Consider the following 71,382-nt stretch of genomic DNA (forward strand, 5'->3'; position numbering starts at 1 on the left):
GTTTAATCAGTGTAGTCTCATTGCCTTGCTTAATTAACGTTTAATCAGTGTAGTCTCACTGCCTTGCTTAATTAACGTTTAATCAGTGTAGTCTCACTGCCTTGCTTAATTAACGTTTAATCAGTGTAGTCTCACTGCCTTGCTTAATTAACGTTTAATCATTGTAGTCTCACTGCCTTGCTAAATTAACGTTTAATCAGTGTAGTCTCATTGCCTTGCTTAATTAAGGTTTAATCAGTGTAGTCTCACTGCCTTGCTTAATTAACGTTTAATCAGTGTAGTCTCACTGCCTTGCTTAATTAACGTTTAATCAGTGTAGTCTCACTGCCTTGCTAAATTAACGTTTAATCAGTGTAGTCTCACTGCCTTGCTAAATTAAGGTTTAATCAGTGTAGTCTCACTGCCTTGCTAAATTAACGTTTAATCAGTGTAGTCTCACTGCCTTGCTAAATTAACGTTTAATCAGTGTAGTCTCACTGCCTTGCTAAATTAAGGTTTAATCAGTGTAGTCTCACTGCCTTGCTAAATTAGGTTTAATTAGTCTCACTTGCTAAATTTAATCAGTGTAGTCTCACTGCCTTGCTAAATTAACGTTTAATCAGTGTAGTCTCATTGCCTTGCTTAATTAAGGTTTAATCAGTGTAGTCTCATTGCCTTGCTTAATTAAGGTTTAATCAGTGTAGTCTCATTGCCTTGCTTAATTAACGTTTAATCAGTGTAGTCTCACTGCCTTGCTTAATTAACGTTTAATCAGTGTAGTCTCACTGCCTTGCTTAATTAACGTTTAATCAGTGTAGTCTCACTGCCTTGCTAAATTAACGTTTAATCAGTGTAGTCTCACTGCCTTGCTAAATTAAGGTTTAATCAGTGTAGTCTCATTGCCTTGCTTAATTAACGTTTAATCAGTGTAGTCTCACTGCCTTGCTTAATTAACGTTTAATCAGTGTAGTCTCACTGCCTTGCTTAATTAACGTTTAATCAGTGTAGTCTCACTGCCTTGCTAAATTAACGTTTAATCAGTGTAGTCTCACTGCCTTGCTAAATTAAGGTTTAATCAGTGTAGTCTCACTGCCTTGCTAAATTAAAGTTTAATCAGTGTTGTCTCATTGCCTTGATAAATTAAAGTTTAATCAGTGTAGTCTCACTGCCTTGATAAATTAAGGTTTAATCAGTGTAGTCTCATTGCCTTGATAAATTAAGGTTTAATCAGTGTAGTCTCACTGCCTTGCTAAATTAAAGTTTAATCAGTGTTGTCTCATTGCCTTGATAAATTAAAGTTTAATCAGTGTAGTCTCACTGCCTTGCTAAATTAAGGTTTAATCAGTGTTGTCTCATTGCCTTGATACATTAAAGTTTAATCAGTGTTGTCTCACTGCCTTGCTTAAATTAACGTTTAATCAGTGTTGTCTCACTGCCTTGCTTAATTAACGTTTAATCAGTGTAGTCTCACTGCCTTGCTAAATTAAGGTTTAATCAGTGTAGTCTCATTGCCTTGCTAAATTAAAGTTTAATCAGTGTTGTCTCATTGCCTTGATAAATTAAAGTTTAATCAGTGTAGTCTCACTGCCTTGATAAATTAAGGTTTAATCAGTGTAGTCTCATTGCCTTGATAAATTAAGGTTTAATCAGTGTAGTCTCACTGCCTTGCTAAATTAAAGTTTAAAAGTCTAACCTTGATTTAAAGTTTAATCAGTGTTGTCTCACTGCCTTCTCGTTTAATCAGTGTTGTCTCATTGCCTTGCTAAATTAAAGTTTAATCAGTGTTGTCTCATTGCCTTGATAAATTAAAGTTTAATCAGTGTTGTCTCATTGCCTTGCTTAATTAAAGTTTAATCAGTGTAGTCTCAGCTTAATTAACGTTTAATCAGTGTAGTCTCATTGCCTTGCTAAATTAATTTTAATCAGTGTAGTCTCACTGCCTTGGTTAATTAACGTTTAATCAGTGTAATTGCCTTGCTTAATTAAGGTTTAATCAGTGTAGTCTCATTGCCTTGCTTAATTAAGGTTTAATCAGTGTAGTCTCATTAATTAACGTTTAATCAGTGTAGTCTCATTGCCTTGCTTAATTAAGGTTTAATCAGTGTAGTCTCATTGCCTTGCTTAATTAACGTTTAATCAGTGTAGTCTCACTGCCTTGCTTAATTAACATAGGTAATCAGTGTAGTCTCACTGCCTTGCTTAATTAACATTTAATCAGTGTAGTCTCACTGCCTTGCTAAATTAACGTTTAATCAGTGTAGTCTCACTGCCTTGCTAAATTAACGTTTAATCAGTGTAGTCTCATTGCCTTGCTTAATTAAGGTTTAATCAGTGTAGTCTCATTGCCTTGCTTAATTAAGGTTTAATCAGTGAGTCTCATTGCCTTGCTTAATTACATTTAATCAGTGTAGTCTCACTACTTCGTTTAATCAGTGTAGTCTCACTGCCTTGCTTAATTAACGTTTAATCAGTGTAGTCTCACTGCCTTGCTAAATTAACGTTTAATCAGTGTAGTCTCACTGCCTTGCTAAATTAAGGTTTAATCAGTGTAGTCTCACTGCCTTGCTAAATTAAAGTTTAATCAGTGTTGTCTCATTGCCTTGATAAATTAAAGTTTAATCAGTGTAGTCTCACTGCCTTGATAAATTAAGGTTTAATCAGTGTAGTCTCATTGCCTTGATAAATTAAGGTTTAATCAGTGTAGTCTCACTGCCTTGCTAAATTAAAGTTTAATCAGTGTTGTCTCATTGCCTTGATAAATTAAAGTTTAATCAGTGTAGTCTCACTGCCTTGCTAAATTAAGGTTTAATCAGTGTTGTCTCATTGCCTTGATAAATTAAAGTTTAATCAGTGTTGTCTCACTGCCTTGCTTAATTAACGTTTAATCAGTGTTGTCTCACTGCCTTGCTTAATTAACGTTTAATCAGTGTAGTCTCACTGCCTTGCTAAATTAAGGTTTAATCAGTGTAGTCTCACTGCCTTGCTAAATTAAAGTTTAATCAGTGTTGTCTCATTGCCTTGATAAATTAAAGTTTAATCAGTGTAGTCTCACTGCCTTGATAAATTAAGGTTTAATCAGTGTAGTCTCATTGCCTTGATAAATTAAGGTTTAATCAGTGTAGTCTCACTGCCTTGCTAAATTAAAGTTTAATCAGTGTAGTCTCATTACCTTGATAAATTAAAGTTTAATCAGTGTTGTCTCACTGCCTTGCTAAATTAACGTTTAATCAGTGTTGTCTCATTGCCTTGCTAAATTAAAGTTTAATCAGTGTTGTCTCATTGCCTTGATAAATTAAAGTTTAATCAGTGTTGTCTCATTGCCTTGCTTAATTAAAGTTTAATCAGTGTTGTCTCATTGCCTTGCTAAATTAAAGTTTAATCAGTGTTGTCTCATTGCCTTGCTAAATTAACGTTTAATCAGTGTTGTCTCATTAATTAAAGTTTAGCATCTCTCTCCGTCTTGATAAATTAAAGTTTAGCATCTCTCTCTCATTACCTTGATAAATTAAAGTTTAGCATCTCTCTCTCGTCTTGAAGGTCAATGTCACAAAATGAGGATGAGCAGGTAAGTTAAAACTATTTTAAACTGATTCATACTTTGGTTCTAGTCTATACTCAGATTAATACATCTACATAGGATCTATACTCAGATGAATACATCTACATAGGATCTATACTCAGATTAATACATCTACATAGGATCTATACATCTACATAGGATCTATACATCTACATAGGATCTATACTCAGATTAATACATCTACATAGGATCTATACTCAGATCAATACATCTACATAGGATCTATACTCAGATTAATACATCTACATAGGATCTATACATCTACATAGGATCTATACATCTATACTCAGATTAATACATCTACATAGGATCTATACTCAGATTAATACATCTACATAGGATCTATACATCTACATAGGATCTATACATCTATACTCAGATTAATACATCTACATAGGATCTATACTCAGATTAATACATCTACATAGGATCTATACTCAGATGAATACATCTACATAGGATCTATACTCAGATAAATACATCTACATAGGATCTATACATCTACATAGGATCTATACATCTACATAGGATCTATACTCAGATTAATACATCTACATAGGATCTATGCATCTACATAGGATCTATACATCTACATAGGATCTATACATCTATACTCAGATCAATACATCTACATAGGATCTATACATCTACATAGGATCTATACTCAGATTAATGCATCTACATAGGATCTAAACTCAGATTAATACATCTACATAGGATCTATACATCTACATAGGATCTATACATCTACATAGGATCTATACATCTACATAGGATCTATACTCAGATTAATACATCTACATATGATCTATACATCTACATAGGATCTATACATCTATACTCAGATTAATACACCTACATAGGATCTATACATCTATACTCAGATTAATACACCTACATAGGATCTATACTCAGATTAATACATCTACATAGGATCTATACATCTACATAGGATCTATACATCTACATAGGATCTATACTCAGATTAATACATCTACATAGGATCTATACTCAGATTAATACATCTACATAGGATCTATACATCTACATAGGATCTATACTCAGATCAATACATCTACATAGGATCTATACATCTACATAGGATCTATGCATCTACATAGGATCTATACATCTACATAGGATCTATACATCTACATAGGATCTATACACCTACATAGGATCTATACTCAGATTAATACATCTACATAGGATCTATACTCAGATCAATACATCTACATAGGATCTATACATCTACATAGGATCTATACATCTATATTCAGATTAATACATCTACATAGGATCTATACATCTACATAGGCTCTATACATCTACATAGGATCTATACTCAGATTAATACATCTACATAGGATCTATACATCTACATAGGCTCTATACATCTACATAGGATCTATACTCAGATTAATACATCTACATAGGATCTATACATCTACATCTATACTCAGATTAATACATCTACATAGGATCTATACATCTACATAGGATCTATACATCTACATAGGATCTATACATCTATACTCAGATTAATACATCTACATAGGATCTATACTCAGATCAATACATCTACATAGGATCTATAAATCTATATAGGATCTATACTCAGATTAATACATCTACATAGGATCTATACATCTACATAGGATCTATACATCTACATAGGATCTATACATCTATACTCAGATCAATACATCTACATAGGATCTATACATCTACATAGAATCTATACATCTACATAGGATCTATACATCTACATAGGATCTATACACCTACATAGGATCTATACACCTACATAGGATATATACATCTACATAGGATCTATACATCTACATAGGATCTATACATCTACATAGGATCTATACACCTACATAGGATCTATACATCTACATAGGATCTATACATCTACATAGGATCTATACACCTACATAGGATCTATACTCAGATTAATACATCTACATAGGATCTATACTCAGATTAATACATCTACATAGATTAATACATCTACATAAGATCTATACTCAGATCAATACATCTACATAGATTAATACATCTACATAGGATCTATACATCTACATAGGATCTATACTCAGATTAATACATCTACATAGGATCTATACATCTATACTCAGATCAATACATCTACATAGGATCTATACTCAGATTAATACATCTACATAGGATCTATACATCTACATAGGATATATACATCTATACTCAGATCAATACATCTACATAGGATCTATACTCAGATCAATACATCTACATAGGATCTATACTCAGATCAATACATCTACATAGGCTCTATACATCTACATAGGATCTATACATCTATACTCAGATTAATACATCTACATAGGATCTATACTCAGATTAATACATCTACATAGGATCTATACATCTACATAGGATCTATACATCTACATAGGATCTATACACCTACATAGGATCTATACATCTACATAGGATCTATACACCTACATAGGATCTATACATCTACATAGGATCTATACACAGATCAATACATCTACATAGGATCTATACATCTACATAGGATCTATACATCTACATAGGCCTGAGAGAGACGCCCTGCCTGAGAGAGACACCCAGCCCTGCCTGAGAGAGACGCCCTGCCTGAGAGAGACACCCAGCCCTGCCTGAGAGAGACACCCAGCCCTGCCTGAAAAAGACACCCAGCCCTGCCTGAGAGAGACACCCAGCCCTGCCTGAGAGAGACACCCAGCCCTGCCTGAGAGAGACACCCAGCCCTGCCTGAGAGAGACACCCAGCCCTGCCTGAGAGTGACACCCAGCCCTGCCTGAGAGACACCCAGCCCTGCCTGAGAGGCACCCAGCCCTGCCTGAGAGAGACACCCAGCCCTGCCTGAGAGAGACACCCAGCCCTGCCTGAGAGAGACACCCAGCCCTGCCTGAGAGACACCCAGCCCTGCCTGAGAGAGACACCCAGCCCTGCCTGAGAGAGACACCCAGCCCTGCCTGAGAGAGACACCCAGCCCTGCCTGAGAGAGACACCCAGCCCTGCCTGAGAGAGACACCCTGCCTGAGAGAGACACCCAGCCCTGCCTGAGAGAGACACCCAGCCCTGCCTGAGAGGCACCCAGCCCTGCCTGAGAGAGACACCCAGCCCTGCCTGAGAGAGACACCCAGCCCTGCCTGAGAGAGACACCCAGCCCTGCCTGAGAGAGACACCCAGCCCTGCCTTGGTAGAAAGGGTATATTTTTATACGGCGTCCCGGCAAAAGAAATACCAGTAATCCATCAATATTTTTTTTTTTTATAATTCAAAAATGTAGGCTATAACACAATTATTTCTCATTACCACGTCAGAGGAGAAGAAATGGCTTTGGAAATGGGTGATATAGTCTACTTGAAAGCATGTGATATAGCCTACTTGGAAATGGGTGATATAGTCTACTTGCGTTGTGTTTCCAATGGAGTAAACAGACATTTTGCCACGGCAGAGATGAGTGTCCGAGACGCACGCGGACAGCAGCGGACGAGGACATTCTGGCCTAATGAAAAATGTCATTACACTTTGGGGTGTTTCTTTCCATTCACTCCTGTTCGGATGCTGGAAATATGTCTCAAGTGGATGAACGTGTGCGGGTGGCCTCGTAAAGGGTCCTTTTGAAGTAATTATTTGACAAGTGGGTGAAAACATCATGACTGGTTATGTTTATGCCACAATAAAAGTTCAATGACAAATCTTTACACCGAGCGACCGTGCTTCTACACCTGCATTGCTTGCTGTTTGGGGTTCTAGGCTGGGTTTCCGTACAGCACTATATCAGCTGATGTAAGAAGGGCTATATAAATACATTTGATTTGATTTGACCTAGGCCCTCAGAGATTCTATGAGCACCACATTATGAGACATAAAACCTAGCGGTCAAACAAAAAGCAACATTGAATATACTGTGTATATACTCCTACTGTGAGCGGACCAAGTAATTGGGCGTCACTCTAAAGCTGGAAGGTGGAATAAACGAGTCAGGAGTAGGTTTTCTCTATTGAGGGCATTTGGTCAACACAAACACTCCAACATAATCAATGAAAATCTTCCAAGGAAAAACATACATCTTCTTCTCCAGATGAAACAGGAACACAATAGGATTATCTTTAAACTACAACAAAAGGTCACGGGTTTGTCACCGTCTTAGTGATTCTTCCTGGATAGCTCCTCTGTCTCGGTGGCCATTCTTAGTGGTTCTTCCTGGATAGCTCCTCTGTCTCGGTGGCCATTCTTAGTGGTTCTTCCTGGATAGCTCCTCTGTCTCGGTGGCCATTCTTAGTGGTTCTTCCTGGATAGCTCCTCTGTCTCGGTGGCCATTCTTAGTGGTTCTTCCATTCTGTCTCGGTGGCCATTCTTAGTGGTTCTTCCTGGATAGCTCCTCTGTCTCGGTGGCCATTCTTAGTGGTTCTTCCTGGATAGCTCCTCTGTCTCGGTGGCCATTCTTAGTGGTTCTTCCTGGATAGCTCCTCTGTCTCGGTGGCCATCTTCCAGAGATAGTTTTCCCCTTCCTCTCTACTGGTTCCATTCTCTCTCTTATAGGGGAAGGAGAATATGTCATTAGTACCATCAGCTGAGCTTAATTGCCTCTGGTTACCTTGTCTCCCATGCCTTGTTGGGCTACTATCCGTGAGCCCAGCCTGCCCTCTGGTTACCTTGTCTCCCATGCCTTGTTGGGCTACTATCCGTGAGCCCAGCCTGCCCTCTGGTTACCTTGTCTCCCATGCCTTGTTGGGCTACTATCCCTGAGCCCAGCCTGCCCTCTGGTTACCTTGTCTCCCATGCCTTGTTGGGCTACTATCCTGCCCTCTGAGCCCAGCCTGCCTATCCCTGAGCCCAGCCTGCCCTCTGGTTACCTTGTCTCCCATGCCTTGTTGGGCTACTATCCGTGAGCCCAGCCTGCCCTCTGGTTACCTTGTCTCCCATGCCTTGTTGGGCTACTATCCCTGAGCCCAGCCTGCCCTCTGGTTACCTTGTCTCCCATGCCTTGTTGGGCTACTATCCGTGAGCCCAGCCTGCCCTCTGGTTACCTTGTCTCCCATGCCTTGTTGGGCTACTATCCCTGAGCCCAGCCTGCCCTCTGGTTACCTTGTCTCCCATGCCTTGTTGGGCTACTATCCGTGAGCCCAGCCTGCCCTCTGGTTACCTTGTCTCCCATGCCTTGTTGGGCTACTATCCCTGAGCCCAGCCTGCCCTCTGGTTACCTTGTCTCCCATGCCTTGTTGGGCTACTATCCGTGAGCCCAGCCTGCCTTCTGGTGGTCCTTCCACAATACATTTTTACTATTGATCTGGCAGCTCATAGACATCAAGGCCAGACAGGTTGGGTTCTACGTCGTTGTGTTCTACGTCCTCATGTGTTGGGTTCCTACGTCCTCGTGTTGGGTTCTACGTTCTCGTGTGTTGGGTTCTACGTTCTCATGTGTTCTACGTCCTCGTGTGCTGAGTTCTACGTTCTCGTGTTGGGTTCTACGTCCTCGTGTGTTGGGTTCTACGTCCTCGTGTGTTGGGTTCTACGTTCTCATGTGTTCTACGTCCTCGTGTGTTGGGTTCTACGTTCTCGTGTGTTGGGTTCTACGTTCTCATGTGTTGGGTTCCTACGTCCTCGTGTTGGGTTCTACGTCCTTGTGTGCTGGGTTCTACGTTCTCGTGTTGGGTTCTACGTCCTTGTGTGCTGGGTTCTACGTCCTCGTGTGTTGGGTTCTACGTTCTCATGTGTTCTACGTCCTCATGTGTTCTACGTCCTCATGTGTTGGGTTCTACGTCATAATTATCTTCATGAAAAATACAAATTATTGTTTCGTTGATACTTTAAAGAAACACTGGACCAGACGTAAATGTTTCCTTGCTCAATAATAAACTTTGATCCAGTTTACTAAATGTGTTCTGGTTTTATTTATGGTGAAATGGGATCTACTGTAAGTTCCTGTTCTGTACCCGCTACACCTTGCTTCTTCATCCCACTATTGGGATCCTTTTTCAACTCAGTGACACAATTTCAACACTTCACTACCGGCTCCATAGTGACATAGCCCCACTCTTTATTATAAACCTGTTTCATAGTGACATAGCCCCACTCTTTATTATAAACCTGTTCCATAGTGACATAGCCCCACTCTTTATTATAACCCTGTTCCATAGTGACATAGCCCCACTCTTTATTATAAACCTGTTCCATAGTGACATAACCCCACTCTTTATTATAAACCTGTTCCATAGTGACATAGCCCCACTCTTTATTATAAACCTGTTCCATAGTGACATAGCCCCACTCTTTATTATAACCCTGTTCCATAGTGACATAACCCCACTCGTTATTATAAACCTGTTCCATAGTGATATGGCACATGGCTTGCTGTTGGACAGTAGTCCCTGCCCATCTTCCACCAGAGTATGAAAACATCAGACACCACCTGCAAAAGAGCCTGAGTCTCCACTAAAATATCAATGTAATGGAATAGATTGAAAACGGCTACCAACGATGGCTTCGGCAGGAAGGTATTGATGGTGTGGCGACCGCGCCATCCACAGAACAACACCAATACAGAGAGCAGAACTCCAGTCATTCTGATACCGATCGTTCAGCCTTGGAGAGGACAGCCCTCCTAGTCATTCTGATACCGATCGTTCAGCCTTGGAGAGGACAGCCCTCCTAGTCATTCTGATACCGATCGTTCAGCCTTGGAGAGGACAGCCCTTCTAGTCATTCTGATACCGATCGTTCAGCCTTGGAGAGGACAGCCCTCCTAGACATTCTGATACCGATCGTTCAGCCTTGGAGAGGACAGCCCTCCTAGTCATTCTGATACCGATCGTTCAGCCTTGGAGAGGACAGCCCTCCTAGTCATTCTGATACCGATCGTTCAGCCTTGGAGAGGACAGCCCTCCTAGTCATTCTGATACCGATCGTTCAGCCCTGGAGAGGACAGCCCTCCTAGTCATTCTGATACCGATCGTTCAGCCCTGGAGAGGACAGCCCTCCTAGTCATTCTGATACCGATCGTTCAGCCCTGGAGAGGACAGCCCTCCTAGTCATTCTGATACCGATCGTTCAGCCCTGGAGAGGACAGCCCTCCTAGTCATTCTGATACCGATCGTTCAGCCCTGGAGAGGACAGCCCTCCTAGTCATTCTGATACCGATCGTTCAGCCCTGGAGAGGACAGCCCTCCTAGTCATTCTGATACCGATCGTTCAGCCTTGGAGAGGACAGCCCTCCTAGTCATTCTGATACCGATCGTTCAGCCTTGGAGAGGACAGCCCTCCTAGTCATTCTGATACCGATCGTTCAGCCTTGGAGAGGACAGCCCTTCTAGTCATTCTGATACCGATCGTTCAGCCTTGGAGAGGACAGCCCTCCTAGTCATTCTGATACCGATCGTTCAGCCTTGGAGAGGACAGCCCTCCTAGTCATTCTGATACCGATCGTTCAGCCTTGGAGAGGACAGCCCTCCTAGTCATTCTGATACCGATCGTTCAGCCCTGGAGAGGACAGCCCTTCTAGTCATTCTGATACCGATCGTTCAGCCTTGGAGAGGACAGCCCTTCTAGTCATTCTGATACCGATCGTTCAGCCCTGGAGAGGACAGCCCTCCTAGTCATTCTGATACCGATCGTTCAGCCTGGAGAGGACAGCCCTCCAGGTGGAACCACCTGCAGACACAAACACAACCAAATACAGTTCTGATCCTAAATCAGTAAGCCAATATTATCCAGGGTTGATCCTAAATCAGTTTCATATTACAATATTTCATGTTTAATCGAACCTAGAACTTTAAATTCAGACCAACCTTACGAACTTAATTTCCCCTCATCTGTTGATGCTAAATTCAGGAACAGCTCAATGCATCTCTCTTCTGCACGGAAAACAAAAAAGGGTTTAGGGTGGCATTCTGCCTCTAAGAGTAAACAGGAATATATAGAGTATAGAGAAGGAGTCATAAACTCAGCAAAAAAATAAACATCCCTTTTTCAGGACCCTGTCTTTCCAAGATAATCTGTAATAATCCAAATAACTTCACAGATCTTCATTGTAAAGGGTTTAAACACTGTTTCTCATGCTTGTTCAATGAACATAAACAATTAATAAACATGCACCTGTGGAACGGTCGTTAAGATGACAGCTTACAGATGGTAGGCAATTAAGGTCACATTTATGAAAACTTAGGACACTAAAGAGGCCTTTCTACTGACTCTGAAAAACACCAAAAGAAAGATGCCCAGGGTCCCTGCTCATCTGAGTGAACGTGCCTTAGGCATGCTGCAAGGAGGCATGAGGACTGCAGATGTGGCCAGGGCAATACATTGCAATGTTCATACTCTGCAACAACTGCCCGAGTTACACCAGGAATGCACAATCCCTCCATCAGTACTCAGACTGTCCTCAATAGGCTGAGAGAGGCTTGACTGAGGGCTAGGCCTGTTGTAAGGCAGGTCCTCACCAGACATCACCGGCAACAACGTCGCTGGACCAGACAGGACTGGCAGAAAGGGCTCTTCAGTCACGAGTCACGGTTTTGTCTCACCAGGGGTGATGGTCGGATTTGCGTTTATCGTCGAAGGAATGAGCCTTACACTGAGGCCTGTACTCTGGAGCAGGATCAATTTGGTGGAGGTGGAGGGTCCGTCATGGTCTGGGGCGGTGTGTCACAGCATCATCAGACTGAGCTTGTTGTCATTGCAGGCAATCTCAACACTGTGCGTTACAGGGAAGACATCCTCCTCCCTCATGTGGTACCCTTCCAGCAGCCCCCACCCCCCCTTTGTTCAGGGACACATTATTCCATTTCTGTTAGTCACATGTCTGTGGAACTTGTTCAGTTTATGTCTCAGTTGTTGCATCTTATGTTCATACAAATATTTACACGTTAAATTTGCTGAAAATAAACACAATTGACAGTGAGAGGATGCTTTTCTTCCTGAGTTTCTATGGACAGACATGTATGCCTTGTCCCGGATTATGGCTGAGACAGGGTCTTGGTGTGATGTGAAGAAAACATCAGCCTCTCCGCTGGCCCTCCAGTGTGGTCTGAACTCTACCAAAATCCTAGACAGCCCAAGAGGACAGAAGAAGTGACAGAACACTATGAATCCTAGACAGCGCTAGAGGACAGAAGAAGTGACAGAACACTATGAATCCTAGACAGCCCTAGAGGACAGAAGAAGTGACAGAACACTATGAATCCTAGACAGCCCTAGAGGACAGAAGAAGTGACAGAACACTATGAATCCTAGACAGCGCTAGAGGACAGAAGAAGTGACAGAACACTATGAATCCTAGACAGCGCTAGAGGACAGAAGAAGTGACAGAAGGCTATCAAAGTTCTGAATCTTTTTTTTTTTTTTTTACATTTAATTATATATATTTAACTACTCAAGTCAGTTAAGAACAAATTATTATTTACAATGACAGCCTACACCGGCCAAAGCCGGACGACGCTGGGCCAATTGTGCGCCGCCCTATGGGACTCCCAATCATAGCCGGTTGTGATACAGCCTGGATCTTGAGTGTGGATGTTACAGAAAGTCATTATTTGTTCAAAGTTCTCTGACGCTAGTTAGCATGGTCTCGCTCTGAGACAGCACGGTGGTGGAAACCATGATAATAGTATCTGAAGGATGTCTCCTGTGGCTTGGAAGGGCAGTGTCACGCTCTGACCTATCTCTGTTTTCTTTATAATTTGGTTAGGTCAGGGTGTGACTAGGGTGGGTACGCTAGTTTTTGTATTGTCTAGGGTTTTTGTATGTCTAGGGTTGTTGTAAATCTAGGGGGTTTTGTATATCTATGTTGGCCTGATATGGTTCCCAATCAGAGACAGCTGTTTATCGTTGTCGCTGATTGGGGATCATATTTAGGTAGCCATTTCCTTTTGGTGTTTGTGGGATCTTGTCCATGCCAGTGACACACCCCTCCTAGGGACAGCATTCAAATTTCTTCTGAAATTTGTGAATCATGTTATACGGATTATTTTTTACATTCTCTCTACCACAGCATAATATTACTGCAACCACAAACTGTTTCCATTAGTTACCACAGCTACAAAGTCAAATGGAATTTATGGTAAAAATTGGTCTTTTGGTCTTCATTAAAGGTTCGGTCTAGGCATAATGTTAGCAGTGTGGTTAGATTAAGAAATTAGATTTTAGAGAAGCGAAATGGTAGAAATAGGCGGGGTGTTTGACTTTTACTGTGGTTAACTACTGACGACAGCCACAAACCCACGACGCGAGACATAATTGGCTCAACGCTGCTGTCAATCAAATCAGCAACGATTGCATCAGTTAGTGACGCAATATCCGGGACACGATCTTGCCGGTGAGCTGGCTGAACTGATTCACTTAACACAATTGAAACAATATATTTACCGGTATAGTATTCGTATAATGGCGGAAAAGAGCATGGCGGAGAAAATGGAGGAGTTGAAAGTTGACGACGGGAAAAAGGTAGCGTGGCAGCTGTCAGCATTGTTGACCTGAAGCTAAGCTAACTAGATAGCTAACTGTTAGCTTGCTATCATATATGTATGAGTAAAGCAAGGGCTTTTCTCCTCAATATATAATCACAGCTTTTCAAAGGATATTCCTTGTCTTAAACATTCCACTTAACTATTTAATACTCTTCAAATTAGCTAGCTATAGGCTTTTTATTGTAGCTTTAGTTACAGTAGCTAGCTATAGTAGTGTACTGTCTCCCGTGTGAATGTTATTTTTCTACTATTATTGCATCGTTTTCTGTATTGATGCCCTATATGCCATGTGTTATATGTTTATTCCTTGATTAGGACTCATCTGTTACACATAGCTAAGTTGTTGGACGAAGGCGTCTTGGTGAAATAAGTTTCTGATGAAGTTCACTAACATTGTGGTCTCCAGCTCCTACAACATCAACTTAATATATTATAATTACGAAATGCCCACCTTGTACCTATGTTTGTCCTCTTGTTGCGTGCCTTTTTGTTTGCTGAAACAGTTATTCAATAAACGTTGATCAAATACCACTACCGATTCGCCTTATTGAATTAAATGAGCACATGCGCAGAGTTGCGGTTTTAGAGCAACAGCAATGAGCAAACCCGGCGGTGGTTATATTTGATTAACGGTTATTGAAAGAGATTTATGCAAAGAAAGATACGCAACTAAAGGACAAACACATGTGCAAAGTGGACATTTCATGATTGAAATGTTTGCGTTTTGACCTTTGGCTAATCGTTGTAGTCGGAGTTCCTCAACGCCTCGTTCATAATGAACGTACCTTTGGTAGGATGCCGCCTACAGTTTGAGGCTGTGTTCGTCGTCCTAACTAGTCGTGTCAACAACAGTCTCAAACTTGTTTGCACAGCAGGTTTGGCTGCTCTGTGTGGCCTAGACAATGTAGTTAAATACTCTGTTTCTGTCGCACTGCTTTGCTTTTTAAATATTTTTTTTGCTTTATCTTGGCCAGGTCGCAGTTGTAAATGAGAACTTGTTCTCAACTGGCCTACCTGGCTAAATAAAGGTGTTTTAAAAATGGTTAGTTATGACTAATGGTCAGTGTTTTATTAAGGAGCTAACCACACCCATTATCTGACTTCTGTTCAGGGAGGAGGAGCCAAAGATGGAGAGAAGAAGAAGAAGAAGGTTGCAGCCGGAGACGCTGGTGGAAAGACGGAGGTAAGTGGCGGAGTAGATTGCAGTCACTGTCTCAATCTCTTTTTGTCCGTCTTTCCTCCCTCTAGTGGTCCCCTCCACAGTAGATTGAAGGGCTGTCTTGGTACACACAGCTGAAGACTACTCTCCTATCCCATCTATCTAGCTGTCTGTTCACTACTTACACACTCTCACCACTCTCCTATCCCATCTATCTAGCTGTCTGTTCACTACTTAGCTCTCTCTCCTTCCCCATCTAGCTGTCTGTTCACTACTTAGCTCTCTCTCCTTTCCCCTCCAGCCGTCTGTTCACTACTTACACTCTCACCTCTCTCCTTTCCCCTCCAGCTGTCTGTTCACTACTTACACTCTCACCTCTCTCCTTTCCCCTCCAGCTGTCTGTTCACTACTTACTCTCACCTCTCTCCTTTCCCCTCCAGCTGTCTGTTCACTACTTACACTCTCACCTCTCTCCTTTCCCCTCCAGCTGTCTGTTCACTACTTACTCTCACCTCTCTCCTTTCCCCTCCAGCTGTCTGTTCACTACTTACACTCTCACCTCTCTCCTTTCCCCTCCAGCTGTCTGTTCACTACTTACTCTCACCTCTCTCCTTTCCCCTCCAGCTGTCTGTTCACTACTTACACTCTCACCTCTCTCCTTTCCCCTCCAGCTGTCTGTTCACTACTTACACACTCTCACCTCTCTCCTTTCCCCTCCAGCTGTCTGTTCAATACTTAGTCTCTCCACCCCCCCTGTCCATTCTCACTCTCCCCCTCTATCTGTTTTAGTTTAGTTTATTTTATTTTTACAGGGACAGTGCACATTAATCAACGTTTCAGTAAAAGTGCCGGTTTTAGCCAGCCGGCTAATTTTCAACCGCAGTCCCTGGGCAGGTTATTAAAAACAATTACAATATAGACAATAGCACCATAGACATAGCAACATAGGACAAGCAAGACATAGCATACAGACAGAGCAACATAGAACAAAAAGCAGCAAGACAATTTCTCTCCATTCCTCTCCTGTGGATAGTGGAGCATCTCTCTCTGTTCACCAGACTCACTCTTCATTCTTCCCCCTCTAGCTGTCCCCTCCTCCCGGGTACATGGAGGAGCGTCTGTCCCTGTACACTAAACTGAAGGAGGAGCATGATGCTCTGATGGCAGAGAGGGCAGAGAAGGACAGTAAATCCATCAAGGTGACTCTGCCAGATGGGAAGGTGGTGGAGGCTGAGTCCTGGAAGACCACACCCTACCAGGTGGCTGCTGGCATCAGGTGAGACAGTCCCCTTACCTACCTTAACCCTACCATAGGGCAGGGCTATGTGGCCTAAAAATTATATCTAGATTTTTTTTTACAAACCTATGGGCTGTTTTTGATACATCTTTGATTTTTGAAAAGTTCTAAATACATTTTGTTGCACAATGTAAAGATCAAGACATTGCATTTCCAATAGTCCAATGAATGGAGTGCTTGTATTCATACCTAGTATAAATATAAGCTTTCCACAACCATAAGACCCATAACTAATGTCATTATTTTATCAAAATAGTTTACCTGGATTTTTGCAATCGTTGATCTGGTTTTCAAGTCTATATCAAAATGCCCTTTTTTGATACAAATTTAACCAGATCCATGCACATCCACTGACTCTGTTGGTTCAAACCTCAACTGCATAAAGAGAGTTGAAACGGCTTGCTGTCAGAGAGGAAGTGATATTTATTCTTCCTGAGTGGCAGGAGGAGGGGGGCTTGGGGTCTGTCTGTGAGTGGCAGGAGGAGGAGGGGCTTGGGGTCTGTCTGTGAGTGGCAGGAGGAGGAGGGGCTTGGGGTCTGTCTGTGAGTGGCAGGAGGAGGAGGGGCTTGGGGTCTGTCTGTGAGTGGCAGGAGGAGGAGGGGCTTGGGGTCTGTCTGTGAGTGGCAGGAGGAGGAGGGGCTTGGGGTCTGTCTGTGAGTGGCAGGAGGAGGAGGGGCTTGGGGTCTGTCTGTGAGTGGCAGGAGGAGGAGGGGCTTGGGGTCTGTCTGTGAGTGGCAGGAGGAGGAGGGGCTTGGGGTCTGTCTGTGAGTGGCAGGAGGAGGAGGGGCTTGGGGTCTGTCTGTGAGTGGCAGGAGGAGGGGGGCTTGGGGTCTGTCTGTGAGTGGCAGGAGGAGGAGGGGCTTGGGGTCTGTCTGTGAGTGGCAGGAGGAGGAGGGGCTTGGGGTCTGTCTGTGAGTGGCAGGAGGAGCCAAGGTGACGAGAACAAAAAATTAAACTTGATTCTTGCAATACAGGTATTTGGAACATCCTGCTAAAACATTTTAATGAATGAATGTGTTTTAATAAAATTGTCTATATGCACTGAGCTTGTCTAATGCTTTAAGCACACTGTTTGATGAAATAATCTTTCACCAGCTGGCTTTCGCCGATTCTGTTAAGCTCCTGAAGTTGCCGGTAACAGGCTAAACCCAGGGTCTGCAACCTTTTAAATGTGCAGTGCCAATTTACAATTGTTTATTTTTTTTATGTCACCTTTATTTAACCAGGTCGGCTAGTTGAGAACACCTTTATTTAACCAGGTAGGCTAGTTGATAACAAGTTCTCATTTACAACTGAGACCTGGCCAAGATAAAGCAAAGCAGTGCGACACAAACAACAACACAGAGTTACACATGGAATAAACAAGCATACAGTCAATAACACAATAGAAACATCTATATACAGTGTGTGCAGATGTAGTAAGATTAGGGAGGTGAGGCAATAACTAGTAGCAAAGTGATTACAATTGAGCAGATTAACACTGGAGTGAGAGATGAGCAGATGGTGTGTAAGTAGTGATACTGGTGTGCAAAAGAGCAGAAAAGTGAATAAGAACAATATGGGGATGAGGTAGATTGGGTGGCCTATTTACAGATAGACTGTACAGCTGCAGCGATCGGTTAGCTGCTCAGATAGCTGATGTTTAAAGTTAGTGAGGGAAATGTAAGTACATTTCTACCGATCTCCGTGTAATGATTTTCATATGAACATTTACATTATAACGTGCTTTTGTTCTATTGCCAACTAGGTAAAATAGCCCACATAAAATAGCCCAAAAATAAATCTGGCCAACAAACTTGCAGCATTGTACCAACTGTTCTGGCCCCTCAGGCACCAGTGAGCTCTGGACAGAAACCGTTGTATTTCCACAAGGGATAACACACGAATCAGGCATTTTATGAGCCTCGGCGGTATCGGTGGTTATCAAAATCGGAGAGAGCTCGAACAATTTTTCGAGTAACTGAGTAACTTGTAATATAATAATAATAATATATGCCATTTAGCAGACTCTTTTATCCAAAGCGACTTACAGTCATGTGTGCATACATTCTACATATGGGTGGTCCCGGGGATCGAACCCACTACCCTGGCGTTACAAGCGCCATGCTCTACCAACTGAGCTACAGAAGGACCACCAACTTGTCATTCGATGTTGATTTGAGGTGAAGAATACAATACAGTTCATTAGTGGTGGTGAGTATTTGATTGTCTTAACAGACATCCCAAATGGACACATTTCTACATTTGCGTGCAGGCCAGGTAGCCTGCTTCTATCTGTAATCCGTTACGCGACATTACTCAACGTACTTTATTACCCAACTCATTTGCATATTTTGTTTAAACCCCAGAAATGTGCAGAGTTGTTGATAATAGAAAAATAATTTGTTTGTCTACATTCAACTGGTAAAAGTTCATTTTGATATATTGTGGGAAAATATTAGGGTGTGGTGACTGGCCTGGTATGCTATTCAGTAGGATGGGTGGTACTCGGATGTTCATACCGTTCTTCTCATCCTGGGATTTATGGTTTTACCGGCATGGCACACAAGGATTGCAAAAGTGTGCATTCTATTGTAAGAATGCTAACAAAATTTGCACAAACTTAATAGAGAAATCACACAAACTTAATAGAGAAATCACACATTCTTAGCAAAATGCTAATGAGTGAAAACAAACTATATGCAAAGAGGCAAATCCAGTTTTATAAAGGTATAGAACAATAGCTAGTAGCTTCCTTGTCATCTTCGGTGAGTGTGGACATTTACAAGCGAAAGTGAACGAGAGATATTTGCAAATTAAACCAGTTGTGATGGATGCTTATCTGAAGGAAGAGCTGCATCTGTACACGGAGCTGAGGGGGGAAGAACGGAGGAGGAAGAGCAGCATCTGTACACGGAGCAGAGGGGGGAAGAACGGAGGAGGAAGAGCAGCATGTGTACACTGAGCAGAGGGGGGAAGAACGGAGGAGGAAGAGCAGAGGGGGGGAAGAACGGAGGAGGAAGAGCAGCATGTGTACACGGAGCAGAGGGGGAAGAACGGAGGAGGAAGAGCAGCATGTGTACACGGAGCAGACGGAGGGGAAGAACGGAGGAGGAAGAGCAGCATGTGTACACTGAGCAGAGGGGGGGAAGAACGGAGGAGGAAGAGCAGAGGGGGGGGAAGAACGGAGGAGGAAGAGCAGAGGGGGGGAAGAACGGAGGAGGAAGAGCAGCATGTGTACCATTGGTTCAAGCAGATGGGAGTCATTTTCAGCAGCATGTGTCATCAAACACATGGTATTATTTCACTAGATTAACAAGAATTTAAGCCTTCCTAATATCACGTCACAATTTAGATTAATCAAATTAGGCCACTAGATGGCAGCAGTGCATGTGCAAAGTTTTAGACTGATCCAATGAACCATTGCATTTCTGTTCAAACTGTTGTATGATGACTCTGTAATAACACAGCTATCGCTGTATTCTAATGATGACTCTGTAATAACACAGCTATCGCTGTATTCTAATGATGACTCTGTAATAACACAGCTATCCCTATATTTAGGCTCTTGCAGACAACCTGGACAGGCCTCTATTATAACAGATTAATTTGAATAGTTATAACTTTATAATGTGTGTGTCTCACTCTCTCATAGTCAGGGTCTAGCTGACGCCACAGTGATAGCTAAGGTGAACAGCTCTGTGTGGGACCTGGACCGACCTCTAGAGGAAAACTGCAGTCTGCAGCTACTCAAGTTTGATGACGACGAGGCTAAAGCTGTAAGTACAACCTCCAGGTCTTTTAAAGACTTACAGGGACAGTTTCTCCTGAGTTTAATCTATGTCTGGGAAACTGGCCTTAAGTCTGTAAAATAATGCTATTTGGATGTAACCTTCTAGATAAAGACACTAATTTAGCTAACCTAGCTAGTGTTTTTTAACTGAGCTAACCTAGCTAGTGCTTTTTAACTGAGCTAACCTAGCTAGTGCTTTTTAACTGAGCTAACCTAGCTAGTGCTTTTTAACTGAGCTAACCTAGTTAGTGCTTTTTAACTGAGCTAACCTAGCTAGTGCTTTTTAACTGAGCTAACCTAGCTAGTGCTTTTTAACTGAGCTAACCTAGCTAGTGCTTTTTAACTGAGCTAACCTAGCTAGTGCTTTTTAACTGAGCTAACCTAGCTAGTGCTTTTTAACTGAGCTAACCTAGCTAGTGTTTTTTAACTGAGCTAACCTAGCTAGTGCTTTTTAACTGTGCTAACCTAGCTAGTGCTTTTTAACTGTGCTAACCTAGCTAGTGCTTTTTAACTGAGCTAACCTATCTAGTGCTTTTTAACTGAGCTAACCTAGCTAGTGCTTTTTAACTGAGCTAACCTAGCTAGTGCTTTTTAACTGAGCTAACCTAGCTAGTGCTTTTTAACTGAGCTAACCTAGCTAGTGCTTTTTAACTGAGCTAACCTAGCTAGTGCTTTTTAACTGAGCTAACCTAGCTAGTGCTTTTTAACTGAGCTAACCTAGCTAGTGCTTTTTAACTGAGCTAACCTAGCTAGTGCTTTTTAACTGAGCTAACCTAGCTAGTGCTTTTTAACTGTGCTAACCTAGCTAGTGCTTTTTAACTGTGCTAACCTAGCTAGTGCTTTTTAACTGTGCTAACCTAGCTAGTGCTTTTTAACTGTGCTAACCTAGCTAGTGCTTTTTAACTGAGCTAACCTAGCTAGTGCTGTTTAACTGTGAGATTATAAACAGTATATAGTTAGAGCCAAGTTTGTTTATTGGCAAATAATGACATGAACTGTTTTAAGTCCTTCACAGTGGAACTTTGAAACCAAATGACCCCCCCCCCGCCATCCTCCCCACTCTCTTTCCCCCGCCATCCTCCCCACTCTCTTTCCCCCCCGCCATCCTCCCCACTCTCTTTCCCCCCCGCCATCCTCCCCACTCTCTTTCCCCCCGCCATCCTCCCCACTCTCTTTCCCCCCCGCCATCCTCCCCACTCTCTTTCCCCCCCGCCATCCTCCCCACTCTCTTTCCCCCCCGCCATCCTCCCCACTCCCCCCCTGCCATCCTCCCCCTCCCCCCCCTGCCATCCCCCCGCCATTCTCCCCCCCGCCATCCTCCCCCTCTCTTTCCCCTCCCGCCATCCTCCCCACTCTCTTTCCCCTCCCCGCCATCCTCCCCACTCTCTTTCCCCTCCCCACTCTCTTTCCCCCTCCCCGCCATCCTCCCCCCCCCCCCGCCATCCTCCCCCTCCCCCCCCCCATCCCCCCCCCCCCCCCCCCCCCGCCATTCTCCATCCTCCCCACTCTCTTTCCCCTCCCCGCCATCCTCCCCACTCTCTTTCCCCCCCCGCCATCCTCCCCACTCTCTTTCCCCCCCCACTCTCTTTCCCCTCCCCACTCTCTTTCCCCCCCGCCATCCTCCCCACTCTCTTTCCCCTCCCCGCCATCCTCCCCACTCTCCCCCCCGCCATCCTCCCCACTCTCTTTCCCCTCCCCCTCCTTTCCCCTCCCCTCCTCTTTCCCCCCCGCCATCCTCCCCACTCTCTTTCCCCCCCGCCATCCTCCCCACTCTCTTTCCCCTCCCCGCCATCCTCCCCACTCTCTTTCCCCTCCCCACTCTTTCCCCCCCATCCTCCCCACTCTCTTTCCCTCGCGTCAGGTGTACTGGCACTCCAGTGCCCACATAATGGGTGAGGCAATGGAGAGGGTCTACGGAGGCTGCTTGTGTTACGGTCCGCCCATTGAGAACGGCTTCTACTACGACATGTTCCTGGACCAGGAGTGAGTAACGCCTCGTCTCATTGGCCAGTTTCAGCTGGGTAAAGACTTGTGTAATTGGTCTAGCTGGCTGAGAGGGAATGAGTAGAAAGCGTGAGCGCAACAGGAAGAATGTTACAATCATCTAAACACTGGATGTTCACCCAATCCCAATGTACTTTCATCATCTAAGTTGAGTGTTTGGGTCAATTCAGGATACTCAATTAATAGAAAACGAATTCCTAGAAATCCAATTTAAATGTAGCGTCCTCAATTGACGGAACTGACTCTTCACTCAGGTTATGTTGATGCCAGTTGGCTTTGAAAGCGTTTACGAACTCTGGGGACGGAAGCCCCCCAAGTCTACCACTCGTTCTCTCTGCCAGCCAGCACTCCTTTTCTTCCATCCCTGTACTCACTCAGTCTCTTCCTCTGTCGCCTCCTTCCCCACCTCCTCCACTCTTCCACCTCTCCAGGGGGGTGTCCAGTAATGACTTCCCCTGCTTGGAGAACTTGTGTAAGAAGATCATCAAGGAGAAGCAGCCCTTCGAGAGGCTGGAGATCAAGAAGGAGACTCTCCTGGAGATGTTCAAGGTAGATCTCTCTCTCAAGGGGCTTTATTGGGAAACATGTTTACATTTCTAGAAAACTAGAAAATAAACAATACTGTTTAAAAGTAAACATTACACTCACAAGTTACAAATAATGAATACATTTCAAATGTCATATGTGCGAATGGTTAAAAGTACAAAAGGGAAAATAAATAAGCAAAAATATGGGTTGTATTTACAATGGCGTTTGTTCTTCACTGGTTGCCCTTTTCTTGTGGCAACAGGTCACAACTCTAGCTGCTGTGATGTCACACACTGTTATTTAACCCAGTAGATATGGGAATTTTTCAAAGTCTGGTTTGTTTTATAATTCTTTGTGGATCTGTGTAATCTGAGGGGAAATGTATGTGTCTAATATGGTCATACATTTGGCAGGAGGTTAGGAAGTGCAGCTCAGTTTCCACCTCATTTTGTGGGCAGTTTTAAAACAGAGCCCCCACTCCCTAGAAAGGCCAAAGCCTGGTTCCTCTAGGTTTCTTCCTAGGTTATGTGGGGTGGCCAGTCCTCTTCTGGCTGTGCCGGGTGGAGATTATAACAGAACATGGCCAAGATGTTCAAATGTTCATAAATGACCAACATGGTCAAATAATAGTAAGGCAGAACAGTTGAAACTGGAGCAGCAGCATGGCCAGGTGGACTGGGGACAGCAAGGAGTCATCATGTCAGGTAGTCCTGGGATGCAACTTGGACTCAGTGAGCATAGCCTTGCTATTGAGAAAGGCTGCCGTAGTCAGACCTGGCTCTCAAGCGAAGACAGGCTATGTGCCGTTTGTGAACAGAGCCCCAGGACCAGCTTGCTTAGGGGACTCTTCTCCAGGTTCATCTCTCTGTAGGTGATGGCTTTGTTATGGAAGGTTTCGGAATCGCTTCCTTTTAGGTGGTTGTAGAATTTAATGGCTCTTTTATTATCAAAATCCAGAAGTGGGTATCTGCCTAATTCTGCTCTGCATGCATTATTTGGTGTTCTACGTTGTACACAGAGGGTATTTTTGCAGAATTCAGCTTAGTCTTCATTTGGTGTTTGTCCCATTTTGTGAATTCTTAGTTGGTGAGCGGACCCCAGACCTCACAACCATAAAGGGCAATGGGTTCTTGATAGAGGAATTTTAAATTCCCTTATGTTTTATTGCCAAAACCAATTAAATTCGCACTCATTTCTAATTCATGATAAGTTGTAAGTTTATCATTTGCATGAATTAGCAAGAGACCAGTCTTAAAAAACAAGTTCAGCATTTATTCTTGATGAGTACTGACCCAAAATACAAAGAACATTACATTTTAAATCTGAAGAAGACATAAAATGACGTCATCAGTTACACCCCCTCTCCCAGTCTTACAATGGCGTAGTATACGGTCCTGGAGATAGTTTCACTCCCCTCATAAACTACATTCCAACCTGCCTAAAGGATATACTTCTCTCTGCTAATGGAATCCAACCAACACATTCTTATCTGTTTGAAGTACTATCTTATCTCTGCTTTAAAACTTTCCCAGGAGACACAGACACAATTAATTTCTGCTTACATTTTCAGTAACAGTACAATTAAGAACCCATACTTTTCAAATCATAACATAATAGTATTAGCATGAATGGTTCTAATCATTAAAGTATACATAATTGATCATCTAAACTATATTTTCCTCTATCAGTTCTATAACTGATTCAAGTATCTTTAGCCAGACACTGCAGACTGTTCTAGGATAGGATAGGATAAGTAATCCCTCTCACCCCCCTTTAAGATTTAGATGCACTATTGTAAAGTGACTGTTCCACTGTATGTCATAAGGTGAATGCACCAATTTGTAAGTCGCTCTGGATAAGAGCGTCAGCTAAATGACTTAAATGTAAATGTTCTAATGCCCTTGCGAATTTGTATGTTTGTAGGTTGAAGAGGGTGGGGCTTAAGCTGCATCCCTGTCTCACCCCATGGCCCTGTGGAAATATATTTTTTCGTTGTGAATTTTAACTATACACTTGTTTGTGTAATTTGATTTTAGAATCTCATAGCCCCCCCCCCCCCCCCAACACCACTTTCCATCAATTTGTATAAGAGACCCTCCAGCTAAATTGAGTCTAAAGCTTTTTTGAATTGAACAAAGCATGAGAAGACTTTGTTTTGGTTTGTTTGTCAATTAGGGTGTGCAGGGTGAATACGTGGTCTGACGTACGGTAATTTGGTAAAAAGACAATTTGATATTTGTTCTGTACATTGTGTTCACTGAGGAAATGTACGAGTCTGCTGTTAATAATAATGCAGAGGATTTTCCCAAGGCTGCTGTTGACGCATATCCCACAGTTATTATTGGGGTCAAATTTGTCTCCACTTTTGTGGATTTGGGTGATCAGTCCTTCCCCAATATTTGGAACCAAGATGTCAGAGTGAAGGATGATGTTAGTTTTAGTATAGCCAATAGAAATTTGTCTGTATATTTCATTCAGGATACAATAAACATCACAGGCCTTTTTGGGTTGAAGGGTTTGTATTTTGTCCTGTAGTTCATTCACTATAATTGGAGAAGCCAGTGGAATTGTAATTTGAGAACCTGTATGGTAGTGCCATGTTACTGTCTCTCCCTGTCTCAAATTGAAATGCAAGCTGCTTTATTGGCATGAAAAACATTATCAATATTGCCAAAGCAACACTATATATATATATATATATAATATACATTGTAATAAATCATTTTGCTTTGCAATATTCTGTCTGGTCTCTTGGTCTCTCTCTCTCTGTCCTCTCTCTTCATGTCTGGTCTCTGTCATATGTAGTGTGATGTATTTCTGCTGTTCCAAGACTGATCTGAACATCTCTCTCCTCTGCAGTACAACAAATTTAAGTGCCGGATCCTGAATGAGAAAGTGACCACCCCAACCACTACTGTGTACAGGTGAGCTGCATCCCGACCCGGTCATTCTGGAATGGGTGTTTGGGCCGATCCAGATTCCCTGTGTATTTATCCTGTCTGTGCTGACTAGGTGTGGTCCGCTGATTGACCTGTGCCGAGGACCCCATGTCCGACACACTGGAAAGATCAAGGCTCTGAAGATCCACAAGGTAAAGCTTCAGTTTTTGTCTCCGCTATGTTTTCATTCTTCTATTTAGTTTCTTTTGAATGATCTTTAATTCTCTTGATGGTTCTCTGAAGTCGTCCCAGTTTTACATGTCCTACCACTCTAAGGTTTCCATGGCCACATTTACACCCCAACATCCCGGTATTATTCGGGATTCAAGTATTCGGTCTTGATGTTGTCTCATATAAACATATCCTGTTTTACAATAACCTGAATCGGCTCCTTTCCCAGTTATGAGAGTGCTGAAAAAGATGCCTGGGATATACTGATCTTAGACTGGATACCTTGATATGCTGACCTTAGACTGGATACCTTGATATGCTGACCTTAGACTGGATACCTTGATATGCTGACCTTAGACTGGATACCTTGATATGCTGACCTTAGACTGGATACCTTGATATGCTGACCTTAGACTGGATACCTTGATATGCTGACCTTAGACTGGATACCTTGATATGCTGACCTTAGACTGGATACCTTGATATGCTGACCTTAGACTGGATACCTTGATATGCTGACCTTAGACTGGATACCTTGATATGCTGACCTTAGACTGGATACCTTGATATGCTGACCTTAGACTGGATACCTTGATATGCTGATCTTAGACTGGATACCTTGATATGCTGATCTTAGACTGGATACCTTGATATGCTGATCTTAGACTGGATACCTTGACGTGTTTTATTCCATTTCCTGTTTGTTGTGGTCTCCCAGGCTCAGTTGATATCACCTTTTGAAGTTCAGGTTTCCTTCGGCCAGATTTAAACTGTATGGTTTCCCTAGTTGTAGTGGAGCACCATGCCATCAAGTTTACTGCGTTTCTACCGCCATTTCTCCCAGAATTCATTTTAGACACTAAAAGATCCCTTATTAACCTCTTGTTACTACCATCCCGGATCCGGGAGCGTAATCATCAACTGACACTAATTAGCATAACGCAACGGACATAAATATTACTAGAAAATATTCATATTCATGAAATCACAAGTGAAATATATTGAAACACAGCTTAGCCTTTTGTTAATCACCCTGTCATCTCAGATTTTGAAAATATGCTTTACAGCCAAAGCAAGACAAGCATTTGTGTAAGTTTATCGATAGCCTAGCATAGCATTTTGTCCAGCTAGCAGCAACAAACTTGATCACGAAAATCAGAAAAGCAATCAAATTAAATCGTTAACCTTTGATAAACTTCGGATGTTTTCACTCGAGACTCCCAGTTAGAAAGCAAATGTTCCTTTTTTCCAAAAATATTATTTTTGTAGCCGAAATAACGGTCACGATAACGCCAAAATTGGCTCCATAATATCGACAGAAACATGGCAAACGTTGTTTATAATCGATCCTCAAGGTGTTTTTCAAATATCTATTCGATAATATATCCACCGGGACTCGTGGCTACTTAGTAGGATAGAGAGAGAAAATGGCCGCATTTGTCCCTTAGGCACCAAACACTCTGAGAGACTCCAGCTGACCACTGAAGCAATGTTGACGTTCAGGCTCGTTTTTCAAAATAAAAGCCTGAAACTATGTATTGTGACACTAGACACATTAGGGAAGCCATAGAAAAAGGAATCTGGTTGATATCTCATTCACTGCTCAATAGGGACGCATAGGAACGCAGAGCCTTCTAAATAAGAGTCCCTTCCTGTTTGGATTTTTCTCAGGCTTTCGCCTGCAATATCAGTTATACTCACAGACAGTATTTTTACAGTTTTGGAAACTTTATAGTGTTTTCTATCCTAAGGTGTCAATTATATGCATATTCTAGCATCTGGTCCTGACAAAAGTCTGTTTACTTTGGGAACGTTATTTTTCCAAACATGAAAACCTGAAATTCAACAGGTTGTTAAACAAACAAATATCCTTTTTCCATCACAGCTGTCAATTTAGTTTTATTTATTCGGTATGACTTGCATAAAAACTGTGGATGGAAACGTGGTTAGTATTTAACTTTCATCCAAGATGGACTGAAATACTAGCAGAAATATGTTGATTGTTTTTACAGCTTTTAAGTTCCTTAAAACCAAATTGTGCACATAATCTCTACCTACTGGGAGGGCAAGGCTGACATGGAGCGTGTTTTAAACTCTTCTAGTCTGCTTCTCTAACCTCCAGAACTCCTCTACCTACTGGGAGGGCAAGGCTGACATGGAGCGTGTTTTAAACTCTTCTAGTCTGCTTCTCTAACCTCCAGAACTCCTCTACCTACTGGGAGGGCAAGGCTGACATGGAGCGTGTTTTAAACTCTTCTAGTCTGCTTCTCTAACCTCCAGAACTCCTCTACCTACTGGGAGGGCAAGGCTGACATGGAGCGTGTTTTAAACTCTTCTAGTCTGCTTCTGTAACCTACAGAACTCCTCTACCTACTGGGAGGGCAAGGCTGACATGGAGCGTGTTTTAAACTCTTCTAGTCTGCTTCTCTAACCTCCAGAACTCCTCTACCTACTGGGAGGGCAAGGCTGACATGGAGACTCTTCAGAGGATCTACGGCATCTCCTTCCCTGATCCTAAGATGCTAAAGGAGTGGGAACGCTTCCAGGAGGAGGCCAAGAACAGGGACCACCGCAAACTGGGACGGGTACGGGACTGTTATTCAAATCACTCAAATGGTATTTGTCAAATGCTTTATAAACAACAGGTGGAGATGAACAGTGAAATGATTACTTACAGACCCTTCCCAACAATGCAGAGAGAAGAATGTAATAAAGATGACACAAGGAATAAATGCACAATTAGTAACAATAATATGGCTATATACAGGGAGTGCCAGGTAATAACGTGGCTATGTGCAGGGAGTACCGGGTAATAACGTGGCTATGTGCAGGGAGTACCGGGTAATAACGTGGCTATGTGCAGGGAGTACCGGGTAATAACGTGGCTATGTGCAGGAAGTACCGGGTAATAACGTGGCTATGTGCAGGGAGTACCGGGTAATAACGTGGCTATGTGCAGGGAGTACCGGGTAATAACGTGGCTATGTGCAGGGAGTACCGGGTAATAACGTGGCTATGTGCAGGGAGTACCGGGTAATAACGTGGCTATGTGCAGGGAGTACCGGGTAATAACGTGGCTATGTGCAGGGAGTACCGGGTAATAACGTGGCTATGTGCAGGGAGTACCGGGTAATAACGTGGCTATATTAGAGGGGTAGGGAATAACGTGGCTATATACAGGGAGTACCAGGTAATAACATTACTGGGTCCTCTGTCTTTAGAGGGGTAGGGAATAACGTGGCTATGTGCAGGGATTTCCTCCTGGCTATGTAGTATCTGGCTATGTGCAGGGAACCGGGTAATAACGTGGCTATGTGCAGGAACAGGATCTGTGGCTATGTGCAGGGATCTGTCTAACCAGGCTAGCTGTGGCTTGTGCAGGAGTACCCGTGGCTATGTAACCGGGTAATAACGTGGCTATGTGCAGGGATACCGGGTAATGCTATGTGCAGGAGTGGAGTACCGGGTAATGGGAACGTGGCTATGTGCTGGAGTACCGGGTAATAACGTGGCTATGTGCAGGGAGTACCGGGTATATATCTAACCGGGTGGCTATGTGCAGGAGTACCAGGGGTAATAACAGTTAGGGCTATATAACTGGTGGCTCTGTGCTTAATAACTGGGTCCTCTGTCTTTGGGACCAGGGAACTGATCAGTGACGTGGTGCAGATTTCCTCCTGGTTAGTATCTGCTGTAGGGTAACACTGATCATTCAACTCTCTCCTACAGGAACAGGATCTGTTCTTCTTCCATGATCTGTCTCCAGGCAGCTGTTTCTTCCTACCTAAAGGATCCTACATCTACAACAGTCTGGTGGACTTTATCAGGGTGAGTAGTCATTGCGATAAGATGGGCAGCCCCTGTAGAATGGGAACTTTGTCTGTTCTATGTCTGATAGCCCTAGAGTGAGCGCTGTAATTATCTCTATAGGTACGGTATCTCTCCCTATGGGTTAGGTACAGTATATATCTAACCCTATAGAGAACTGTGAGGCTTCCAGGCGGTGGTAACAGTACCTTTGGACCAGGGCTATATAACTGGTGGCCAGATGCAGTACCCTGGGACCAGGGCTATATAACTGGTGGCCAGATGCAGTACCCTGGGACCAGGGCTATATAACTGGTGGCCAGATGCAGTACCCTGGGACCAGGGCTATATAACTGGTGGCCAGATGCAGTACCTTTGGACCAGGGCTATATAACTGGTGGCCAGATGCAGTACCTTTGGACCAGGGCTATATAACTGGTGGCCAGATGCAGTACCCTGGGACCAGGGCTATATAACTGGTGGCCAGATGCAGTACCCTGGGACCAGGGACCATGCAGTACCTTTGGGCTATATAACTGGTGGCCAGATGCAGTACCTTTGGACCAGGGCTATATAACTGGTGGCCAGATGCAGTACCTTTGGACCAGGGCTATATAACTGGTGGCCAGATGCAGTACCTTTGGACCAGGGCTATATAACTGGTGGCCAGATGCAGTACCTTGGGACCAGGGCTATATAACTGGTGGCCAGATGCAGTACCTTTGGACCAGGGCTATATAACTGGTGGCCAGATGCAGTACCTTTGGACCAGGGCTATATAACTGGTGGCCAGATGCAGTACCTTTGGACCAGGGCTATATAACTGGTGGCCAGATGCAGTACAGTTTGGACCAGGGCTATATAACTGGTGGCCAGATGCAGTACCCTTGTTTGGGACCAGGGCTATATAACTGGTGGCCAGATGCAGTACCCTGGGACCAGGGCTATATAACTGGTGGCCAGATGCAGTACCTTTGGACCAGGGCTATATAACTGGTGGCCAGATGCCCAGTACCTTTGGACCAGGGCTATGATAACTGGTGGCCAGATGCAGTACCTTGGGACCAGGGCTATATAACTGGATGGCCAGATGCAGAACCTTTGGACCAGGGCTATATAACTGGTGGCCAGATGCAGTACCTCTTGGACCAGTGGGCTATATAACTGGTGGCCAGATGCAGTACCTTTGGACCAGGGCTATATAACTGGTGGCCAGATGCAGTACCTTTGGACCAGGGCTATATAACTGGTGGCCAGATGCAGTACCTTTGGACCAGGGCTATATAACTGGTGGCCAGATGGAGTACCTTTGGACCAGGGCTATATAACTGGTGGTGGCCAGATGCAGTACCTTTGGACCAGGGCTATATAACTGGTGGTGGCCAGATGCAGTACCTTTGGACCAGGGCTATATAACTGGTGGCCAGATGCAGTACCTTGGGACCAGGGCTATTTAACTGGTGGCCAGATGCAGTACCTGTGGACCAGGGCTATATAACTGGTGGCCAGATGCAGTACCTTGGGACCAGGGCTATATAACTGGTGGCCAGATGCAGTACCTTTGGACCAGGGCTATATAACTGGTGGCCAGATGCAGTACCTTTGGACCAGGGCTATATAACTGGTGGCCAGATGCAGTACCTTTGGACCAGGGCTATATAACTGGTGGCCAGATGCAGTACCTTTGGACCAGGGCTATATAACTGGTGGCCAGATGCAGTACCTTGGGACCAGGGCTATATAACTGGTGGCCAGATGCAGTACCTTTGGACCAGGGCTATATAACTGGTGGTGGCCAGATGCAGTACCTTTGGACCAGGGCTATATAACTGGTGGCCAGATGCAGTACCTTTGGACCAGGGCTATATAACTGGTGGCCAGATGGAGTACCTTTGGACCAGGGCTATATAACTGGTGGTGGCCAGATGCAGTACCTTTGGACCAGGGCTATATAACTGGTGGTGGCCAGATGCAGTACCTTTGGACCAGGGCTATATAACTGGTGGTGGCCAGATGCAGTACCTTTGGACCAGGGCTATATAACTGGTGGCCAGATGCAGTACCTTGGGACCAGGGCTATTTAACTGGTGGCCAGATGCAGTACCTGTGGACCAGGGCTATATAACTGGTGGCCAGATGCAGTACCTTGGGACCAGGGCTATATAACTGGTGGCCAGATGCAGTACCTTTGGACCAGGGCGATATAACTGGTGGCCAGATGCAGTACCTTTGGACCAGGGCTATATAACTGGTGGCCAGATGCAGTACCTTTGGACCAGGGCTATATAACTGGTGGCCAGATGCAGTACCTTTGGACCAGGGCTATATAACTGGTGGCCAGATGCAGTACCTTGGGACCAGGGCTATATAACTGGTGGCCAGATGCAGTACCTTGGGACCAGGGCTATATAACTGGCGGCCAGATGCAGTACCTTTGGACCAGGGCTATATAACTGGTGGTGGCCAGATGCAGTACCTTTGGACCAGGGCTATATAACTGGTGGCCAGATGCAGTACCTTTGGACCAGGGCTATTTAACTTATTAATCCAGACTGGCCCTTTCTGAACATGAATAATAATCCGCTGTTCCGTGCCAAAATAACAAGCACTGTGGTGGTTTATATAGGGGGCTTTCTAGCCCCTATGAGACGGTGATGTGTTTTTCTTCTAATGAAGTTGGTTCTAGCGTTTGAGCGGTTTAAGCTACAAAAGGTTTTAGTTACATTCCTGAAAGCTATGGTTCTCAGCTACACAGACCTGCTGTTTCCTCTGATGCTCTCAAGGACTTGTTTAGAAGTGACCAAAGAAACACCTAATGACTGAGGGCAATTCATTCAAAGGACTCTCTCAGGGACTCGTTTAGAAATGGCCAAAGAAACACCTAATGACTGAGGGAAATCCATTCAAAGGACTCTCTCTCAAGGACTCGTTTAGAAATGGCCAAAGAAACACCTAATGACTGAGGGAAATCCATTCAAAGGACAATCTCTCAAGGACTCGTTTAGAAATGGCCAAAGAAACACCTAATGACTGAGGGAAATCCATTCAAAGCGTTCTTCCTTCAGACTGGAATTGAACCTGATTTAACATGTCTTTATTTATTGAGACACTTAGTTTCTTATTGTTTCAGAATTTAACATAATAACCTTTGAAGCTTTTTAAAAGTTTAAATAAATGATGGTGCGTGAGTGCCTTTTTCAATGATGTATTTTTGTTGCAGCTCGACTTTAATTGGTTGAGTGCCCTCCGGTTGGTTCCCTAATTACTTTAAGCAACATTTATTTTTAAGGGAAGTGCTTTATTGGTGTGTTGCTTCTTTATACAGTTCCTAGAATAATCGCATGTGGAGAATCTCTGCCCCCGTAAGAATATCGTTGAATAGACCCCTAACATCTGGGCTCTCGCAAGGCACTGCATCTCAGTGTTTGGCTGGTGTAGGCTGTCAATGTAAATAATAATTGGTTCCTAACTGACTTGCCTAGTTTAAATTAAAAAAATATATAGAAAATAATCTGTACTGAACAATAACATAAATGCAACATGTAAAGTGTTGCATTTAACCCTACCAGCCCGAAAGCATAGTGCCAACTGTAAAGTTTGGTGGAGGAGGAATAATGGTCTGGGGCAGTTTTATGGTTCAGGCTCCTTAGTTCCAGTGAAGGAAAATCTTAACGCTACAGAATACAATGATATTCTAGATGATTCTGCAAACTTTGTGGCAACAATTTGGTGAAGGCACTTTCCTGATTCAGAATGACAACGCCCCCATGCACAAATTGAAGTCCATACAGAAGTGGTTGGTTGAACAGTGTGGCAGAACTTAACTGGCCCACACAACCCTGACCTCAACTCCATCGAACACCTTTGGGATGAATTGGAAGGCCGACCGTTAGCCAGGACTAATCACCCAACATCAGTGCCCGACCTCACTAATGCTGTTGTGGCTGAATGGACGCAAGGGGGGGACCAACTCTATATTAATGACTTAGCAGAAGAGTGGAGGCTGTTATAGCAGCAAAGGGGGGGACCAACTCTATATTAATGACTTGGCAGAAGAGTGGATGCTGTTATAGGGGGGACAAACTCCATATTAATGACTCAGCAGAAGAGTGGAGACTGTTATAGAGGGGGACCAACTCCATATTAATGACTTAGCAGAAGAGTGGAGGCTGTTATAGCAGCAAAGGGGGGACCAACTCCATATTAATGACTTGGCAGAAGAGTGGATGCTGTTATAGGGGGGACCAATTCTATATTAATGTCCAGGATTTTGTAATAAGATGTTGGACTAGCAGGTGTCCACATGCGTTTAGTCATGTAGTGTCTCTGTCTCTAGTCTGAGTACCGTAAGCGAGGCTTCCAGGAGGTGGTAACCCCTAACATCTATAACAGTAAGCTGTGGCAGACATCAGGCCACTGGCAGCACTACAGCGACAACATGTTCTCCTTCGAAGTGGAGAAGGAGGTGTTCGCCCTCAAACCTATGAACTGCCCAGGACATTGGTGAGTACAGCTTTAGGGCTTTTCATACTACTGAGCTACTGGTGAGTTATGCTGTACTGAGCTGGCCTGGTTACCCATAATTACCCTGGTTACCAATCTATTTAGAAGAAGAATAAGCGCCAGCACAGTTTGGTTCAGGTTCACCCTGCCTCTTTCTCTCACGGTGACTCTTCTCCCCCCCCCCCCCCCCCCCACATTTCTAGTCTGATGTTTGACCACCGACCGCGGTCCTGGAGGGAGCTGCCTCTGCGAATGGCTGACTTCGGCGTGCTGCATCGTAACGAGCTGTCTGGCGCTCTGACTGGGCTGACCCGTGTACGACGCTTCCAGCAGGACGATGCCCACATCTTCTGCACCATGGACCAGGTAGGCATTATGGGGACTGGACCAGGTAGGCATTATGGGGACTGGGCCAGGTAGGCATTATGGGGACTGGGCCAGGTAGGCATTATGGGGACTGGGCCAGGTAGGCATTATGGGGACTGGGCCAGGTAGGCATTATGGGGACTGGGCCAGGTAGGCATTATGGGGACTGGGCCAGGTAGGCATTATGGGGACTGGGCCAGGTAGGCATTATGGGGACTGGGCCAGGTAGGCATTATGGGGACTGGGCCAGGTAGGCATTATGGGGACTGGGCCAGGTAGGCATTATGGGGACTGGGCCAGGTAGGCATTATGGGGACTGGGCCAGGTAGGCATTATGGGGACTGGGCCAGGTAGGCATTATGGGGGCTGGGGCCAGGTAGGCATTATGGGGGCTGGGCCAGGTAGGCATTATGGGGGCTGGGCCAGGTAGGCAGGTAGGCATTATGGGGGGCTGGGCCAGGTAGGCATTATGGGGGGCTGGGCCAGGTAGGCATTATGGGGGGCTGGGCCAGGTAGGCATTATGGGGGCTGGGCCAGGGTAGGCATTATGGGGGGCTGGGCCAGGGTAGGCATTATGGGGGGCTGGGCCAGGGTAGGCATTATGGGGGGCTGGGCCAGGGTAGGCATTATGGGGGGCTGGGCCAGGGTAGGCATTTTGGGGGGCTGGGCCAGGGTAGGCATTTTCGGGGAGCTGGGCCAGGGTAGGCATTTTCGGGGGCTGGGCCAGGGTAGGCATTTTCGGGGAGCTGGGCCAGGGTAGGGGGCTGGGCCAGGGTAGGCATTTTCGGGGGGCTGGGCCAGGGTAGGCATTTTCGGGGCTGGGCCAGGGTATGCAGGTATGCGAAGGGAGTTTGATACATCGTAAAACCCCCCCCCCAAATCACTTGTGGAGCAGTCAGACTGACCTTAACCCTCCTGCGGGTCAGGCCTTATCCCTCCTGCAGGTCAGGCACACTCCGCTTCTCCATGTAGCGCCACACGGCATGGGTCAGTTAGCGAGTTCACCTCCTGGGATAATCTTCCAGTGGACCATGTCAGCTGTCACACTATTTTAGACACCATGAAGCCTTGACTAAGGCTGAAGGAAAATTGTGTGGTTTTGTCTTTTCCTCAACCTCCAGATTGAGGCGGAGATTAAGGGTTGTCTGGACTTCCTGCGTACAGTCTACGACTGTTTTGGTTTCTCCTTCAAACTCAACCTGTCCACCCGGCCTGAGAAGTTCCTGGGAGAGCCTGCGGTCTGGGATCAGGCTGAGAAGGTAACGTTATAAACCCTTTATAAAGTCTGAGTTTCAATGTCACAGGCCCATGTACAGTGAAATGCCACTTACAGCTCGAACCAAACAATGTCACAGGCCCATGTACAGTAAAATGCCACTTACAGCTGTAATACTACAAATAACAAGGGAGAACAATAACACACAAGATATAAAAATAACTTAAAGTAAGCAAGAATAAAAGTTAATATCATACTATATACAGGGTCAGTTAATACCATACTATATACAGGGTCAGTTAATACCATACTATATACAGGTTCAGGTTAATACCATACTATATACAGGGTCAGGTTAATACCATACTATATACAGGGTCAGGTTAATACCATACTATATACAGGGTCAGGTTAATACCATACTATATACAGGGTCAGGTTAATACCATACTATATACAGGGTCAGGTTAATACCATACTATATACAGGGTCAGGTTAATACCATACTATATACAGGGTCAGGTTAATACCATACTATATACAGGGTCAGGTTAATACCATACTATATACAGGGTCAGGTTAATACCATACTATATACAGGGTCAGGTTAATACCATACTATATACAGGGTCAGTTAGTACCATACTATATACAGGGTCAGGTAATACAACACTATATACAGGGTCAGGTAATGCCACACTATATACAGGGTCAGTTAATGCTTTTACACCTGCATTGTTTGCTGTTTGGGGTTTTAGGCTGGGTTTCTGTACAGCACTTTGAGATATCAGCTGATGTACCAAGGGCTATATAAATAAATTTGATTTGATTTGACTATATACAGGGTCAGTTAATGCCACACTATATACTGAGCTTCGGATGTTTTCACTCATGAGACTCCCAGTTAGCCAATATTCATTTTTTCCCAAAATATTATTTTACACAGCTTAGCCCTTTGTTAATCAAACTGTCATCTCAGATTTTCAAAATATGCTTTACAGCCAAAGCAAGACAAGCATTTGTGTAAGTTTATTGATAGCCTAGCATAGCATTTTGTCCAGCTAGCAGCAGCTAACTTGGTCACGGAAATCAGAAAAGCAATCAAATTAAATCGTTTACCTTTGAGCTTCGGATGTTTTCACTCATGAGACTCCCAGTTAGATAACCAATATTCCTTTTTTCCCTAAATATTATTTTTGTAGGTGAATTAGTTCCGTTTGTTCTTCACGATTGGCTGAGAAATCGCCCGGAAATTGCAGTCACGAAAACGCTGAAAAATATTCAAAATTGGCTCCATAATATCGACGGAAACATGGCAAGCGCTGTTTATAATCAATCCTCAAGGTGTTTTTCAAATCTATTCAATATCCACCGGGACAATTGGTTTTTCAGTAGGACCGATTGGAATAATGGCTACCTCTGTATTTTACCCTCGAGAATCACTCTGGGAGCCATCAGGTGACCAGTTGCGCAATGTAGCCGATTACTGTATTCTTCAACATAAATGCGTAAAACTACGTCACAATGCTGTAGACACCTTGGGGAATACGGAGAAAGAGTAATCTGGTTGATAGCCCATTCACTGCTCAATATGGACGCATTGGAACGCAGCACTTTCAAAACATGGGGCACTTCCGGATTGGATTTTTCTCAGGCTTTCGCCTGCAACATCAGTTCTGTTATACTCACAGACAATATTTTTACAGTTTTGGAAACTTCAGTGTTTTCTATCCTAAGCTGTCAATTATATGCATATTCTAGCATCTTATCCTGACAAAAAAAAACGTTTACTACGGGAATGTTATTTTTCCAAAAATGAAAATACTGCCCCCTAGTCACAAGGTTAAGTACTTTTTTCTTTACTTAGTTGAATGTGCTGACAACAACATCACACAAATTATCAATGGAAATCAAATGTATCAACCCATGGAGGTCTGGATTTGGAAAAGCTCTGTGACACGTCAGGGTCCACACATTCAGACTGGTCTTACTCCCTCATTCATAAGAATACAAGCCTGAAACAATTTCTAAAGACTGGACATCTAGTGGAAGGCATAGGAACTGCAAATTGAGTCCTAAGTCAATGGATACTGTAATGGCATTGAATAGAACTACAAAACCAAAAAATACAACTACTTCCTGAATTGATTTTTCTCAGGTTTTCGCCTGATAAATCAGTTCTGTTATACTCAGACACTATTTTAACAGTTTTGGAAACTTTAGTGTTTTCTATCAAGATCTACCAGTTATATGCATTTCATATCTTCTGGGCCTGAGTAGCAGGCGGTTTAATTTGGGCATGCTTTTCATCCAAAATTCCGAATGCTGCCCCTTGCCTAGAGAGGTTAAGACACTAACAGTTTACAGACGGTAGGCAATTAAGGTCACAGTTATGAAAACTTAGTAGGCTTCTTTAGTGTCCTGACTGAAAAACACCAGAAGAAAGATGCCCAGGGTCCCTGCTCATCTGCGTGAACATGCCTTAGGCATGCTGCAAGGAGGCTTGAGGACTGCAGATGTGGCCAGGGCAATAAATGTCAATGTCCTAACTGAGACGCCTAAGACAGCGCTACAGGGAGACAGGATGGACAGCTGATTGTCCTCGCAGTGGCAGAACGAACACGTGTAACATCACACCTGCGGGACAGGTACAGGATGGTAACCACTGCCCGAGTTACACCAGGAACGCACAATCCCTCCATCAGTGCTCAGACTGTCCGCAATAGGATGAGATAGGCTGGACTGAGGGCTTGTAGGCTTGTTGTAAGGCAGGTCCTCACCAGACATCACTGGCAACAACGTCACCTATGGGCATAACCCACTGTCGCTGGACCAGACAGGACTGGTAAAAGGTGCTCTTCACTGATGAATCACGGTTTTGTCTCACCAGGGGTGATGGTCGGATTCACGTTTTTCGTCGAAGGAATGAGCGTTACACCGAGGCCTGTACTCTGCAGCAGGAATTTGGAGGTGGAGGGTCCGTCATGGTCTGGGGCAGTGTGTCACATCATCATCGGACTGATCTTGTTGTCATTGCTGCCAATCTCCACGCTGTGCGTTACAGGAAAGAGATCCTTCTCCTTCATGTGGTACCCTTCCTGCATGACCCTCCAGCATACTGCTCATTCTGTGTGTGATTTCCTGCAAGACAGGAATGTCAGTGTTCTGCCATGGCCAGCAAAGAGCCTGGACCCACTTCTGGGACCTGTTGGATCAGAGGTTGAGGGCCAGCCCCCCCCCCCAGAAATGTCCGGGATCTTGCAGGTGCCTTGGTAGAAGAGTGGGGTAACATCTCACAGCAAGAACTGGTAAATCTGGTGCAGTCCAAGATGAGGAGATGCACTGCAGTTTTTAATGCAGCTGGTGGCCACACCAGATGCTGACTGTTACTTTTGACCACTCCTTTTATTCAGGGACACATTATTCCATTTGTTAGTCACATGTCTGTGGAACTTGTTCAGTTTGTCTGTTATTGAATCTTGTTATGTTCATACAAATATTTACCAATGTTAAGTTTGCTGAAAATAAACGCAATTTACAGTGAGGGTGTCTTATATACAGGGTCAGTTCCGTGACGGCGTGTAGGGCCCTGTCGGAGTGCATAGAGTGCAAAAATAAGAATCCAATACAAAAATCAAATCATATAGTCAGTGTAGCTATTTAAGTCTTATGGCTTGGGGATAGGAACTGTTCAGGAGCCTGTTGGTGTCAGACTTGATGCATTAGTACCGCTTTCCGTGCGGAAGCAGAGAGAACAGTTTATGGCCTGGTTGTTGGTAGTCTTCCTTTCACACCGCCTGATAAGGAGGGCTGGATGTCAGGGAGCTCGGCCCCAGTGATATCCTGGGTTGTCCTCACCACCCTCTGATAAAGAGGGCTGGTTGTCAGGGAGCTCAGCCCCAGTGATATCCTGGGTTGTCCTCACCACCCTCTGATAAAGAGGGCTGGATGTCAGGGAGCTCAGCCCCAGTGATATCCTGGGTTGTCCTCACCACCCTCTGATAAAGAGGGCTGGATGTCAGGGAGCTCAGCCCCAGTGATATCCTGGGTTGTCCTCACCACCCTCTGATAAAGAGGGCTGGATGTCAGGGGGCTCAGCCCCAGTGATGTACTGAGTTGTTTATGAAGGGTTAATGTAAAGTTAAGTGTATACTGTTATATATGGTTATATACTGGTGATATGTGGTTGTTATGGATAAGAGTCTCTGCTAAATGACAAATGTAAGTTGGTCATTTAGCAAACCTCCCAACTCTGTTCTCTCCTGTGTGATTGCAGCAACTGGAGAACAGTCTGAATGAGTTTGGCGAGAAGTGGGTCCTCAACCCTGGAGACGGGGCCTTCTACGGACCGAAGGTAAGACCGACCGATGTTGTCATGTTGTATTGAACTTTATAAGGATCAAAAGGGAATATGGTGTCTCATCGAACTCATCATGGAGGAATGGAAACATTACTTATACGCCAAGCTGTAGTGACGCCATGCTGTGTGTTGTACCCGGTTGTAGATTGACATCCAGATCAAGGATGCTATTGGTCGATACCATCAGTGTGCCACCATCCAGCTGGACTTCCAGCTACCAATCCGCTTCAACCTCACCTTTGTCAGGTAACACTTCCTCTGACATCTCCGTAACACAGTTTGCGATTGGTTGCTAGACAGGAGTTTGTTGACATTTTTTCTAATGGTTTTCTGTAGTTGGTTTGTCAACTGGCAAGAAATGGGGAGAACAGGGTCACTGTGTGGAACTACTTTGAAGACTTATTTTTATGCTAGATGTGTCTGATGGAAATGTGTGTGTGTGTGTAGCCATGATGGAGACGATAAGCAGAGGCCAGTCATCATCCACAGAGCCATCCTGGGATCAGTAGAGAGGATGATCGCTATCCTCACTGAGAACTACGGAGGGAAATGGTGAGGGGCTATATTAGTACTGATACTACTACTCTCTAATCTACTGTAGCTGGTAATACTGATACTACTACTCTCTAATCTACTGTAGCTGGTAATACTGTCTAATCTACTGTAGCTGGTAATACTGTCTCTACTACTATCTAATCTACTGTAGCTGGTAATACTGTCTCTACTACTATCTAATCTACAGTAGCTGGTAATACTGTCTCTACTACTCTCTAATCTACTGTAGCTGGTAATACTGATACTACTACTCTCTAATCTACTGTAGCTGGTAATACTGTCTCTACTATCTAATCTACTGTAGCTGGTAATACTGTCTCTACTACTATCTAATCTCCTGTAGCTGGTAATACTGTCTCTACTACTATCTAATCTCCTGTAGCTGGTAATACTGTCTCTACTACTATCTAATCTACTGTAGCTGGTAATACTGTCTCTACTACTATCTAATCTACTGTAGCTGGTAATACTGTCTCTACTACTCTCTAATCTACTGTAGCTGGTAATACTGTCTCTACTACTATCTAATCTCCTGTAGCTGGTAATACTCTCTAATCTACTGTAGCTGGTAATACTGTCTCTACTACTATCTAATCTACTGTAGCTGGTAATATTGTCTCTACTACTATCTAATCTCCTGTAGCTGGTAATACTGTCTCTACTACTATCTAATCTCCTGTAGCTGGTAATACTGTCTCTACTACTATCTAATCTACTGTAGCTGGTAATATTGTCTCTACTACTATCTAATCTACTGTAGCTGGTAATACTGTCTCTACTACTATCTAATCTACTGTAGCTGGTAATATTGTCTCTACTACTATCTAATCTACTGTAGCTGGTAATACTGTCTCTACTACTATCTAATCTACTGTAGCTGGTAATACTGTCTCTACTACTATCTAATCTCCTGTAGCTGGTAATATTGTCTCTACTACTATCTAATCTCCTGTAGCTGGTAATACTGTCTCTACTACTATCTAATCTCCTGTAGCTGGTAATATTGTCTCTACTACTATCTAATCTACTGTAGCTGGTAATACTGTCTCTACTACTATCTAATCTCCTGTAGCTGGTAATATTGTCTCTACTACTATCTAATCTACTGTAGCTGGTAATACTGTCTCTACTACTATCTAATCTACTGTAGCTGGTAATACTGTCTCTACTACTATCTAATCTCCTGTAGCTGGTAATACTGTCTCTACTACTATCTAATCTCCTGTAGCTGGTAATATTGTCTCTACTACTATCTAATCTACTGTAGCTGGTAATACTGTCTCTACTACTATCTAATCTCCTGTAGCTGGTAATACTGTCTCTACTACTATCTAATCTCCTGTAGCTGGTAATATTGTCTCTACTACTATCTAATCTACTGTAGCTGGTAATACTGTCTCTACTACCATCTAATCTACTGTAGCTGGTAATACTGTCTCTACTACTATCTAATCTCCTGTAGCTGGTAATACTGTCTCTACTACTATCTAATCTCCTGTAGCTGGTAATATTGTCTCTACTACTATCTAATCTACTGTAGCTGGTAATACTGTCTCTACTACTATCTAATCTCCTGTAGCTGGTAATACTGTCTCTACTACTATCTGATCTGTAGCTGGTAATACTGTCTCTACTACTATCTAATGTCCTGTAGCTGGTAATACTGTCTCTACTACTATCTAATGTCCTGTAGCTGGTAATACTGTCTCTACTACTATCTAATGTCCTGTAGCTGGTAATACTGTCTCTACTACTATCTAATGTCCTGTAGCTGGTAATACTGTCTCTACTACTATCTAATCTCCTGTAGCTGGTAATACTGTCTCTACTACTATCTAATGTCCTGTAGCTGGTGATATTGTCTCTACTACTATCTAATGTCCTGTAGCTGGTGATATTGTCTCTACTACTATCTAATGTCCTGTAGCTGGTAATACTGTCTCTACTACTATCTAATGTCCTGTAGCTGGTAATATTGTCTCTACTACTATCTGATCTGTAGCTGGTAATACTGTCTCTACTACTATCTAATGTCCTGTAGCTGGTAATACTGTCTCTACTACTATCTAATCTACTGTAGCTGGTAATACTGTCTCTACTACTATCTAATCTCCTGTAGCTGGTAATACTCTCTAATCTACTGTAGCTGGTAATACTTTCTCTACTACTATCTGATCTCCTGTAGCTGGTAATACTGTCTCTACTACTATCTAATCTCCTGTAGCTGGTAATATTGTCTCTACTACTCTCTAATCTCCTGTAGCTGGTAATACTGTCTCTACTACTATCTAATGTCCTGTAGCTGGTAATACTGTCTCTACTACTATCTAATCTCCTGTAGCTGGTAATATTGTCTCTACTACTATCTAATCTACTGTAGCTGGTAATACTGTCTCTACTACTATCTAATCTCCTGTAGCTGGTAATATTGTCTCTACTACTATCTAATCTACTGTAGCTGGTAATACTGTCTCTACTACTATCTAATCTACTGTAGCTGGTAATACTGTCTCTACTACTATCTAATCTCCTGTAGCTGGTAATACTGTCTCTACTACTATCTAATCTCCTGTAGCTGGTAATATTGTCTCTACTACTATCTAATCTACTGTAGCTGGTAATACTGTCTCTACTACTATCTAATCTCCTGTAGCTGGTAATATTGTCTCTACTACTATCTAATCTACTGTAGCTGGTAATACTGTCTCTACTACTATCTGATCTGTAGCTGGTAATACTGTCTCTACTACTATCTAATGTCCTGTAGCTGGTAATACTGTCTCTACTACTATCTAATCTCCTGTAGCTGGTAATACTGTCTCTACTACTATCTAATGTCCTGTAGCTGGTAATATTGTCTCTACTACTATCTAATGTCCTGTAGCTGGTGATATTGTCTCTACTACTATCTAATGTCCTGTAGCTGGTAATACTGTCTCTACTACTATCTAATGTCCTGTAGCTGGTAATATTGTCTCTACTACTATCTAATCTACTGTAGCTGGTAATACTGTCTCTACTACTATCTAATGTCCTGTAGCTGGTAATATTGTCTCTACTACTATCTGATCTGTAGCTGGTAATACTGTCTCTACTACTATCTAATGTCCTGTAGCTGGTAATACTGTCTCTACTACTATCTAATCTACTGTAGCTGGTAATACTGATACTACTACTCTCTAATCTACTGTAGCTGGTAATACTGTCTCTACTATCTAATCTACTGTAGCTGGTAATACTGTCTCTACTACTATCTAATTTACTGTAGCTGGTAATACTGTCTCTACTACTATCTAATCTACTGTAGCTGGTAATACTGTCTCTACTACTCTCTAATCTACTGTAGCTGGTAATACTGTCTCTACTACTATCTAATCTCCTGTAGCTGGTAATACTCTCTAAGCTACTGTAGCTGGTAATACTTTCTCTACTACTATCTGATCTCCTGTAGCTGGTAATACTGTCTCTACTACTATCTAATCTCCTGTAGCTGGTAATATTGTCTCTACTACTCTCTAATCTCCTGTAGCTGGTAATACTGTCTCTACTACTATCTAATCTCCTGTAGCTGGTAATACTGTCTCTACTACTATCTAATCTACTGTAGCTGGTAATATTGTCTCTACTACTATCTAATCTACTGTAGCTGGTAATACTGTCTCTACTACTATCTAATCTACTGTAGCTGGTAATACTGTCTCTACTACTATCTAATCTCCTGTAGCTGGTAATATTGTCTCTACTACTATCTAATCTACTGTAGCTGGTAATACTGTCTCTACTACTATCTAATCTCCTGTAGCTGGTAATATTGTCTCTACTACTATCTAATCTACTGTAGCTGGTAATACTGTCTCTACTACTATCTAATCTACTGTAGCTGGTAATACTGTCTCTACTACTATCTAATCTCCTGTAGCTGGTAATACTGTCTCTACTACTATCTAATCTCCTGTAGCTGGTAATATTGTCTCTACTACTATCTAATCTACTGTAGCTGGTAATACTGTCTCTACTACTATCTAATCTCCTGTAGCTGGTAATATTGTCTCTACTACTATCTAATCTACTGTAGCTGGTAATACTGTCTCTACTACTATCTAATCTCCTGTAGCTGGTAATACTGTCTCTACTACTATCTAATCTCCTGTAGCTGGTAATATTGTCTCTACTACTATCTGATCTGTAGCTGGTAATACTGTCTCTACTACTATCTAATGTCCTGTAGCTGGTAATACTGTCTCTACTACTATCTAATGTCCTGTAGCTGGTAATACTGTCTCTACTACTATCTAATCTCCTGTAGCTGGTAATACTGTCTCTACTACTATCTAATGTCCTGTAGCTGGTAATATTGTCTCTACTACTATCTAATGTCCTGTAGCTGGTAATATTGTCTCTACTACTATCTAATGTCCTGTAGCTGGTAATACTGTCTCTACTACTATCTAATGTCCTGTAGCTGGTAATATTGTCTCTACTACTATCTAATGTCCTGTAGCTGGTAATACTGTCTCTACTACTATCTAATGTCCTGTAGCTGGTAATATTGTCTCTACTACTATCTAATGTCCTGTAGCTGGTAATATTGTCTCTACTACTATCTAATGTCCTGTAGCTGGTAATACTGTCTCTACTACTATCTAATGTCCTGTAGCTGGTAATATTGTCTCTACTACTATCTGATCTGTAGCTGGTAATACTGTCTCTACTACTATCTAATGTCCTGTAGCTGGTAATACTGTCTCTACTACTATCTAATGTCCTGTAGCTGGTAATACTGTCTCTACTACTATCTAATCTCCTGTAGCTGGTAATACTGTCTCTACTACTATCTAATCTCCTGTAGCTGGTAATACTGTCTCTACTACTATCTAATCTCCTGTAGCTGGTAATACTGTCTCTACTACTATCTAATGTCCTGTAGCTGGTAATATTGTCTCTACTACTATCTAATGTCCTGTAGCTGGTAATATTGTCTCTACTACTATCTAATGTCCTGTAGCTGGTAATACTGTCTCTACTACTATCTAATGTCCTGTAGCTGGTAATATTGTCTCTACTACTATCTAATGTCCTGTAGCTGGTAATACTGTCTAATCTACTGTAGCTGGTAATACTGTCTCTACTACTATCTAATCTACTGTAGCTGGTAATACTGTCTCTACTACTATCTAATCTACAGTAGCTGGTAATACTGTCTCTACTACTCTCTAATCTACTGTAGCTGGTAATACTGATACTACTACTCTCTAATCTACTGTAGCTGGTAATACTGTCTCTACTATCTAATCTACTGTAGCTGGTAATACTGTCTCTACTACTATCTAATCTCCTGTAGCTGGTAATACTGTCTCTACTACTATCTAATCTCCTGTAGCTGGTAATACTGTCTCTACTACTATCTAATCTACTGTAGCTGGTAATACTGTCTCTACTACTATCTAATCTACTGTAGCTGGTAATACTGTCTCTACTACTCTCTAATCTACTGTAGCTGGTAATACTGTCTCTACTACTATCTAATCTCCTGTAGCTGGTAATACTCTCTAATCTACTGTAGCTGGTAATACTTTCTCTACTACTATCTAATCTCCTGTAGCTGGTAATATTGTCTCTACTACTCTCTAATCTCCTGTAGCTGGTAATACTGTCTCTACTACTATCTAATCTCCTGTAGCTGGTAATACTGTCTCTACTACTATCTAATCTACTGTAGCTGGTAATATTGTCTCTACTACTATCTAATCTACTGTAGCTGGTAATACTGTCTCTACTACTATCTAATCTACTGTAGCTGGTAATATTGTCTCTACTACTATCTAATCTACTGTAGCTGGTAATACTGTCTCTACTACTATCTAATCTACTGTAGCTGGTAATACTGTCTCTACTACTATCTAATCTCCTGTAGCTGGTAATATTGTCTCTACTACTATCTAATCTCCTGTAGCTGGTAATACTGTCTCTACTACTATCTAATCTCCTGTAGCTGGTAATATTGTCTCTACTACTATCTAATCTACTGTAGCTGGTAATACTGTCTCTACTACTATCTAATCTCCTGTAGCTGGTAATATTGTCTCTACTACTATCTAATCTCCTGTAGCTGGTAATACTGTCTCTACTACTATCTAATCTACTGTAGCTGGTAATACTGTCTCTACTACTATCTAATCTCCTGTAGCTGGTAATACTGTCTCTACTACTATCTAATCTCCTGTAGCTGGTAATATTGTCTCTACTACTATCTAATCTACTGTAGCTGGTAATACTGTCTCTACTACTATCTAATCTCCTGTAGCTGGTAATATTGTCTCTACTACTATCTAATCTACTGTAGCTGGTAATACTGTCTCTACTACTATCTAATCTACTGTAGCTGGTAATATTGTCTCTACTACTATCTAATGTCCTGTAGCTGGTAATACTGTCTCTACTACTATCTAATGTCCTGTAGCTGGTAATATTGTCTCTACTACTATCTGATCTGTAGCTGGTAATACTGTCTCTACTACTATCTAATGTCCTGTAGCTGGTAATACTGTCTCTACTACTATCTAATCTACTGTAGCTGGTAAAACTGATACTACTACTCTCTAATCTACTGTAGCTGGTAATACTGTCTCTACTATCTAATCTACTGTAGCTGGTAATACTGTCTCTACTACTATCTAATTTACTGTAGCTGGTAATACTGTCTCTACTACTATCTAATCTACTGTAGCTGGTAATACTGTCTCTACTACTCTCTAATCTACTGTAGCTGGTAATACTGTCTCTACTACTATCTAATCTCCTGTAGCTGGTAATACTCTCTAATCTACTGTAGCTGGTAATACTTTCTCTACTACTATCTGATCTCCTGTAGCTGGTAATACTGTCTCTACTACTATCTAATCTCCTGTAGCTGGTAATATTGTCTCTACTACTCTCTAATCTCCTGTAGCTGGTAATACTGTCTCTACTACTATCTAATCTCCTGTAGCTGGTAATACTGTCTCTACTACTATCTAATCTACTGTAGCTGGTAATATTGTCTCTACTACTATCTAATCTACTGTAGCTGGTAATACTGTCTCTACTACTATCTAATCTACTGTAGCTGGTAATACTGTCTCTACTACTATCTAATCTACTGTAGCTGGTAATACTGTCTCTACTACTATCTAATCTCCTGTAGCTGGTAATATTGTCTCTACTACTATCTAATCTACTGTAGCTGGTAATACTGTCTCTACTACTATCTAATCTCCTGTAGCTGGTAATATTGTCTCTACTACTATCTAATCTACTGTAGCTGGTAATACTGTCTCTACTACTATCTAATCTCCTGTAGCTGGTAATATTGTCTCTACTACTATCTAATCTACTGTAGCTGGTAATACTGTCTCTACTACCATCTAATCTACTGTAGCTGGTAATACTGTCTCTACTACTATCTAATCTCCTGTAGCTGGTAATACTGTCTCTACTACTATCTAATCTCCTGTAGCTGGTAATATTGTCTCTACTACTATCTAATCTACTGTAGCTGGTAATACTGTCTCTACTACTATCTAATCTCCTGTAGCTGGTAATACTGTCTCTACTACTATCTGATCTGTAGCTGGTAATACTGTCTCTACTACTATCTAATGTCCTGTAGCTGGTAATACTGTCTCTACTACTATCTAATGTCCTGTAGCTGGTAATACTGTCTCTACTACTATCTAATGTCCTGTAGCTGGTAATACTGTCTCTACTACTATCTAATGTCCTGTAGCTGGTAATACTGTCTCTACTACTATCTAATCTCCTGTAGCTGGTAATACTGTCTCTACTACTATCTAATGTCCTGTAGCTGGTAATATTGTCTCTACTACTATCTAATGTCCTGTAGCTGGTGATATTGTCTCTACTACTATCTAATGTCCTGTAGCTGGTAATACTGTCTCTACTACTATCTAATGTCCTGTAGCTGGTAATATTGTCTCTACTACTATCTGATCTGTAGCTGGTAATACTGTCTCTACTACTATCTAATGTCCTGTAGCTGGTAATACTGTCTCTACTACTATCTAATCTACTGTAGCTGGTAATACTGTCTCTACTACTATCTAATCTCCTGTAGCTGGTAATACTCTCTAATCTACTGTAGCTGGTAATACTTTCTCTACTACTATCTGATCTCCTGTAGCTGGTAATACTGTCTCTACTACTATCTAATCTCCTGTAGCTGGTAATATTGTCTCTACTACTCTCTAATCTCCTGTAGCTGGTAATACTGTCTCTACTACTATCTAATGTCCTGTAGCTGGTAATACTGTCTCTACTACTATCTAATCTCCTGTAGCTGGTAATATTGTCTCTACTACTATCTAATCTACTGTAGCTGGTAATACTGTCTCTACTACTATCTAATCTCCTGTAGCTGGTAATATTGTCTCTACTACTATCTAATCTACTGTAGCTGGTAATACTGTCTCTACTACTATCTAATCTCCTGTAGCTGGTAATACTGTCTCTACTACTATCTAATCTCCTGTAGCTGGTAATATTGTCTCTACTACTATCTAATCTACTGTAGCTGGTAATACTGTCTCTACTACTATCTAATCTCCTGTAGCTGGTAATATTGTCTCTACTACTATCTAATCTACTGTAGCTGGTAATACTGTCTCTACTACTATCTGATCTGTAGCTGGTAATACTGTCTCTACTACTATCTAATGTCCTGTAGCTGGTAATACTGTCTCTACTACTATCTAATCTCCTGTAGCTGGTAATACTGTCTCTACTACTATCTAATGTCCTGTAGCTGGTAATATTGTCTCTACTACTATCTAATGTCCTGTAGCTGGTGATATTGTCTCTACTACTATCTAATGTCCTGTAGCTGGTAATACTGTCTCTACTACTATCTAATGTCCTGTAGCTGGTAATATTGTCTCTACTACTATCTAATCTACTGTAGCTGGTAATACTGTCTCTACTACTATCTAATGTCCTGTAGCTGGTAATATTGTCTCTACTACTATCTGATCTGTAGCTGGTAATACTGTCTCTACTACTATCTAATGTCCTGTAGCTGGTAATACTGTCTCTACTACTATCTAATCTACTGTAGCTGGTAATACTGATACTACTACTCTCTAATCTACTGTAGCTGGTAATACTGTCTCTACTATCTAATCTACTGTAGCTGGTAATACTGTCTCTACTACTATCTAATTTACTGTAGCTGGTAATACTGTCTCTACTACTATCTAATCTACTGTAGCTGGTAATACTGTCTCTACTACTCTCTAATCTACTGTAGCTGGTAATACTGTCTCTACTACTATCTAATCTCCTGTAGCTGGTAATACTCTCTAATCTACTGTAGCTGGTAATACTTTCTCTACTACTATCTGATCTCCTGTAGCTGGTAATACTGTCTCTACTACTATCTAATCTCCTGTAGCTGGTAATATTGTCTCTACTACTCTCTAATCTCCTGTAGCTGGTAATACTGTCTCTACTACTATCTAATCTCCTGTAGCTGGTAATACTGTCTCTACTACTATCTAATCTACTGTAGCTGGTAATATTGTCTCTACTACTATCTAATCTACTGTAGCTGGTAATACTGTCTCTACTACTATCTAATCTACTGTAGCTGGTAATACTGTCTCTACTACTATCTAATCTCCTGTAGCTGGTAATATTGTCTCTACTACTATCTAATCTACTGTAGCTGGTAATACTGTCTCTACTACTATCTAATCTCCTGTAGCTGGTAATATTGTCTCTACTACTATCTAATCTACTGTAGCTGGTAATACTGTCTCTACTACTATCTAATCTACTGTAGCTGGTAATACTGTCTCTACTACTATCTAATCTCCTGTAGCTGGTAATACTGTCTCTACTACTATCTAATCTCCTGTAGCTGGTAATATTGTCTCTACTACTATCTAATCTACTGTAGCTGGTAATACTGTCTCTACTACTATCTAATCTCCTGTAGCTGGTAATATTGTCTCTACTACTATCTAATCTACTGTAGCTGGTAATACTGTCTCTACTACTATCTAATCTCCTGTAGCTGGTAATACTGTCTCTACTACTATCTAATCTCCTGTAGCTGGTAATATTGTCTCTACTACTATCTGATCTGTAGCTGGTAATACTGTCTCTACTACTATCTAATGTCCTGTAGCTGGTAATACTGTCTCTACTACTATCTAATGTCCTGTAGCTGGTAATACTGTCTCTACTACTATCTAATCTCCTGTAGCTGGTAATACTGTCTCTACTACTATCTAATGTCCTGTAGCTGGTAATATTGTCTCTACTACTATCTAATGTCCTGTAGCTGGTAATATTGTCTCTACTACTATCTAATGTCCTGTAGCTGGTAATACTGTCTCTACTACTATCTAATGTCCTGTAGCTGGTAATATTGTCTCTACTACTATCTAATGTCCTGTAGCTGGTAATACTGTCTCTACTACTATCTAATGTCCTGTAGCTGGTAATATTGTCTCTACTACTATCTAATGTCCTGTAGCTGGTAATATTGTCTCTACTACTATCTAATGTCCTGTAGCTGGTAATACTGTCTCTACTACTATCTAATGTCCTGTAGCTGGTAATATTGTCTCTACTACTATCTGATCTGTAGCTGGTAATACTGTCTCTACTACTATCTAATGTCCTGTAGCTGGTAATACTGTCTCTACTACTATCTAATGTCCTGTAGCTGGTAATACTGTCTCTACTACTATCTAATCTCCTGTAGCTGGTAATACTGTCTCTACTACTATCTAATCTCCTGTAGCTGGTAATACTGTCTCTACTACTATCTAATCTCCTGTAGCTGGTAATACTGTCTCTACTACTATCTAATGTCCTGTAGCTGGTAATATTGTCTCTACTACTATCTAATGTCCTGTAGCTGGTAATATTGTCTCTACTACTATCTAATGTCCTGTAGCTGGTAATACTGTCTCTACTACTATCTAATGTCCTGTAGCTGGTAATATTGTCTCTACTACTATCTAATGTCCTGTAGCTGGTAATACTGTCTCTACTACTATCTAATGTCCTGTAGCTGGTAATATTGTCTCTACTACTATCTGATCTGTAGCTGGTAATACTGTCTCTACTACTATCTAATGTCCTGTAGCTGGTAATACTGTCTCTACTACTATCTAATGTCCTGTAGCTGGTAATACTGTCTCTACTACTATCTAATCTCCTGTAGCTGGTAATACTGTCTCTACTACTATCTAATCTCCTGTAGCTGGTAATACTGTCTCTACTACTATCTAATCTCCTGTAGCTGGTAATACTGTCTCTACTACTATCTAATCTCCTGTAGCTGGTAATATTAAATAATAATAATAATAATAATAATATATGCCATTTAGCAGACGCTTTTTTATGTTCACTCCTGTCAGACTTTTTCCAAAGTAAAAAAATAAAAAAGGTTAGAGGTTTTACCTGATTGTGTGGCTCTAAACATGAGCACATTCCCATAGGAACACAGCCGTTTTAGAAGTCCAATGTCATTTTTGGTCATACAGGAATACTTTCCCCCCTAAGGTTACTGTATGCGTTCCAGTCGAACCAACAATTCCTGGCATCTTTTTTGTTAGTTTTGGTCTTCGGCAGGATTTTATTTTCGTGCACAAAACATTTTCAAAGTTCGGCAGCCGAAGTCTACTCCTAGTGGGAACTACAGATGGGATTCTTTGATGAAGTGACTAAGACCTCTGCAAGAATGTCAAAATTAATTACAGATTACTTGCTTTATCTTAGATGAATTCAACTTATTTTGAGGAAGTGATAGTGGGTATGTTGCTACGGTGGCTCAAGAGGGACAAACAGCCGTAATGTTTTTCAAGAGAAGATTCTTAGGGCGTATGCGAGTACAGCCGTTTGTTTCGCCGAGTTCTGCTGTATGCAGAATTTTACAGGAGAAACATTCTTATGACATTTCCATCAGTAAGATTGGAGTTTGATTTCCAAAACGACCACGGCTGTAGCTTTCAAATTTAATTGTCACTTGAAAATAAAATTTGTTGGTTGAACCAAAACAAATCTCAGGAGCTGGTACCGGATCCAAAGCAGCTGTTAGAGTTTTCACCTCTTAACTCTGTAATAAGATGTCAATACCCTCCCCAGGCCGCTGTGGCTGTCTCCTCGTCAGGTGATGGTGGTACCTGTAGGACCCACACTGGATGACTATGCTCAGAAGATCCGTGATGATTTCCACCGTGGAGGTCTGATGACAGACGTAGACTGTGATGCCAGCTGCACCCTGAACAAGAAGATACGCAACGCACAGCTGGCACAGTACAACTTCATCCTGGGTAAGTGGTGGTGGGGTCTGGGGTATGGGCTGAGTGGTGGGGTATGGGCTGAGTGGTGGGGTATGGGCTGAGTGGTGGGGTATGGGCTGGGTGGTGGGGTATGGGCTGGGTGGTGGGGTATGGGCTGGGTGGTGGGGTATGGGCTGAGTGGTGGGGTATGGGCTGAGTGGTGGGGTATGGGCTGAGTGGTGGGGTATGGGCTGGGCTGAGTGGTGGGGTATGGGCTGAGTGGTGGGGTATGGGCTGGGTGGTGGGGTCTCTGGTATGGGCTGGGTGGTGGGGTCTCTGGTATGGGCTGAGTGGTGGGGTATGGGCTGGGTGGTGGGGTATGGGCTGGGTGGTGGTGGGGTATGGGCTGAGTGGTGGTGGGGTATGGGCTTTGGGCTGGGTGGTGGGGTATGGGCTGAGTGGTGGGGTATGGGCTTTGGGTTGAGTGGTGGGGGGGTATGGGCTTTGGGTTGAGTGGTGGGGTCTAGGGTATGGTTTATTATTTTATGAAATTTACAGGCAAATCATTACGGAATCATAGTCTCTCAGCTTTGGTGCTAATGTAACGTTAGCAATGCTAGCTAGCTAAACCTGCTGCATCTGAAATGGTTTGTTCAACGATAACTGACATACTGTCCAAGCAGCCATCCAACAACACTGGAGGCCTGCCTATTGGAACTAATAGAATGTATGAAGTTTACAATTAATTCGATATGAAAATATAGGCTGTTTAGAAAGTGCACAATGGCTGCCGGAGCTACAACTTTGGTCGGTGATGGTGGGAGTGATTTTGCCAGATGGAGTCATGGGAGTTTGATTGAGCCTTGAACAACATGTAAAAATGTTACGCTGACTATAAGTCTCATTCTATAGGTTGAGTGTCTATTTAAAATATTTTCACATGTTATTAGACCACGACAACCAGAGCAACATGCAGCAGGGAGATCCCATATGATCAGAAAACTACACATGTTAAATAGACAGCTGGAAATGACAGGTCATAATTGATTGTATTAGTCATCTCAGGGATTCTACTTGAAAGCGTAACAGAGAAGCAATTTAGGGTTTTATCACTAAACAGTCAAGACATGAAATCCTAATGAAATCCTCTTTTCTGTCCAGTTGTGGGAGAGAAGGAGAAGACCAGCGAGACGGTGAACGTGCGTACGCGTGACAACAAGGTGCACGGAGAGCGCAGCGTCAATGAGTGTATGGAGCGTCTCAAACAGCTGAAGGCCTCACGCAGCCGCAACGCGGAGGAGGAATTCTGATACCTCTGACGGTCCTTCAGTGAACCGCATCTCAGAGGATTTCAACTTCAAACACAAAGTGCACAACTTCCGAGTCCTTAGGGGGAGCTCACTCGCTCGGTCTTTTACTTAATTTGACTACGCATCTGTCTGCATTTCTTCATAAAGTTTTTTTTTTGTGTGTTTTTTTTTTGCTTTTTGAGATCACATTCTAATTCGTTGAACGTTTTGATAAAACAAAGCATAAATCGCAACTCTTTCAATGGAACCTCCAATGTCCTCTCTTGTAATATGTGAAACTCATGATACTGTCGATGATCTGTTGTGGAAATGTTACAAGGGATGACCTCTACTTTTAAATTGATTTATGCCACTTTGCCTCTTTCTCCTCATTGGTTTACATTATAAAGGGAAACAAGAAAAAGACAGGGTTACTGCTGTCAACTGTAGGAATAACCGTTTTCATCACATCAAAGAATTGTAAATATGTAATGCAATTTTGAAAACGTAAAAAATAAAATATTTCTTACATTAGGCTGGTTTTGTTCTCCAATGTCCTATCACCACCGGCACTGTCCAAAATGGCACCACTCTTGTAAAGATTGGTTGTTTTATTGATTTAGGAAAGGAAATGGAAGCTGTGTAGAAGCCCTGTGTTGATTGCTAGATGTCAATGTCGAACCAATGCAGTGATATACATGTTATTGGCTTGCTTGCTATGAGCTGCTTTTCCTGAACATGTCTAACATAGCTAGCTAGTTCTAGTGTCCATTAAATGTTACAGCCACAACATCATCTAGTCCTGCAGAGCAGTGAGGTGGAGAAATGCCTGCTTTGGGTGAGCTGGAACATCAACTAGCTAGCTGGAACATCAACTAGCTAGCTGGAACATCAACTAGCTAGCTGGAACATCAGCTAGCTAGCTGGAACATCAACTAGCTATTTGTACTGTAAACTACTTCCTGGCTCACTGTCCAGGAGTGACATTGGACTAGGCCATAGTGTCTCCCAACCTGTGTCAGTCCCCAGTATTTATTCTACAGTATCTTATGTGCCGGTGGGCTAGGACCTTGTCTGGACCTGTATTCACAAAGCGTCTTAGAGTAGGACTGCTGATCTAGGATCAGTCTTTACTTTTACATCATAATGAATCAAATTCTCTTGACTTTTGGGACCTGACGGATTCCCCCCGCCTTTCCGACACCTGGCCACTGATTTCACCGGCCGTTCTACCTTGTTCCAGACTCCTGCTGTTGATCAGGGCTGTCCTGATTAACGTGAGACAATAGTAATGCATTTGGAACAACAACAGCGAGTTTTGTGTTGGTTGTATATCCTTACGTTGCTAATGTGAACATTTAGCTGGTCCGGAGTGGACTACATTTGAATCTAAATGATTCACTAGAATGGCTAACATCCATCATTATCCATGACTACCATCCACATGTACTCCACCCCCACTTCTTTAAATGAATAGTCCTCAATCTATTGTACATGGAGCAGTGTATTATATATATTCATGATTAATATTCCCTTTTGTCAATAACCGCTTCTGCACATCATGACAACATGCTTGAATGAAAATGTCTTTCGACTTTATGGAGATTAGAGGTGATTCTGTCGCCCCATCAGCTTTTATTTTGTGCCAATATGTCAAAGTTCTCAATTAGGAAGATGGTGCTGTTCATAATGCCATGTTTAGGACTGTTGATGTTCACAGGACTCCTAATGCTGTGTTGAAGAAGCAGCATGGATGGAGGGAAACGGACAGCTTGTCTCTACCACGCCTTGTCTCTACCACGCCTCTGTCTACCACACCTTTCTCTACCACGGCCTGTCTCCACCACGCCTCGTCTCCACCACGGCCTGTCTCTACCACGCCTTGTCTCTACCACGCCTTGTCTCTACCACGCCTTGTCTCTACCACGCCTTGTCTCTACCACGCCTTGTCTCTACCACGCCCTGTCTCTACCACGCCTTGTCTCTACCACGCCTTGTCTCTACCACGCCTGTCTCTACCACGCCTTGTCTCCACCACGGCCTCTGTCTACCACACCTTTTCTCCACCACGGCCTGTCTCCACCACGCCTCGTCTCCACCACGGCCTGTCTCTACCACGCCTCTGTCTCCACCACGGCCTGTCTCTACCACGCCTCGTCTCCACCACGGCCTGTCTCTACCACACCTTTTCTCCACCACGGCCTGTCTCTACCACGGCCTTGTCTCTACCACGCCTTGTCTCTACCACGGCCTCTGTCTACCACACCTTTTCTCCACCACGGCCTGTCTCCACCACGGCCTGTCTCTACCACGCCTTGTCTCTACCACGGCCTCTGTCTACCACACCTTTTCTCCACCACGGCCTGTCTCCACCACGGCCTGTCTCTACCACGCCTTGTCTCTACCACGGCCTCTGTCTACCACACCTTTTCTCCACCACGGCCTGTCTCTACCACGCCTTGTCTCTACCACGGCCTCTGTCTACCACACCTTTTCTCCACCACACCTTTTCTCCACCACGGCCTGTCTCCACCACGGCCTGTCTCTACCACGCCTTGTCTCTACCACGGCCTCTGTCTACCACACCTTTTCTCCACCACGGCCTGTCTCCACCACGGCCTGTCTCCACCACGGCCTGTCTCTACCACGGCCTCTGTCTACCACACCTTTTCTCCACCACGGCCTGTCTCCACCACGGCCTGTCTCTACCACGCCTTGTCTCTACCACGGCCTCTGTCTCCACCTTTCTCCACGGCCTTTTCTCTACCACGCCTGTCTCCACCACGGCCTGTCTCTACCACGCCTTGTCTCTACCACGGCCTCTGTCTACCACACCTTTTCTCCACCACGGCCTGTCTCCACCACGGCCTGTCTCTACCACGCCTTGTCTCTACCACGGCCTCTGTCTACCACACCTTTTCTCCACCACGGCCTGTCTCCACCACGGCCTGTCTCTACCACGCCTTGTCTCTACCACGCCTTGTCTCTACCACGGCCTCTGTCTACCACACCTTTTCTCCACCACGGCCTGTCTCACCACGGCCTGTCTCTACCACGCCTCGTCTCCACCACGGCCTGTCTCTACCACGCCTCGTCTCCACCACGGCCTGTCTCTACCACACCTTTTCTCCACCACGGCCTGTCTCTACCACGCCTTTTCTCTACCACGGCCTGTCTCTACCACGCCTGTCTCTACCACGCCTTGTCTCCACCACGGCCTGTCTCTACCACACCTTTTCTCCACCACGGCCTGTCTCTACCACACCTTTTCTCCACCACGGCCTGTCTACCATGCCTTGTCAATTCAATTCAAGGGCTTTATTGGCATGGGAAACATGTGTTAACATTGCCAAAGCAAGTGAGGTAGACAACATACAAAGTGAATATATAAAGTGAAAAAAACAAAAAATAACAGTAAACATTACACATACAGAAGTTTAAAAACAGTAAAGAAATTACAAATGTCATATTTTATATATATACAATGTACAAATAGTTAAATGACACAAGATAAAATGAATAAGCATAAATATGGGTTGTATTTACAATGGTGTTTGTTCTTCACTGGTTGCCCTTTTCTCGTGGCAACAGGTCACAAATCTTGCTGCTGTGATGGCACACTGTGGAATTTCACCCAAAAGATATGGGAGTTTTTCAAAATTGGATTTGTTTTTGAATTCTTTGTGCATCTGTGTAATCTGGGGGAAATATGTCTCTCTAATATGGTCATACATTGGGCAGGAGGTTAGGAAGTGCAGCTCAGTTTCCACATTTTGTGGGCAGTGAGCACATAGCCTGTCTTCTCTTGAGAGCCATGTCTGCCTACGGCGGCCTTTCTCAATAGCAAGACTATGCTCACTGAGTCTGTACATAGTCAAAGCTTTCCTTAATTTTGGGTCAGTCACAGTGGTCAGGTATTCTGCCGCTGTGTACTCTCTGTGTAGGGCCAAATAGCATTCTAATTTGCTCTGTTTTTTTGTTAATTCTTTCCAATGTGTTAAGTAATTATATTTTTGTTTTCTCATGATTTGGTTGGGTCTGATTGTGCTGTTGTCTCCACCACGGCCTGTCTCTACCACACCTTTTCTCCACCACGGCCTGTCTCTACCACGCCCTGTCTCTACCACGCCCTGTCTCTACCACGCCTTGTCACTACCACGCCTTGTCTCTACCACGCCCTGTCTCTACCACGGCCTGTCTCTACCACGCCTTGTCTCTACCACGGCTTGTCTCTACCACGGCTTCACCAAGTCATCCAATGTTTGCTTCATCAACAATTGGACCAACTTCTAAAAAAAAATTTTTCTGTTCTGTTTTTTATGCTGTGAGTAATTTAGCAGGACTATAGTATAATTGATTGGGTTTAAATGTTTCTTAAATAGTTATTTGATACATGCAGTGCTTGTCAGAGCCACAGGGGGGCGCTGATTCAGAAAGGTGAGAGCTTCCAACACACCGACAGCATTATGTGGATATATATGCAACAACAGTTCAACATTCACCTTCTACTACCGTTTCTATCAAGCCGTCTGTACATACAGTTTGACTCATACATTCGATAAATTCAACATATGCACCACAACGAACGCAACGTTTCATTGGAAATTAATGTAATTCTGGTTGTCAGAAATGTAATGCCGCCGTCGGTGTGGTCGAAGCGTCACCCTACACGTGTAGAGACTCATCTCCCTCAACGCAATAGACTTAAATGTGCTTATCCATGGGGTCTCTCATAGGCTGGTACGGTAGCGTGTTATCTTCTCAGACAAGGAGCCTAGAGAAGAAACTATAGGCCTTCCTAAAACAAATTAAATGTGCGGGTCACAGGACTTGAAACTGGTGTGTAACGGGCAACACAACTTCCTTCATGAGCAATGTTCCCGCTAACATGCTGACCAGACCGGACGTTGCAAAATAAATTTAGAAATCCTTGTTATTCAATTGTTGCACCCACACTGCTCGCGCACGCCAACGACCGTCTGCGACTCCAAGGGCTAAAATAGAACTCATTCCTATTTCTGATGCAGATCGCGCTGCAAGTCCTGCCTCTCCCATCTCCTCATTGGTTTATAGAAGCAGGTACCCACGTTTGCCGGTCATCGTGGTAATAAAATGAACGTTTAGATGCGATCACCATATAAGTTAAACAATGAAAAAGCCTGGAAGGAGGAGAGATGACTAGAAACGATTCGGTTGGCCGTTTTATGTGTGGATTAATTGTCGGAGAAGAGGTCCTTGTGCATTTCAGGTAAAATAACAACTCAATGTTTATATCCCAGGACAAATTTAGCTATCAACAGCAAGCTAACTAAATCGGACAAATTAACGTTAGCGAGCAAGTGCAAGCTAAGTAGCTAATTGCCATACATGTTTAATGATTTTCGACCTGTCCCAAAATTAACGTCATTGGTTCAGAGTTAGTTTTGATATTTTAACCTGCGTGTTGTGATCGCGTTTGGTGTGCGGGGGCAAAATGAATGTATGCACGATGGTGAACGTGCACAGCCAGTTTGGGTTCCGTGTAAGAAGAAGAAATTTAACTTCACTCAACCTTCAAGAGCAGTGGTCACCAACCGGTCGATCACGATCCACTGGTCCATCTCCAAGGCATACTATCCAGAGCAGTGATACTAGACAGAGCAATGATACTATCCAGAGCAGTGATACTATCCAGAGTAGTGATACTATCCAGAGCAGTGATACTATCCAGAGCAGTGATACTATCCAGAGCAGTGATACTAGACAGAGCAATGATACTATCCAGAGTAGTGATACTATCCAGAGCAGTGATACTAGTAGTGATACTATCCAGAGCAGTGATACTAGTAGTGATACTATCCAGAGCAGTGATACTATCCAGAGTAGTGATACTAGTAGTGATACTATCCAGAGTAGTGATACTAGTAGTGATACTATCCAGGGCAGTGATACTATCCAGGGCAGTGATACTATCCAGAGTAGTGATACTATAGTAGTGATACAGAGTAGTGATACTATCCAGAGCAGTGATACTATCCAGAGTAGTGATACTAGTAGTGATACTATCCAGAGTAGTGATACTATCCAGAGCAGTGATACTAGTAGTGATACTATCCAGAGTAGTGATACTATCCAGAGTAGTGATACTATCCAGAGCAGTGATACTAGTAGTGATACTATCCAGAGCAGTGATACTAGTAGTGATACTATCCAGAGTAGTGATACTAGTAGTGATACTATCCAGAGTAGTGATACTATCCAGAGTAGTGATACTATAGTGATACTATCCAGAGCAGTGATACTATCCAGAGTAGTGATACTATCCAGAGCAGTGATACTATCCAGAGTAGTGATACTATCCAGAGTAGTGATACTAGTAGTGATACTATCCAGAGTAGTGATACTATCCAGAGCAGTGATACTAGTAGTGATACTATCCAGTAGTGATACTAGTGATACTATCCAGAGCAGTGATACTAGTAGTGATACTATCCAGATACTAGTAGTGATACTATCCAGAGTAGTGATACTAGTAGTGATACTATCCAGAGTAGTGATACTATCCAGAGTAGTGATACTAGTAGTGATACTATCCAGAGTAGTGATACTATCCAGATACTATAGTGATACTATCCAGAGCAGTGATACTATCCAGAGTAGTGATACTATCCAGAGCAGTGATACTAGTAGTGATACTATCCAGAGTAGTGATACTAGTAGTGATACTATCCAGAGTAGTGATACTATCCAGAGTAGTGATACTATCCAGATAGCAGTGATACTATCCAGAGTAGTGATACTATCCAGAGCAGTGATACTATCCAGAGTAGTGAGTAGTGATACTATCCAGAGTAGTGATACTAGTAGTGATACTATCCAGAGTAGTGATACTATCCAGAGCAGTGATACTAGTAGTGATACTATCCAGAGTAGTGATACTATCCAGAGTAGTGATACTAGTAGTGATACTATCCAGAGCAGTGATACTGATACTATCCAGAGTAGTGATACTAGTAGTGATACTATCCAGAGCAGTGATACTAGTAGTGATACTATCCAGAGTAGTGATACTATCCAGAGTAGTGATACTAGTAGTGATACTATCCAGGTAGTGATACAGTGATACTATCCAGAGTAGTGATACTATAGTAGTGATACTATCCAGAGCAGTGATACTATCCAGAGTAGTGATACTATCCAGAGTAGTGAGTGATACTATCCAGATACTAGTGATACTATCCAGAGCAGTGATACTAGTAGTGATACTATCCAGAGTAGTGATACTATCCAGAGCAGTGATACTAGTAGTGATACTATCCAGAGTAGTGATACTATCCAGAGTAGTGATACTAGTAGTGATACTATCCAGAGCAGTGATACTATCCAGAGTAGTGATACTAGTAGTGATACTATCCAGAGTAGTGATACTATCCAGAGTAGTGATACTATCCAGAGTAGTGATACTATCCAGAGTAGTGATACTATCCAGAGCAGTGATACTAGTAGTGATACTATCCAGAGTAGTGATACTAGTAGTGATACTATCCAGAGTAGTGATACTATCCAGAGTAGTGATACTATCCAGAGCAGTGATACTAGACAGAGCAATGATACTATCCAGAGTAGTGATACTATCCAGAGCAGTGATACTATCCAGAGTAGTGATACTATCCAGAGTAGTGATACTATCCAGAGTAGTGATACTATCCAGAGTAGTGATACTATCCAGAGCAGTGATACTATCCAGAGCAGTGATACTATCCAGAGCAGTGATACTATCCAGAGCAGTGATACTATCCAGAGCAGTGATACTATCCAGAGTAGTGATACTATCCAGAGCAGTGATACTAGTAGTGATACTATCCAGAGCAGTGATACTAGTAGTGATACTATCCAGAGCAGTGATACTAGTAGTGATACTATCCAGAGTAGTGATACTATCCAGAGCAGTGATACTATCCAGAGCAGTGATACTATCCAGAGCAGTGATACTATCCAGAGCAGTGATACTATCCAGAGCAGTGATACTATCCAGAGCAGTGATACTATCCAGAGTAGTGATACTAGTAGTGATACTATCCAGAGTAGTGATACTAGTAGTGATACTATCCAGAGTAGTGATACTATCCAGAGTAGTGATACTATCCAGAGCAGTGATACTATCCAGAGTAGTGATACTAGTAGTGATACTATCCAGAGTAGTGATACTATCCAGAGTAGTGATACTATCCAGAGTAGTGATACTATCCAGAGCAGTGATACTATCCAGAGCAGTGATACTATCCAGAGCAGTGATACTATCCAGAGTAGTGATACTATCCAGAGCAGTGATACTAGTAGTGATACTATCCAGAGCAGTGATACTAGTAGTGATACTATCCAGAGTAGTGATACTATCCAGAGTAGTGATACTAGTAGTGATACTATCCAGAGTAGTGATACTAGTAGTGATACTATCCAGAGCAGTGATACTATCCAGAGCAGTGATACTATCCAGAGTAGTGATACTATCCAGAGTAGTGATACTATCCAGAGCAGTGATACTATCCAGAGTAGTGATACTAGTAGTGATACTATCCAGAGTAGTGATACTATCCAGAGCAGTGATACTAGTAGTGATACTATCCAGAGTAGTGATACTATCCAGAGTAGTGATACTATCCAGAGCAGTGATACTAGTAGTGATACTATCCAGAGCAGTGATACTAGTAGTGATACTATCCAGAGCAGTGATACTAGTAGTGATACTATCCAGAGTAGTGATACTATCCAGAGTAGTGATACTAGTAGTGATACTATCCAGAGCAGTGATACTATCCAGAGCAGTGATACTATCCAGAGCAGTGATACTATCCAGAGTAGTGATACTATCCAGAGTAGTGATACTAGTAGTGATACTATCCAGAGTAGTGATACTATCCAGAGCAGTGATACTATCCAGAGTAGTGATACTATCCAGAGTAGTGATACTATCCAGAGCAGTGATACTATCCAGTAGTGATACTATCCAGAGTAGTGATACTATCCAGAGTAGTGATACTAGTAGTGATACTATCCAGAGTAGTGATACTATCCAGAGTAGTGATACTAGTAGTGATACTATCCAGAGTAGTGATACTATCCAGAGTAGTGATACTATCCAGAGCAGTGATACTATCCAGAGTAGTGATACTATCCAGAGCAGTGATACTATCCAGAGTAGTGATACTATCCAGAGCAGTGATACTATCCAGAGTAGTGATACTATCCAGAGCAGTGATACTAGTAGTGATACTATCCAGAGTAGTGATACTAGTAGTGATACTATCCAGAGTAGTGATACTATCCAGAGTAGTGATACTATCCAGAGCAGTGATACTATCCAGAGTAGTGATACTATCCAGAGTAGTGATACTATCCAGAGCAGTGATACTATCCAGAGTAGTGATACTAGTAGTGATACTATCCAGAGTAGTGATACTATCCAGAGCAGTGATACTAGTAGTGATACTATCCAGAGTAGTGATACTATCCAGAGTAGTGATACTATCCAGAGTAGTGATACTAGTAGTGATACTATCCAGAGATACAGTGATACTAGTAGTGATACTATCCAGAGTAGTGATACTAGTAGTGATACTATCCAGTGATACTAGTAGTGATACTATCCAGAGCAGTGATACTATCCAGAGCAGTGATACTATCCAGAGTAGTGATACTATCCAGAGTAGTGATACTATCCAGAGTAGTGATACTATCCAGAGTAGTGATACTATCCAGAGTAGTGATACTATCCAGAGTAGTGATACTAGTAGTGATACTATCCAGAGTAGTGATACTATCCAGAGCAGTGATACTAGTAGTGATACTATCCAGAGTAGTGATACTATAGTAGTGATACTATCCAGAGTAGTGATACTAGTAGTGATACTATCCAGAGTAGTGATACTATCCAGAGTAGTGATACTATCCAGAGCAGTGATACTATCCAGAGTAGTGATACTATCCAGAGTAGTGATACTAGTAGTGATACTATCCAGAGTAGTGATACTATACCAGTAGTGTAGTGATACTATCCAGAGTAGTGATACTATCCAGAGTAGTGATACTATCCAGAGCAGTGATACTAGTAGTGATACTATCCAGAGTAGTGATACTATCCAGAGTAGTGATACTAGTAGTGATACTATCCAGAGTAGTGATACTATCCAGAGTAGTGATACTAGTAGTGATACTATCCAGAGTAGTGATACTATCCAGAGTAGTGATACTATCCAGAGTAGTGATACTATCCAGAGCAGTGATACTATCCAGAGCAGTGATACTATCCAGAGCAGTGATACTATCCAGAGTAGTGATACTATCCAGAGCAGTGATACTACTATCCAGTGAGTAGTGATACTATCCAGAGTAGTGATACTATCCAGAGTAGTGATACTATCCAGAGTAGTGATACTATCCAGAGTAGTGATACTATCCAGAGCAGTGATACTATCCAGAGCAGTGATACTATCCAGAGTAGTGATACTATCCAGAGTAGTGATACTATCCAGAGCAGTGATACTAGTAGTGATACTATCCAGAGCAGTGATACTAGTAGTGATACTATCCAGAGCAGTGATACTAGTAGTGATACTATCCAGAGTAGTGATACTATCCAGAGCAGTGATACTATCCAGAGCAGTGATACTATCCAGTAGTGATACTATCCAGAGTAGTGATACTATCCAGAGCAGTGATACTATCCAGAGCAGTGATACTATCCAGAGCAGTGATACTATCCAGAGCAGTGATACTATCCAGAGTAGTGATACTAGTAGTGATACTATCCAGAGTAGTGATACTATCCAGAGTAGTGATACTATCCAGATACTATACTAGTAGTGATACTATCCAGAGTAGTGATACTATCCAGAGTAGTGATACTAGTAGTGATACTATCCAGAGTAGTGATACTATCCAGAGTAGTGATACTATCCAGAGTAGTGATACTATCCAGAGCAGTGATACTAGTAGTGATACTATCCAGAGCAGTGATACTATCCAGAGTAGTGATACTAGTAGTGATACTATCCAGAGCAGTGATACTATCCAGAGCAGTGATACTATCCAGAGTAGTGATACTAGTAGTGATACTATCCAGAGTAGTGATACTAGTAGTGATACTATCCAGAGTAGTGATACTATCCAGAGTAGTGATACTATCCAGAGCAGTGATACTAGTAGTGATACTATCCAGAGTAGTGATACTATCCAGAGTAGTGATACTATCCAGAGCAGTGATACTAGTAGTGATACTATCCAGAGTAGTGATACTATCCAGAGCAGTGATACTAGTAGTGATACTATCCAGAGCAGTGATACTATCCAGAGTAGTGATACTAGTAGTGATACTATCCAGAGTAGTGTTACTATCCAGAGCAGTGATACTATCCAGAGTAGTGATACTATCCAGAGTAGTGATACTATCCAGAGTAGTGATACTAGTAGTGATACTATCCAGAGTAGTGATACTAGTAGTGATACTATCCAGAGCAGTGATACTATCCAGAGTAGTGATACTAGTAGTGATACTATCCAGAGCAGTGATACTATCCAGAGTAGTGATACTAGTAGTGATACTATCCAGAGCAGTGATACTATCCAGAGTAGTGATACTATCCAGAGTAGTGATACTAGTAGTGATACTATCCAGAGTAGTGATACTAGTAGTGATACTATCCAGTGATACTAGTAGTGATAGTGATACTAGTAGTGATACTATCCAGAGTAGTGATACTAGTAGTGATACTATCCAGAGTAGTGATACTATCCAGAGTAGTGATACTATCCAGAGTAGTGATACTAGTAGTGATACTATCCAGAGTAGTGATACTAGTAGTGATACTATCCAGAGTAGTGATACTAGTAGTGATACTATCCAGAGTAGTGATACTATCCAGTGATACTAGTAGTGATACTATCCAGAGTAGTGATACTAGTAGTGATACTATCCAGAGTAGTGATACTATAGTAGTGATACTATCCAGAGTAGTGATACTATCCAGAGTAGTGATACTATCCAGAGTAGTGATACTAGTAGTGATACTATCCAGAGTAGTGATACTAGTAGTGATACTATCCAGAGTAGTGATACTAGTAGTGATACTATCCAGAGTAGAGTAGTGATACTATCCAGAGCAGTGATACTATCCAGAGTAGTGATACTATCCAGTGAGTAGTGATACTATCCAGAGTAGTGATACTATCCAGAGTGATACTAGTGATACTATCCAGTGATACTAGTAGTGATACTATCCAGAGTAGTGATACTATCCAGAGCAGTGATACTATCCAGAGTAGTGATACTATAGTAGTGATACTATCCAGAGTAGTGATACTATCCAGAGCAGTGATACTATCCAGAGTAGTGATACTATCCAGAGTAGTGATAGTGATACTATCCTAGTAGTGATACTATCCAGAGTAGTGATACTAGTAGTGATACTATCCAGAGTAGTGATACTATCCAGAGTAGTGATACTATCCAGTGATAGTAGTGATACTATCCAGAGTAGTGATACTATCCAGAGTAGTGATACTATCCAGTAGTGATACTATCCAGAGTAGATACTGATACTATCCAGTAGTGATACTAGTAGTGATACTATCCAGAGCAGTGATACTAGTAGTGATACTATCCAGAGTAGTGATACTATCCAGAGTAGTGATACTATCCAGAGCAGTGATACTAGTAGTGATACTATCCAGAGTAGTGATACTATCCAGAGTAGTGATACTATCCAGAGTAGTGATACTATCCAGAGTAGTGATACTATCCAGAGTAGTGATACTAGTAGTGATACTATCCAGAGTAGTGATACTAGTAGTGATACTATCCAGAGTAGTGATACAGAGTAGTGATACTAGTGATACTATCCAGTGAGTGATAGTGATACTATCCCAGTGATACTAGTAGTGATACTATCCAGAGTGTAGTGATACTATCCAGAGCAGTGATACTATCCAGAGTAGTGATACTAGTAGTGATACTATCCAGAGCAGTGATACTATCCAGAGCAGTGATACTATAGTAGTGATACTATCCAGAGTAGTGATACTATCCAGAGCAGTGATACTATCCAGAGTGCAGTGATACTATCCAGAGTAGTGATACTATCCAGAGCAGTGATACTATCCAGAGTAGTGATACTATCCAGAGTAGTGATACTATCCAGAGTAGTGATACTATCCAGAGTAGTGATACTATAGTGATACTATCCAGAGTAGTGATACTATCCAGAGTAGTGATACTAGTAGTGATACTATCCAGAGTAGTGATACTATCCAGAGTAGTGTGATACTATCCAGTGAGTAGTGATACTATCCAGAGTAGTGATACTATCCAGAGTAGTGATACTAGTAGTGATACTATCCAGAGTAGTGATACTCCAGTAGTGATACTATCCAGAGTAGTGATACTATCCAGAGTGATACTATCCAGAGTAGTGATACTATCCAGAGTAGTGATACTATCCAGAGTAGTGATACTATCCAGAGCAGTGATACTAGTAGTGATACTATCCAGAGCAGTAGTGATACTATCCAGAGTAGTGATACTATCCAGAGCGGTGATACTATCCAGTGATATCCAGAGTAGTGATACTATCCAGAGTAGTGATACAGAGTAGTGATACTATCCAGAGTAGTGATACTAGTAGTGATACTATCCAGAGTAGTGATACTATCCAGAGTAGTGATACTATCCAGAGTAGTGATACTATCCAGAGCAGTGATACTACAGAGTAGTGATACTATCCAGAGTAGTGATACTATCCAGAGTAGTGATACTATCCAGAGTAGTGATACTATCCAGAGTAGTGATACTATCCAGAGTAGTGATACTATCCAGAGCAGTGATACTATCCAGAGCAGTGATACTATCCCAGTGATACTATAGTGATACTATCCAGAGTAGTGATACTCCAGAGTAGTGATACTATCCAGAGCAGTGATACTATCCAGAGTAGTGATACTATCCAGAGTAGTGATACTATCCAGAGCAGTGATACTAGTAGTGATACTATCCAGTGATACTATCCAGAGTAGTGATACTATCCAGAGTGATACTAGTAGTGATACTATCCAGAGCAGTGATACTATCCAGAGTAGTGATACTATCCCAGTGAGTAGTGATACTATCCAGAGCAGATACTAGTGATGATACTATCCAGAGTAGTGATACTAGTGGTAGTGATACTATCCAGAGCAGTGATACTATCCAGAGTAGTGATACTATCCAGAGTGTCCAGAGCAGTGATACTATCCAGAGCAGTGATACTATCCAGAGAGTGATACTAGTAGTGATACTATCCAGAGTAGTGATAGTCCAGAGCAGTGATACTAGTAGTGATACTATCCAGAGTGATACTAGTAGTGATACTATCCAGAGTAGTGATACTATCCAGTAGTGATACTATCCAGAGTAGTGATACTACTGATACTATCCAGAGTAGTGATACTATAGTGATACCAGAGAGTGATACTATCAGTGATAGTGATATCCAGAGTAGTGATACTAGTGATACTATCCCAGATACTATCCAGTAGTGATACTATCCAGAGCAGTGATACTATCCAGAGTAGTGATACTATCCAGTGATACTCCAGGTAGTGATACTATCCAGAGCAGTGATACTATCCAGTAGCAGTGATACTATCCAGGTAGTGATACTATCCAGAGCAGTGATACTATCCAGTGATACTAGTAGTGATACTATCCAGAGCAGTGATACTATCCAGAGTAGTGATACTATCCAGAGCAGTGATACTATCCAGAGCAGTGATACTATCCAGAGTAGTGATACTATCCAGAGTAGTGATACTATCCAGAGTAGTGATACTATCCAGAGTAGTGATACTATCCAGAGTAGTGATACTATCCAGAGATACTAGTAGTGATACTATCCAGAGTAGTGATACTATCCAGAGTGATACTATCCAGTGATACTATCCAGAGCAGTGATACTATCCAGAGTAGTGATACTAGTAGTGATACTATCCAGAGTAGTGATACTATCCAGTAGTGATACTATCCAGAGCAGTGATAGTGATACTATCCAGAGTAGTGATACTATCCAGAGTAGTGATACAGTAGTGATACTATCCAGAGTAGTGATACTAGTAGTGATACTATCCAGTGAGTAGTGATACTATCCAGAGTAGTGATACTATCCAGAGCAGTGATACTATCCAGAGAGTGACTATCCAGAGATAGTGATACTATCCAGAGTAGTGATACTAGTAGTGATACTATCCAGAGTAGTGATACTATAGTAGTGATACTATCCAGAGTAGTGATACTAGTAGTGATACTATCCAGAGTAGTGATACTAGTAGTGATACTATCCAGAGTAGTGATACTATCCAGAGTAGTGAGTAGTGATACTATCCAGAGTAGTGATACTAGTAGTGATACTATCCAGAGTAGTGATACTATCCAGTGATACTAGTAGTGATACTAGTAGTGATACTATCCAGAGTAGTGATACTAGTAGTGATACTATCCAGAGCAGTGATACTATCCAGAGTAGTGAGTAGTAGTGATACTATCCAGAGTAGTGATACTATCCAGAGTAGTGATACTAGTAGTGATACTATCCAGAGTAGTGATACTAGTAGTGATACTATCCAGAGTAGTGATACTAGTAGTGATACTATCCAGAGTAGTGATACTAGTAGTGATACTATCCAGTGATACTAGTAGTGATACTCCAGAGTAGTGATACTATCCAGAGTAGTGATACTATCCAGAGTAGTGATACTAGTAGTGATACTATCCAGAGTAGTGATACTATCCAGAGTAGTGATACTAGTAGTGATACTATCCAGAGTAGTGATACTATCCAGAGCAGTGATACTAGTAGTGATACTATCCAGAGTAGTGATACTACTATCCAGAGCAGTGATACTATCCAGAGCAGTGATACTATCCAGAGTAGTGATACTATCCAGAGCAGTGATACTATCCAGAGCAGTGATACTATCCAGAGTAGTGATACTATCCAGAGTAGTGATACTAGTAGTGATAGTAGTGATACTATCCATCCAGAGCAGTGATACTATAGTAGTGATACTATCCAGCAGTGATACTATCCAGAGTAGTGATACTATCCAGAGCAGTGATACTAGTAGTGATACTATCCAGAGCAGTGATACTAGTAGTGATACTATCCAGAGTAGTGATACTATCCAGTGATACTATCAGTGATACTATCCAGAGTAGTGATACTATCCAGTGATACTATCCAGTAGTGATACTAGTAGTGATACTATCCAGAGTAGTGATACTATCCAGAGCAGTGATACTAGTAGTGATACTATCCAGAGTAGTGATACTATCCAGAGTAGTGATACTATCCAGAGTAGTGATACTATCCAGAGTAGTGATACTATCCAGAGCAGTGATACTATCCAGAGCAGTGATACTATCCAGAGCAGTGATACTAGTAGTGATACTATCTAGAGCAGTGATACTATCCAGAGTAGTGATACTATCCAGAGTAGTGATACTATCCAGAGCAGTGATACTATCCAGAGCAGTGATACTATCCAGAGCAGTGATACTATCCAGAGCAGTGATACTATCCAGAGCAGTGATACTATCCAGAGCAGTGATACTATCCAGAGCAGTGATACTAGCAGTGATACTATAGTAGTGATACTATCCAGAGTAGTGATACTATCCAGAGTAGTGATACTATCCAGAGTAGTGATACTAGTAGTGATACTATCCAGAGTAGTGATACTATCCAGAGTAGTGATACTATCCAGAGCAGTGATACTATCCAGAGCAGTGATACTATCCAGAGTAGTGATACTGTGGTCAGTGTCAGGCAGAGGTCAGTAATCCAGAGCAGAGTCTGAAAGGTAGAGAATGGCAGGCAGGCTCAGTATCAGAGCAGGTAGAATGGTGAAAAACCAGGAAAGCTAGAAAACAGGAACTGGAGACAGACAGGAGCACGGGAAAAAACGCTGGTAGGCTTGACAAAGCCAGAGAACCAGTAATATCTAGCAATGCAACTTAATACATATTTAACCAGGTCTAAACTTCAGTGAGATACAG

At 42.5% G+C, this 71,382-nt stretch overlaps 1 protein-coding gene across 1 annotated transcript; it reads left to right on the top strand.

The window, feature by feature from the left end:
• The first annotated feature begins 13,869 nt into the window (after positions 1-13,869).
• tars1 (threonyl-tRNA synthetase 1) lies at positions 13,870-54,693 on the top strand. The gene is made up of 18 exons (XM_046348251.1): positions 13,870-14,041; positions 15,176-15,247; positions 16,309-16,499; positions 20,155-20,278; positions 22,154-22,275; positions 22,728-22,845; positions 25,684-25,748; positions 25,837-25,915; positions 28,373-28,519; positions 29,664-29,762; positions 34,078-34,244; positions 34,448-34,610; positions 35,732-35,869; positions 40,103-40,180; positions 40,332-40,432; positions 40,634-40,738; positions 52,895-53,082; positions 54,193-54,693. Exons 1-18 carry the CDS (start codon positions 13,982-13,984, stop codon positions 54,339-54,341), a joined length of 2,166 nt encoding a protein of 721 aa, XP_046204207.1. The 5' UTR covers positions 13,870-13,981; the 3' UTR covers positions 54,342-54,693.
• Positions 54,694-71,382: the final 16,689 nt, after the last annotated feature.

Source organism: Oncorhynchus gorbuscha, linkage group LG04, assembly GCF_021184085.1.
Source record: "Oncorhynchus gorbuscha isolate QuinsamMale2020 ecotype Even-year linkage group LG04, OgorEven_v1.0, whole genome shotgun sequence".
Classification (NCBI taxonomy): domain Eukaryota; kingdom Metazoa; phylum Chordata; class Actinopteri; order Salmoniformes; family Salmonidae; genus Oncorhynchus; species Oncorhynchus gorbuscha.

Coding starts and splice junctions, on each gene's coding strand:
- tars1 (XM_046348251.1), top strand. CDS start 13,982: ATGGCGGAAAAGAGCATGGCGGAGAAAATGGAGGAGTTGAAAGTTGAC. Junction 28,520..29,663: donor ACCACCGCAAACTGGGACGG/GTACGGGACTGT, acceptor TCTCTCCTACAG/GAACAGGATCTGTTCTTCTT. Junction 40,739..52,894: donor GAGAACTACGGAGGGAAATG/GTGAGGGGCTAT, acceptor TACCCTCCCCAG/GCCGCTGTGGCTGTCTCCTC.